This window comes from Cervus canadensis, chromosome 20, assembly GCF_019320065.1.
Source record: "Cervus canadensis isolate Bull #8, Minnesota chromosome 20, ASM1932006v1, whole genome shotgun sequence".
NCBI classification, from domain to species: Eukaryota; Metazoa; Chordata; class Mammalia; order Artiodactyla; family Cervidae; genus Cervus; species Cervus canadensis.
The window spans coordinates 2,208,144-2,280,232 of NC_057405.1; the positions used below are offsets into that span (position 1 = coordinate 2,208,144).

Genomic DNA, 72,089 nt, shown 5'->3' on the forward strand with positions numbered 1-72,089 from the left:
TTCAGAAGCTCTTCTCTACTGCTGAGAGTAGGACAGTTCTGTGGTTAGCTGTAATTCAAGGAGGAAGATCCTCTAGACAGTTCCACACGTCCCTAAGCCACTTTATCAAACCCCATTAGGGTAGGAATCAAACATTCACAAAAATGGGGAAGAAAGGATATGGTGTAAGAAATTGGAAGAGAGCCCTTTGTTCTGTCTGCTTTCAGTGTATTCCAAATTCCCCCCAATCTTTCCAAAGCACATCCTTAGCAAACCTACGGGTGCATGGGTTGCACATATGTGTGTAACCTGGTGCGTGTATGCCGTGTCTGAGTATTAAGCCATGCCCACTGTTGGAGCTGTCCATGGTCCGTTATAAGTGAAATATATTAGCAGTGGTTTCAGCAAATTATGGGAATAAGTTAGCCAAAGAGTTCACAGGAGTCTCCAGAGGGCAAAGAAAATTTTAATTGCCTCCTTTTTGCCTGTGCCTGGCTTTTGGAGAATAACATCAGCTGCCTTTTGAATAAGAAGCATTTCTCGCTTCATGATTCTCCAGGTAACCGGCCAGTTCCCACTGCTGAATTGATTTTGTGCCCAGTTTTCTGCGCATATTAAACAGGATGTGGTGACTCATTGTCTCTCAAGTTCTTTGAGGTTCATAACCAAGACAGATTCCTCGCCTGAATCAAGGTGCTTCTGTTCCCTGTCTCTCCTTGCTCCTCAAGGCTACACTTTCGTGGCCTGGGGGCCACACATCTGGAAAGCTGTACTCCTCCTCTTAGGCCTCCCTGCCTGCATCCTGCCCTCCTTCAGGAAGCTGTGGCACGTCTGCCAAATACGCATGAACACTTTTGTTGTCTCAGCCATTTACAAATAATTTAACAACTTACAAATTATTTAGAAGCAATGAAGCCAGAGTTCTCAGAACCTCGAGTTGTGTTTTATTATCTGTTGCCATGACCATCTTTGGGCATATTTTTCCACACTTCTGGGCACTTCATTGGATTTTCCTACTGTTTCCTCCACATCAAATGTATACTTGCCTACCCTAAACTTTGGGGGAAAGAAGGTCTTTCTTTTCTTTCTTTCCTCTGGCTTTCCTGTTCCATCCAGCAAAATTCCACTCTCCTACGGCAGCTTCTTCATCTTTTCCTTGGCTGCTTCTTCCCCTCCACAAACAGTAATGACTGTGTACTAGGGGATCTCCCTTCCAGGCCTCAGAACGTGCCTTCAGGGTAGGTATTAGTAACCTTTCCTTGACAATGAGAACACTGATGCATCAAACAGGCAGCTTACTGGCTCAAGGTCACACAACCACCAAGGCAAAAGGCCAGGATTTGATTCTGGATCTTCTGCTCTATAGTCCAATTTCATTCCTCATCTTGCCTTTTCTGCCAGATGGTATCTTGGTCTCAGAACATCCTCTATCCTATGTCCACAGGCTGTTTCCATTTGCTCTGTCTAGATCCCTAGACTCGATTCTACCTGAGTCAGCTCTAGCCCATCCCAACATATCTGAATGGAATAAAGGAGAAGTGCGCTTAAACAGTCTGACAGAGGCAGCACCAATCAACCCCCTCTAGTAACTCTTCTGGAACATCTTGATGTGGCTTTGCAGGAAGTGCTCGCTAGAGAGAGCATGGAACCCAGCCAGGTCTCAAGAACTGGATTTTCTCCTTCACATCAGGACAGGATTGGCTGTGCTCTCCCTAGAGGGCAAGAGAAAGACAAGGCTTCCTCGCCTTCCTAAGCCAAGGTCATAGGACTCTAGTCTTACTAATGGACAAGAGCGAGGGAGGGTGGCGTTTATACCAGTGGGAGGTTGACAGCAATGTTTTTAAATGAAGGAGAGCCAGAAATCTAATTTCCCATCTACAACCAGCTGCCAAAACTGGTTCCCCCTTTGAAAATGACTTACTTAGGTTTCAGTGGGAGCTGGTCTCTGTAGCATGCATGTACATCCATAGCAGTAGCTCTCTTGCCCAGAGAGGGGAATTTGTACAAATCCAACAAATATTGGGGAACTTCAGAGCAGATCTTCAGGGCCCACCTCTCCATCCATGTTCTTCATCTTCAGTTGATTCAGATGATGGAGATCCTCATCTTCAAGGCACCCTTCCTTCCTCCATGCTCTGGCTGACTATGCCTCCAACTGGTCAACCCACCACCACTCTTTCTCTCTCTAGGACCTTCACATCCTCCCTCTTCCTTGGACATATCCTCCCAGTCTTGAAAATGCCTTTGTCTGTGTCTCTGTCACTCCCTCGTACTACATTCTTTCTCACTGTATTCACAGCCAAACTTGAAAGCTGTCCCCGCTTTGTAAATAAGTTCATTTGTGTCATTTTTCTTTTTTTAGATTTCACATATAAGTGATATCATGATATTTGTCTTTCTCTGTCTGCCTTACTTAGCTTAGTGCAATAATCTCTAGGTCCTTCCATGTCACTGCAAATGGCATTATTTCATTCTTTTAATGGCTGAGTAACACTCCATTATATATAAGGACCACATCTTCTTTATCCATTCATCTGTCAGTGGATGACTAGGTTCCTTCCATGTCTTGACTATTGCAAATTGTGCTACAATGAACATTGAGGTGTATGTGTCTTTTCCAAGTATGGTTTTCTCTGAATATATGTTGCCAAAGGGGAAAGGTATCGAATGGATAAATTAGAAGGTTGGGATTAATATATATACACCACTATATATAAAATTGGAGAATGAAATGGAAATCCACTCCAGTATTCTTGCCTGGGAAATCCCCTGGAAAGAGGAGCCTGGCAGGCTACAGTCCATGGGGTTGCAAAGAGTCAGATAGGACCTAGGGACTAAGCAAAATATATAAAACAGATAATCAACAGGGATATACTCTGCAGCACAGGAAACTCTACTCAATACTCTGTAATAATCTATATGGGAAAAGAATCTGAAAAAGAATGGATATATGTACTTAAATCACTTTCCTGTACATCTGAAGCTAACACAACATCATAAATGAATTATACTCCAATATAAAATGAATTTTTTTTTAAAAAGTAAAGAAAGCTATATACAACTCACTATACCTCTCTGCTTCCTCCCCCTAAATTGACTGAAAGTGTTCTCTTAAAAATAATTATAAGTTCCTAGTCATCCACCTGTCTTTAAAAACCCCTCCCTGAAAGCCACTGAGGAGCCCGAGTCTTTTGAGTATCAGCTACCTGTACTCCCTACTTGGTACCTGCAATAAATGCCACACTTTTCTTCACAAACTGGTGTCTGCAGATTGGGGGAGTGGACCCAAGCTCAATTCAGTAAGTATGAGGCTAGAGGGAGAGGTTGCAAAAGACAGCTCATTGAGATGTGGAAAGAAAATATTAGAACTTCAACTTATATTTATTTTAAATTTCTATTTTGTGACTGCTTTACAGTGAAATAATATTTAACAGTATTCATATATTCAGCATTTGCATGCAGTATTCATTGTTAAATATACCTGAGGGTTGTGTTAGATTGGATTCACTAGAAACAGGCTTTGAGGTAGAAAGTTGCATTCAGAGGTTAATTGGGAGTGCTTGTGGGTGATATGCCTGCCAAGAAGAAAGGGGGCAAGCTGTTACCAAACTGGCCCTGGGTCCTCTTGCCCACTGTGCACAAAGCCAATTTACTGACACCTGGTTGATTTGGAAAATATTTTCCCTGTGAGTTTGTTTTGAGCAATTATGGGATCCTTTCTCACTAATGAATATCATCTTACTTTCTCTCCTATCTGCAATCTTTCCTCAAACTCTCAGGAACTGAGAGTTTTCACCTCCTGATCCTTTTCACTGTGGATCTTTTAACTTGCATGAATCTTCAATTACTTTCCCAGTCCTACTTGGGGGACACGGGGTTGCCTTGTGGTCGGAGTGAAGATCCCAGAGTTGGACAGATTGAGGTTTTTCGGTACAGGTTTACATCCTAGGGTGACTGGCTGACTTTTTTTTAGCACCAGTTTTACCATCTGTAAAAAGAAGAAAAGGTTAGTAGCTATCTCATATGTATCTTATCTTGGACATTCACTCCTTTGGGGTTGAGGTAGGAATTCAAGAAGAGAAATCATAGAAAGTTCTTAGCTCAGTGTTTGGTTCAGAGAATGTGTAAATTAAATATTAGCTGTTTAAAATTTTAGATTTTTCTTTGATTTTTCTATTTTCCACTCTATCTTTGCTCTTTTCTCACTATTGCCCAGGAAACTGTGTCTTATGGGGCCTCAGAGCAAAGGGAAACCCAGTTATGAAGGCTGTCTCCGTTGTTAGCTGTCTTTTCGCACCCTTTTTACCTTGCTAGTTCCCCTTTCTGATCACATTTTTGTAGCCTCCTCCTTGACATTGTCAGCTTGAGCATCAGATTGCTCCAAGGAATACATTTCTGTTTAATTACTGTTCGTTTATCTCTTTTTCTCAAATTGAAGTATGGTTGGTTTACAATGTTGCGTTAGTTTCAGGTGTAGAGCAAGTGAGTCCTTCATGCACGTGTAAATGCTTCGCAGTGGTAAAGAATCTGCCTGCCAATGCGGTCAACTCAAGAGATGCCGGTTCGATCCCTGGGTCAGGCAGGTCCCCTGGAGTAGGAGACGGCTACCCACTCCAGTATCCTTGCCTGGGAAATCCCATGGACAGAGGAACTCGGCGGGCTAAGTCCGTGGAGTCTCAGAGGGTCAGACGTGATTGAGCGCACACGTGCGTGCACACACACACACTCAAATGTTCTTTTTCATATTATTTTTCCTTATGGTTTATCACAGGACACTGTATATAGTTTTCTGTGCTGTAGTAGGTACTTGTTGATTATCTACTTTATAAATAGTAATTTGCATCTGCTAATCCTAAATCCCTAATTGATTCTCCTCCCCCACCACACCCCTCCCCTCTTTGGTAGCCCTAAGTCTGTTTATGACTGTGAGTCTTTTCCTAGTTCCTAAATAAGTCTTTGCGTCATGGTTTAGATCCCACACACAAGTGATATCACTTGGTATTTCTGCCTCTTTCCACTTACTTCACCTCGTATGATCATCCCTAGACCGATGACGATCGTGGTCCATCCGCCTTCCGCAGCCTTCCTGTCTCTTGTTACCCAGAGCGCACCCGAAGTCCAGCCCGCTGCGAGGTGCCAAGCCCCGGACACCACCGCCTGAGGAGGCCCGCCTGCTCGCTCGGCAGCATGGAGGGGATTCCAGCCCTATCGGCGTCTGACCGCCAAGCTCAGAGCCCTGCCCCTGTGAATCCAAAACCAAACGGTTCTTGATCACTGCTGCCGCTCTAACTGATGCAGAAACCTCAGGGGCTCAGGCCAGCCCGCGCTGGCCATTTACCCGGACTGCAGAGCAGAAGAGTCGGGAAGGGAAGGTCACCACGGCAGCCAATAGCTTTAAGCTGCTCCGCAGCCCTGAAGCGGCAGGTAAAAAATCATTTTGTCTGTTAAAAAGCCCTGATGATTAATTCCTTGTCATCATTGTTGACAACTGCTGAACTCTCTGCGCTCCAAATGCTCCAAGCTGGCTCCTCGTGTACATTCACCTCTATGCTTTCATCTCTGTTTCCATTTTTTAAAGAAAATAATGGGGCCAAATCTCCGCTCATGTCCTTCTTATGCCAAATTTCCAAGGAAGGCAAGTTCCTGCCAAGATCCCACTATAGGCGTACACACACACAGACACACTTGTGCCCAAATCACACCTTTCTGCAAAAGCAAAAATGCCTCTGCGTCCACTTGCTCCTGGAGCCGCTTGGCTCTGCCTGCTCTGTCTGTTTTCTGTGCCCCACTGCCCCACTCCTTCCTGCCTGAGTTTTGGAGATCCACTCGTAGGGCCTGTCCAGGAAGACTCACGGTCTTTCCAAGCACCAGATTCCTTCCAAAGTCCTTCGAAGCCCTGATTCCAGCAATCTACAGGAGTTACCCTTTTGAGCTTCTGCAGGTGACCAGCAGCCCAGCGTCCCTGGCAAGACTTGCTATCCTCCTGGTGCACTTTTTAGAATCCCTGTCAGTCCCCTTCGAAGGCTGGGTAAGAGGTAGAAAAATAGCTGTCAACCAGTTCTCTCTGACCCCTTTTGGCCCTCACTGACCCCAGAACACAGTCCACAGAGACGCAGCCTTCAGAATTAGCCTGTGCTTTTGTCTTTCTCCCAGAGGAGATTGTCAGACCCTTTGAAGCAGAAAGCAATCATCTGTATCATTTTTTTTTCCTTTACATGGTAGTTTTCCCTTACATGCATTCCTGTGGAGCATGTGTACCATTTGTGGCCATTTTTATTAGTCATCAGAACTATAATAATATATAATTTCTTAGCAGTCTTCACCCAGGAACCTCATTGCACTTTATAAACAGCAACTAATTGGAGAGGCACTGCTGTGTATTTATTTAATGATACAGTTGTATCTTCTGTTTAAACAAAATGTTCGGTTCTTTACTGTTTATTGTCAATGTGATTTCCTTCACATAATACAAATTAATGAGGAGAGAAAAAAGCAAATTTGATTTTCATTAGTTACTAATTTAAGGCTTTCCAAGCTGATTAATCAGAGTTCTTCCAGCCCACCTCCCCTTCTATGCGCTCAACTGATCAGCCATTTTTCTTCCTAAGGATATCATTTGTGGTGAAGTGTTTGTTTTGATCCCTTAACCTGTACTAATTTTCCATTTGCTTATACATCTGCGTTTTCATATTTCTCTGTTCCTTTCCTTCCTCTCCCACAAAACCCGCAGGCGCATGAGACAGACACAGACACAGTGTCGCATTTTCATCTCTCTAGCAACTCCTGTCTCATCTAGTCTCTCAAAATTATGCCTTTCTTTTTCTCTCTTCTTTTTCACTACCTTTGAATTTCACTCAGTGGCCTCAAGGGTGAGATCTTTCAATTTGGAGTTATCTCCAAATACACACGCAGACAGTAGGATGATAGCTTTCTGCTGCTGGTAAGATTATTAACTGCTCATATGACTTTATCACAGATTTTTGTGTGTGTGTCTGACAGTTGCTTGTAAAAACTGTACTTTTCCTGAAGTTCTCCAACTGCATTTCTGTCATTATCACACATCTTTGCCTTTACTGGGCCCACTGGCAAAACTTCAATGATTAATTATAAAATAGACAGCTTTCCAGCTGCAGGAGACTCTATCTCCTTTCACAGGAACCCCCCTGCCTGCCCCTTCCCTCCACCCCTGGCAGGGCCATCTTCATGCGACTTGTGAAGTTGAGCTAGGTCTCATGCTTAGAAGGACCCTTTGCTGGAAGCTCTGTAGTCAAGGTCTTGATATTCCTGATAACTCTATGACAAGGAGCATGCGTTTTCATTTTGCACCAGACACCACAGTTATGATGTCAGTCCTACTTCCTCTGTAGTATTTGCTTCCTCCCCCCCCCCCTGCTTTTCTTAATGTTTTTTTAAAATTATCCACTTATTTAGCTACTCAGAGTCTTAGTTATGGAATTTGGGATCTTCAGCTGTGGCACGTGGGAATCTAGTTTTCTGACCAAGGATGGAACCTGGGCCCCCTCCCGTGGGAGTGTGGAGTCTTAGCCACAGGACCACCAGGGAAGTCCCACTTCCTCCTTTTTTCAGGTCCTAGGGCCCCATGTGGGCCCATTTTCTCCTTCTTTTTGCACGTCCTAAGACCCCACGTGGGCTTCCCAGGTGGTGATAGTGGTAAAGAACCTGCCTGCTAATGCAGGACACTTAAGAGGTGAGGGTTCAACCCCTGGGTCAGGAAGATCCCCTGGAGGAGGGCAAAGTAATCCACTCCAGTACTCTTGCCTGGAGAATCCCATGGACAGAGGAGCCTGGCAGGATATGGTCCACAGGGTCACAAAGAGTTGGACCTGACTGAACGACTTAGCACACACGCACAGGAACCCGTGTAAAGTCAGAGAGGTCAGACTGGCCCCCGGTGTGTATTATCACCAAGGAAGAGAGTACAAGAGGCCTCTCACCAGGAGGAGCTCTCCACCACCCTGCTCGCCTCCACTGGGAGAGTCTCCTCTGAGTGTCCTAGATCACTTGGTGACTTTTCCCCCCACACATTCTTCCCCCCAGGCCTAGACCTCAGTGTTTCCCTTCAGAAGATTCATCACCTGACCTCTGTTTCCCTCTGGTCCACCTTCAGGTGACTCATTTTTATCAGGCGATTGGCGCTGATGCAACTCAGCCCTTCAATGGCAAAGACATTGAACCTGGTACCTGAGCACCTCAGGACCCGAAATCTGAGCTCATATATTCAGAAAAAGCCTTTTCAGACAGTGACTGAAATGCAGACAAGGAGTGACAGCCAGCAGGAGGTGGACTGGGGTGAAAAGAAGGCCACGAGCCTTGAATGAAAGGGCTGGAGAATGGTTAGAGTCAGCAGGCAGCAAAGCAATGACTGGGTCTAAGGAAGAGGCTTGTGTCCATCCCTCGTGAAGACAAGTGCAAACAAGTGTGTGCATGAAGGCAGAGAAGGCAGGGCCGGGATCTTGTGAGTGTGGTGGTTCAGTTGCTAAGTCGTGTCTGACTTGTCTGACCATCCTTGGTCAGAAAACTACCCCACGGACTGTAGCCCACCAGCCTCCTCTGTCCATGGGATTTCCCGGGCAGGAATAATGGCGTGGGTTGCCATTTCCTTCTCCAGGGGATCTTCCCAACCTAGGAGTGGAACCTGGGTCTCTTACATTGCAGGTGGATTCTTTACCAACTGAGCCGCCAGGGAAGCCCCTTGTGAGTGTAAACTGATTGAAACATCAAGTGTCACCTGTTTCTTCAAGGCCCATTGTGGAGGAAAGGCTGGACTCTACTGGAAAGCAAACCTCACAGGGACTGGACTGCCCCTTTGTCTTTTAAACACACACACACTACACCACCACCACGTCATGACTGTGTTATTTTTTCCCACCTGGCTTGTTCTGTGAGACAGCTGCTCTTAGGGATCAGGAACTTTATCCGTTTTTCAAGGCACTGCTGTGTCCTGCATTGGGAACAATGGCACTCAATGCAGATCCAATCAGATTTGAAGAGTCAGGAGCGTGAGGGGTACTGCTGGGAGTCCAACTCTGGTCTCACTGTGGCTGGCTCTGTAGCCTTAGATGCATGTCTAAACTTCTCTACGCCTCAGTTGCTTCATCTAGAGACAGGATGTGGTGAGGATTAGATGGGTTAATAGACATAAAGCACTTACAATGGCTAAGCACTCAATAACTGTCAGCAATTATTACTGTGGCTGACTTTTCTCTCTGCCTTGGGAGGAGGCAGAGCTGGACTGTGCAAAGGGTCTATCGAGGCCGTGCTTTCCGGAGCTCTGGGGTCACACTGCCTGCCCCAAGCAAGGTCTGTCATCCTGTCAGGGTGTCAGACCATCCTCCTCACCTCTTTAAGCAGAAGTGGTTCTTGATTCAAAGGTACAGCTCAGAGCTTTTATCCCTCGCTTTCATCTCTGGGCAAAGGTGATACATTCCAAGCTTATTTGCTGAGGAAATTTACCAGGAAACTATTTCTGACCATTTACATCCAGAGCAGACCATAGACATATGACTGCTATGTGGGTAATATTATTTTCAGATACTGATAAAGCTGGTGTGGTGGTGAATGAGACAGTGAGATGAGGATAATATATCCAATGCATAAATAACAACAAAGCATGTGACACTTGGGAAAAATCTTTCTGGGAAATCACTGGGTCCAAGTGGTGGAAATACTGACATAACTGATGGGACTACAGTGCCTGATGAAAGGCCATCTCTCGCCTCATCTCCGAAGTCCCTAAAAAGCAATAAATTCAAACCGATTACACAATAAAATATTTCAACATATTATTCAGTTTAACCTGCTAACACAATGCTAGACCTTGGCATTTTCCATTGCTTCTAGCTTCTTTGTGGAAAGAACTCATCCTGTTAGGTGACAGCTGTCCTTGATACTAAAGTAACATTCAATCTCTCTTCTTCTTTTTTTTTTCAGATGCAAACCAGGGATGTTTGTGACTTGCTTTCAGAGTGTCTCATGCACTTGGTGTTTTAATTGATTATTTTTTTTAGTACAGCCAAGCTTGCCGTTGGAGAATTCTTTGAATTTTCAAACAAAGCCCAATGCCACAGGAACCCTGCCGAGCCTCAGAATAAAGCAATATTATATCCCAGAGAAAGCATTTGATTTCGGGCGCAACTGCGCTCACGCTCATCAGCCCCATCCCACACAGCCCAGTAGATGCGCCTAAGTGGCCTCCCGCAGGAGGAGACTGTCATTTTCTGTGACCTCCAGCTCCCTTTCCACACAAGTATCAGCTTGTCTGATTCTTGCATTCACTGACCACAACCAGAGAGCCCCCAAATGAATCAAATTATCAGAGGGTAACCTCTCCAGGTAGGAGTCAAAGGAGAAGAAGAACAGCCTTATGTCCCCACACTGGTTTCCTTAACACCTTCTGCCTGCAGGAATTGCGTACATCAGACCACTGGGGAGATGATGACACCAGAGGAGAGTCATCTAGGTCATCTTTGCCCCCAGACACTGTGTATTGTCAACAGTCGCGTTGTCAGCTGCTTCCTCTACGCTTTTTGAGTGCTTTTCACTGGTAAAGATAATAATGATGATACTAGGGTAAAAAACAAACAAAAAAAACTTCCTATGCTAACATGTCTTCAGAGTCCAGCAGAGTAATCCTCTCATTCTTTTTGGCACAATGGCCCATGAGCATGAAGGGGCAATAAAGATATAACATTGCTGGGAGGATGTACTTAGCCCAACACACTGACGCTAACGGAAATCATCTCTCCAAGGTCACGCGAAGCTGTTTGCCTGAACTCTCCCTGGCTGCTGGCAATCCTCTTGTGACAAGTGTCATCCTCAACAAGAGGAGAACCTTAAACATTCAGTTTGGGCACAAACATCTTTTCCTAGCAATGAGTCATTTCAGAAAAACAAGTGCTTCTACATAGATTTCCCTTGCATACACTGACCCCAGGTAAGGAGACAGTGAAGGCGGACTAATTAACAAGATGTTTTGAAGCTAATACTCAGGAGTGCCTAGCCGTCTGATTCCCATTTGTAAATATTTTCTTTTTCCTCTGCTTGTAACAAAATCTGAAGCTAGTAGGACTTCTTCTTGGCTTTAGGAGGTTTTTGAGGGGGCAGAATTTTTCTCAGTCTGGGTGTGAATCTGACATTGGCTCCTAGTTTATTCAGAACATGTAATAAAATGCTTGGTGTAGGATGCACACAGCCATTTGCACCAACAATTCTATCAACATTTCATTGCTGTTCAAAGATCAAAAGGGGTTGATCTCCCTTCTTGTGTGGAAGATGGGGATGAGGCCCTTTGAGGTCAAGCTAACTATGTGTTTCTTATTCTTCCTTAAGGTCCTCAAGGTGATGGGAACTTTTCAGAATGTGTTAAAGGGATAGCAGTCAGGACAAAGGAAAACATTTGGAAGCAACTCACTAATCTAAACACGTCTAAATGAAAAAAAAAAAAAAAAGCAGGATGTAAGGCAAACATTTCAGGAACCAAGAGGATTCAGTTAGAGGGAAGGTATGAAGTGAGTCAGTGAATTCCCTGATTCAGGGTTTTGATGCTCAGTCTTGCTTTTTAAGTCCTGGGCAAGTTGTGTTGGAAGGGGCTAGCTCCAAGAGGACAACATGACCATCTTCCATATGTGGGCTTTGATATTTTTACATGGGATCCAGACATCTCAGAGCACACTACCTTTGGAGACAGTTTTCACGCCATGGAAAGCCTGGAGTGTCATAATATGGTCAACAAAGATGGAAAAGGTACATAATTTTTATAAAGGGAGTGTAATCTTTTGGTAAACTCACAGATCTTTCAGTCATTCTCTTGCAGTTTAAATTTAACATATCTTCCTAATTTGCTTCTTCACTGGGTCAGGGAATGATGTGTGAGTTAAAAATGATGAAGCTGATGCAGGAAGAGGTAGGGTGGAAGTGAACATCCTCCTTGTGATTGGGCAAGAAAGAAGACTTTGGGTAAGTTCATGAAGTTTGAGACGTCTCAGAAGATAACCGGGTGGCAAAGATCACCTAGTAAATTTGAGATGGCAGATATTCATCAACATGCTCAGAAGAAAGGACAGAGATGCAGGAGAGAGGTGAGGAGCAAGGTAAGATCTAGGGGAATAAACCTAGGTCTAGAGTCCATGAAAAAGCAAGTTGGTGATACTTTCAGGACTTACCTGCCAAAAGGCCAACTTTGCCCTCACTCAATTTTGACTGAATCTTTGGACCTCAGTTTGTATAGCATCAGGCTAAAATTAGAAGCCTGGAGTTTTTCAAACTGGTGAGGCAATTTATAATCCATAAGCAGTTAGGTAAGTCTCAAACTATTTCAATCAACAGAGATGCCTAGTATAAGAAGGTTTACTACCTGGCTAGTCTAGCTCAGTTGGTAAAGAATCCACCTGCAATGCAGGAGACCCTGGTTCGATTCCTGGGTCGGGAAGATCCACTGGAGAAAGGAGAGGCTACCCACTCCAGTATTCTTGGGCTTCGCTTGTGGCTCAGCTGGTAAAGAATCCGCCTGCAGTGCAGGAGACCTGGGTTCAATCCCTGGGTTGGGAAGATCCCCTGGAGAAGGGAAAGGCTACCCACCCCAGTATTCTGGCCTGGAGAATTCCAGGGACTATACAGTCCATGGGGTCACAGAGTCAGACATGACTTTCACTTTCACTTTCAGTCTTTCTTAAGAGTCATTAGTGGACTATATGAGAAGGCATATGAACATGATCTACAAATCTAAATGAGGACTTTCAATAACATGGAAGATGGAGAAAGCAAAGATACAATTCAAGTCCTGGAAAAATATTTTTCCACCAATTATTCAGTACATAGCTAAGCTCAAAAAATGAAACAGAAATTCTGGGGCAGAAATTCAGAGAGAAACCAGAAACAAAGCAGTAAGTAGGAGCTGAAACCGTTTGCCCACGAGGCTTTCAGATGAGGTGTGTCTCTAGAGTCCAGAGTTTGGGGACTAGAGAAATGGCATTGGATCCATGTGAGGTTGGGCAGCTGGAAAAGAACTCCATGCACAGAACCTAGAGTCTTAAAAATCTGCCTTTTTGTTGAAAAAGGTATAGAAAAACCTTTCCTACCAGCTCAGAAGAACAGAAATAAAAATTATTGTTTGTCTAAGGCTTTGGGGGAAAGGGGAAGAGTTGTTTATGTGAAGTCTAAAACCACATGTGGGTTATGCCAAATGTAGATGTGGTCTGAATTTATTCTACTAGGATGGTGCAGAAAACTTAAACCATGAAATTAGCATTAGAAGCTGATTTTGGACCATCGAATGACTTGAAATCCCCAGTGACAACACATCTAACAGGACCCAAAAATGTTTTATTTTTTCTCCCACATTCAGAGCAATCAAGACTTTCAGGGAAAAATAGGCTCTGCAGAAGATGAGCTCACAAATTAAAAAATTACAAACCACAAGAGGAAATGAATCACCATGAAGGAGAGTCAAGGCATAAAAACAAATGAAAACTAGCTACCCAAATGTGAACTTAATAAATCTGAGGCTCTGTAGATTTTGAAAGAATTAAATAGAACTTCTGGAAATGAAAACAATAGAGATTAAGGTTTTTAAATGCTGAAAGGATAAGTATTAGTATGATGAGAAGGTTGTGTATCAGAAATAGATGTTTTTATTTTATACAATAATGATCAATATGATGAGAATATGGTAAAGGAAATCAGTCCTGAATATTCATTGGAAAGACTGATGCTGAAGCTGAAACTCCAATACTTTGGCCACCTGATGTGAAGAACTGACTTATTTGAAAAGACCCTGATGCTGGGAAGGATCGAAGGCAGGAGGAGAAGGGGACAGCAGAGAATGAGATGGTTGGATGGCATCACCAACCCGATGGACATGAGTTTGAGTAAGCTCCGGGAGTTGGTGATGGACAGGAAAGCCTGGCATGCTGCAGTCCATGGGCTCACAGAGTTGGACATGACTGAGCAACTGACCTAAAGGCAATTTTATGTCATATTTATTCATGTCCACTATGAAAGTCTATATTAAGTTCTTACAATATCAAAACCAGTTAAGATGCAGTCCCTGACCTTGGGGTGCTCATATTCTAAGACAAAAAGAATAATAGCACAAAAAGAATGATAAAATATGACAGATGAATAGGCTACAGTGAGGTCCTAAAGCAGGGAGTGATCGAATCTATTGGGGTTGGGTGGAGGGCAGTCAGTAAAAGCTTTGTAGATACTTGAGTTGAGGCTTAAAAGGTGGGAGGGTATTTTCCAGATCCATAAAGAGAGAAAGCCATTAAAAGTAGAAGGTGTGTGGTTTAAAAAAAAAAAAAAAGGCAAGTCTGTGTCACTAAGTGTGAGGGTGAAGGAAAGGGTAGAGAAGGAGACAGAGATCGGTCGTAAATGGCAAATGGTGATTTTCACAGAGAGAGGGAAGAAAAGCAGTCACACTGTAGTTAGGAGCCAGGAGTCAGACTTCCTGGTTTAAATCTTGGGTCTGCAATTTACTGGTAATATAACTTAGCTCAAGTTACTTCACCTCTCTATGTCTCAATGTCTTCAACTATAAAAGAGATAAGGACAATGCGAAATCTTAAGAAGATTGTTGTGATCATTAAATGAGATGATGAGGGTCAACACCTGGCACAGTTTCTAAAAGATTTTAAACACTTAGTGAACCCTAGCCCTTGGTATTTTAACTGCTAATCTTTTTAAAACAGAGGATTTTGAGAGAGATGAATGCAAACAGCTAAGTCAAACTATCACAGTATTTATTCAGCCAAAAAAAAAAACAAAAACATTTAAGACCCTGTGTAAGGTGTCTAGGGTCAGTGGAACGAAAACACAGACCCAGTTCCTTCCCTCAAGAAACTTACATTCTAGAAGGGAGGACAACTATCAAAAGGAGACAGAGAATGTTAAAATGTCAAGAGGAGGTGGAGAAAATGCATTGTGTTGGGACTTCCCCGGTGGCCCAGTGGCTAAGACTCTGCTCCCAAAGCAGGGGCCCCGGGTTCATTTCCTGGTCAGGGAACTAGATCCCACATGCTGCAACTAAGATCTGGTGCAGCCAAATAAATAATTAAATATTTTTGAAAAAAAAAAACAAAATGCATTAAGTTGAGCAGCGTCCCCTGCAGAGATGTTAATGCCGTTTCTCAGACTCTACCCCAGGCCTACTGAACTGAAAGCTGTGAGCAGGGCCCAGCCATCTGTGTTTTAACAAAGGCTCTGATGCTGACGCGAGCTGGAGTTTGAGAATGACTGCCCCAGGCTTCTTTCTGCGTCTTTAAGTTTCTGTCAGGAGGTCTTCACCGCAGTTGGGAACAGCGTAACAGCGACTGGAATGGAGCCACTGAGAATCCTGGCTTCTCTTCTTGGGCCTTCAGTTTTTCATGGGTTGTTCTGAGAACTAATTTAGGTGTAAAAGGCCTTGTGTTTTTAAATTGAATCTTGTTAAAAATCGTAAGAAAGAAATCAATAACTAATTAGAGCCCATTTGATTTTCCCTCTTTAGGACCTCCAGGGAGACAGAGTGTGGGTCTCTTGTCTGCAGCACAGGGCTCCACAGTCAGCCGAAGGAACAAGGAGAGGCTCCCTACCCAGGATCGGGCCTGAGGGCCACCCACACACAGGCTGACTGCCCAGGAGAACTTATTCTGTGGGTCCCGCCCACTGTCCGGCCTCTTGTAAGCTTCCTGAAGTACCTAAGTGGTCGGTCATAAAGTATCTTCTAAAGAGAGTAAGTTCAGTCAATGACAAGACTTTTAATTTGTGACTGGGAATATAAATTGAGACAATACTACCTGTGGGCTTCCTTTTTAACCTTTCTTCTGTAAATAATGCTCACCCTTTATCTTGAACATATGTTGAAGGAATATTTAATGAGATTTCATTCCAAGGGTTGCTGAATGGTTCAGCTTCCCAGGACTAACCCACATCTAGGTCAGCCTGGAGCAAATGGACAGGTCTATGAAAATTTGCATTTAATCTTATTTATTCTGCAAGTTCAGATATGCATGTAGTGAGATCGAGGGAATTTTCAATATATTGGTTTAATTGGAAAAATTCCATTAGACTATTTCTCTCCCCAGTAGTCTCCACTCACTTTCCCCATCTCACCATTTCTGCATCATTAAAAAAAAAAAAAAAAATCACAGTGGCTAAAACACTTTAATTCCCAGATCTACCATGTATTTGCACACGACTTTAAAGGGAAGGAATTCTCCAGTGAGTTTCCTATAAACATTTGTAAATGGCAGTATCTTCATGTGTAAATGGAAGGTAATGGCTTTTGCCTGATGGGTTTTTAAAAGGCAGTGTGTTTGTAAATGATTTCTGGCTTCTTTGAGTCAAAGAATTATATCAATTAAAGCAGAAAGACTCTGACATAACAACACCAGTTATTCCGGAGAAATAGAAGAATGTCCCTACATGAAAAACCATGAAGCTCAAAGGGCAAATGCATTAATTGAGTGAAACTAATAAATTATTGGAAAACATTTTTCTAAAAGAAGAAAATGTCATAAATATAAACAACAGCATTATTATTAACTCTAAAAAGAAAGAGAATGTCTCACATTGCAGCCCACCATCTTTCAAGCATCTTTATTCAGAAACAATGACCTACTACAAAGTTTATTTAGAGACTAAAATTCCCAGTCGTGGGGAATAAGCACTTATTCATTGTTGGAACTCGGGAAGCTTAAAAGGCTTTATTACATGGAGGTGGTGAACGCAGCCTACTGGCCTTCTTACAAATGAGAGTAAGATGTGCCCAGGAGAATTACCAGAAGTGCCGAGGTCTAATCTGAAGGGGAAATTGACAGCAGAAGATCAGAACTTACATAGTTGGCATGTATTATTGAAAACCTAGGCTTAATAGTATAATATCATATTTACTCTTATCATTTAGAATAGTGACTAGCCCAGGGTAAGTGAAGCAAAAGTGATTATTAAAAAAAAATATATATATATATATATAGTTGACAGTATTATTTTAGAACATTTACATTAAGGTATAAATGATGGTAAGTTCAATGTATCATGAGGACATTTGCAGTCTAATACAGGAGCTTGTTAATCTGAATTCCTTTCTAATTGGAGAAATCACCACTTCTCTTTCCCTAGCAGCCTCTCACTTGCCTCATCTCATCCGTGAAGTCAACATCCTCCACCTTTTGCTGCCTTGCAGACTAGACCCATAAGGTGTAAAATGCAGAAAATCAATGCTGTTTCTTAGCTGGAAGTCTCCTGTCACCTAGACTTCTCTATCCTAACACCTTTATAAGTGTCTTTGTATCTCATGGGACTTGGTAAAGATAGCCAGTTTTGGAGGGAGAAGTGAATGTCAGCACAAACCAAATAAATACTCAAAATCTAAGAAATCCAAAATGACTACAGAGAATGACTTATATACTATAAATTATCATAGAACCCTATAACCTCTAAAGAGCTTTGAGCTGTTTTCCCAGTGTAGGTAAAAGATCTGCACAAGTGTTCAATGAATAACATATAAATCAACAAATAATCGGATTTTGTTGATTCATGTCAACTATCATTATGGAACAGAGTAAAACAGTCTGGTCTTTGCACAGTGCTTTAGTTTGGCTAAAACCTCAAGAACAACGTAGCAATAAACAATTATTCTAAAATACCATAACAAGATGGCTGAGAAGTAGGAATCATGATATGATCCTGTTTTTGAAAGTCAAACGGACGAGCTAAGTTTTTTGATCTGTATTCTCAAAATTAATTCCCCATATTAAATCTCGAATTGGCACTGAAATAGTGTTATCAATTACACAAAGTTTCAAGTATAACCCTAAGTCCACTGAGAATCATCTATTTATTTTCAGTGTCTTCAATTCTTTGCATATATATAATCTTTGGGGAAAAAGTAATATCTACTGCAAAGAGTTTGACTTTATATATGAATTCTGTGCACAGAGATTGACTGCCGCTGAGTCACCGGGAGGCTCTGGGGAGAGCTACGTGGCACTGAATTTGATCATAGAAGACAGAATCATATTTCTAAAAGAATTTTCCCAGCAGTTCAGCTACACAGCAGAGATTTGGCATTTTTCTTCTCAGAGTTGGCTGCAAACCCCACACGTGGGACAGAGTAAGGGGACTGGAACCTGTTGGAGACTCACGGGAAGATATCCGGTCACTCCCACATGAATTGCACTGCTGTCCTATTTTCTAAATGCTCTCAAATATAATGTGACATGAATGTAGCAGTTTATAAACTTAACATGTAGTCACAGAAATGATCCCATTTCATCGCGGTTCTAACCCATTGGTTCTGAAGAGCAACCAGGAGAACAATTGCTGTTGCTCAGTCATGTCAGACTCTCTGTGGCACCATGGAATGCTGCATGTCAGGCTTTCCCATCCTTCACTATATCCCAGAGTTTGCTCAAACTCATGTCCATTGAGTCGGTGATGCCATCCAACCATCTCATCCTCTATCGCCCCCTTCTCCTCTTGCCCTCAATCTTTCCCAGCATCAGGGTCTTTTCCAATGAGTCAGCTCTTTGCAACAGGTGGCCAAAGTATTGGAGCATCATCTTCAATGTCGGTCCTTCCAATGAATATTCAGGGTTGATTTCCTTTAGGATTGACTAGTTTGATCTCCTTGCAATCCAAGGGACTCTCGAGAGTCTTCACCAGCTCCACAGTTTGAAAGCATCAATTTTTCAGGGCTCAGCCATCTTTAGTGGGCTTCCCTAGTAGCTCAGCTGGTAAAGAATATGCCTGCAATGCAGGAGACCCTGGTTTGATTCCTGGGTCAGGAAGATCCACTGAAGAAGGGACAGGCTCCACACCCCAGTACTCTTGGGCTTCCGTGGTAGCTCAGCTGGTAAAGAATCCACCTGTAATGCAAGAGACCTGGGTTCGATCCCTGGGTTGGGAAATTCCCCTGAAGAAGGTAACGATTACTCACTCCAGTATTCTGGCCTAGAGAATTCCATGGACTACATAATCCATGGGGTTGCAAAGAGTCAGACACGACCGAGCGGCTTTCACTTTCAGCTATCTTTATTGTCCAACTCTCACATCCATACATGACTACTGGGAAAACCACAGCTTTGATTATACAGACCTTTGCTGGCAAAGTGTCAGAGAACAATTACTAGGGCCCCATTGATGGGGCAGGAATGAAGTACGGCCAAGCTCAAACTTAGATATAAAGTCAGGCTTTGGACCTGGGCCTGGCATCCTTTCTAGGACAGTACAGGGGCTTCACAGAGTCTGGGCAGCTTTGGGGAGCCAGGGAGCGGGCTGCTGCTGGACAACCATGGCCTTCCTGGAGAACCTTGGGAGAGGCCCAGAACTGAGCGCCCAGCCTCAGCACCCGGGGGACATGGACAAAATCACTGCCAAATGCATGCAAAGTCCCCTCTGGCTTGCTCCCATCTTGTTTATGTTCTTCTCTCTGCTACTTCGGAGCTAATTATGCGGTCTGCTGAGTGTCTCTGCTCCCAGACCTCAAGCTGCCTCTTCTCTGACCATTTGCCTGCCTGTTATTTCTGTCAGTAGATAGAGGTCAGCCAGATAAGGCATCAGACTTTAATCAGCCTCCTCTCCCACTTCTTAGCATCAGTAGAAAAATCTTTACAGAATGTTTCATATTTAGCTCTCAAGGATTTGGACATCCAGGAATTATTTATGGATTTCATTACTCACTTTATGCCATTCACTATTATTGTGAAGAGCTGAGGTTTGCCTATATTCCTAACATAATTTCAAGTTTGCAGAGGGGTCCTATGCCCTAAGGAACTGAACGTACTCAGTTCATTATATCTATCCACTCAAAAAATTCTGCATTACAGAATACGGAAGGATGCAAGAAACACTTGTATAGGATTAGAGGGTAGGAGGAGTAAAAAAAAAAAATTAAACTATAAATATCTTCCTTTGAATAATAGAGCTATTTCTTAAAAGTTATTCAGAATTGGATTTATGCAAAGCTACAGTGAGGTACCACCTCACACTGGTCAGAATGGCATCATTAAAAATGGACAGAGACTTCCCTGGTCCAGGGGCTAGGATGCCATGTTCCCAGTGTAAGGGGCCCAGGCTCGATCCCTGGTCTGGGAAACAGACACCACATGCCCAAACTAAGAGTTCACATGCCACAACTAAAGATTCTGAATGCTCCAACTGAGACCCAGCACAGCCAAATAAGTAAGTAAATAACAGTAAATATTTAAAAAGTTATCTACAGGTAACAAATGCTAGAGAGGGTATGGAGAAAAGGGAACCCTCCTACACTGTTGATGGGAATGTAAATAGGGAAAACGGTATGGAGGTTTCTCAAAAAGCTAAAAAGAAAGTTGCCATATGATCCAACAGCCCCAGGGCATATATCCAGACAAAACTATAATTTAAAAAGATATATGCACCCCTATGTTCATAGCAGCACCATTCACAATAGCCAAGACATGGAAAGAACCTGAATGTCCATCAGCAGATGAATGAATAAAGCAGATGTGGTACATATATGCAGTGGAACAGTACTCAGCTGTGAAAAATGCCACTTACAGCAGCGAGAATGGATCTGGAAATTACCATACTACATAAAATAAGTCAGAAAGAGAAAGACAATTATCATATGATATCATTTATATGTGGAATCTAAGATGTGATACAAATGATTTTATCTACAAGACAGAAACAGACTCAGACACCTAGAGAACACATTTGTGATTGCCAGGGGGAAGGAGGATTGGGGGAGGGATGGATGGGGAGTCTGGGATTAGCAGATGCAAAGTATTATATATAGAATGGATAAACATCAAGGTCCTACTGTATGACATGGGGGATTATATTCAATATCCTGTGATAAGCCGTAATGGAAAGGAATATGAAGAAAGATACATATATATATATGTATAACTGAATCACTTTGCTATAGAGTAGAAATTAATACAACATTGTAAATAAACTGCACTTCAATAGAATATTTTTTTTTTTAATGGGAGTTAGGAACATTCAGTTACATTTGAAATCCAGTAGAGGAGTTGACAATTCAAGGTGTACCCTGCTAGGAGCTCTTTTGCAGGTGCAAAGTATCTTTGTGAGGAAATAATTCCCTCCCCATTTGTCTTTTTTATGAATTTGAGTTTGAATCTATCAAACTGTCTTAAAACACCTGTATAGCTAAATCTGCCAAGATGCTTTTCATTGACTACCTGGTAGATGAACAAACGCATTTTCTCTGGCAACATGAGAAGTTGTCTGGCCATTTTCACATTCAAAGGTGAGAAATGCTTATTGTAAATTGGACAAAAGGCTTTTAATGGGCCACACCTGACTAGGTTCCTACAATTTTTGAACACTCATTCTCTGCCTATGGGAGAAAAGCAAATGAATCAGTTTATATAGCCACATTTAGCAGCTTCTGCTTGATGTAATGTTAAATCTATTGGTTATTGTGTTTACATATATTTGGGTAGGAAAGACCCATTTGTTTTTAGGTTTCTGAATCTAATATCTTTGCAAATACTTTAATCACTTGCCTATGGAGTTTTCATTAGGCTCAAAGGGTTATATAAGCTCATTTTTATTCATAAATTGCATACTCTTTTTGGCTCTTTATACCTCATTTTTACCTTGTTAGCTATAGGGAAAAAAAAAAAAAACTAGTGTTTTTAGTTCCTGTTTTCCAGATAATTGCTATCTTTGCTGTCCTTGGCGCAAATGTCTTCCGAGTTCCAGTACAAACACATAGTGACATGTAAAACAAGCCAGAAAATTTGTAAGGGTTTCAAGTAGAGTAAAGCCGATTTTCCCCAGAGTTTTCATTTCTCTTGGCCCACTGCCTATCATCTGAATATCCTCGCCCTGGACACATAGCAAAGAGCTTGCTTTTCAGACTGGTTTGTTCCACTGATCGTCAGAGACAATAGCCATGAGAGTAATAACATTAAGCTCTGTTGCCAAGTCCCGTAGTTCATCACTGTTTCCTGGCACTGGCATCCATTCTCCTCCTTTCAATTAAGATGAGAGGTCACCTGTTGGTTACATGCTCCGGCATCCTTAGATGCAGCCCTGGAAGCCCTTTTGGTTGTCCTTCAACCTTGAGAAGTCCAAGCTCTCCATAAAGAGAGCCATGGAAGCCAATTTCATTGGTAGACATGGCATTTTAACCATAGTATTGTTTCTAGCTTCAAACTGTCAAGGGTGGTCTGTGAATATGCACACAAAACCTCAAGAAGCTCCCTGTTCTACTGCAGACATCTCCTGAAGCCACCTTGTTAAAGAATTTACTTTCATAGTCAGTTTCTCAGAATCAATATTTCTTTTCCTATTTCCCTCCACTTGGACATAATGTGATTAGAACAAACAACTCTCATGCTTTGGGACTTATCAGAATTGTTGCTAAAGGAACACTGTCCAGCCATCCTTCTCTCAGAGGTGAACTCAGCTGTCTGCTTTTCACATGGACTTGGCAGTGGCTATGAGAGCATAAGGGCTTGGGACTGGGTCTCTAGGGAAAGCAAGCGTGCGCCCAGTTTCTTGGAGGGGCCTCCAGAAGGGACATCTTGTGCCAAGATTTTTGTTGATTCATATTCGCTGTAACAGTCACATGCTCCACCTTGCTCATCTTTCCCTGGAGGCTGTCCTTAGGAGACAGTGGCATTTTCTCTTAAGTGTGATCTATTCTGGATCATTCAAAGGAGATGTTTGTATTTATCTAATGTCAGTGAATAATGCTGAAATACATAGGACTTTCCCTTTTGTTAAGAAATGGAGGACATTCTCTATCTCTAATTCCTCAATCAGTGGGAAGGAATTAATACTTGAAGATATTTGTATTGGATGGCCAAGTAAGACAAATTATTCATAGCCACCTGTGTTAGAAAGATAGGAATTTAATAAGACATGCAATCAGAGGCTGAGTTGAACAAATAAATGGTCTCTGTCCCTTTCTAGAATAATCCGAGACTTGAACAAAGCACAAATCAGAAAAATTGTTGTTAGGTTTATAAGTGCAAGTAAATAAAACCTACTTTAAAATATGTGGCAAAGTGCCTCCCTCCCTTAAGAAACACAAAATATCTGGGTAGATTTTGTGAACACAAATAAAATGAAATATTGACAAAAACCGAAATATGCAATTAATTTGGAAAAGGATTAATGTCAGAATATTTTAAAGCTTTATTCCCCTCCCCACAGCATAGCTCAAAGATGTTTTCAGTTTTTTCCTTCCCTTTGAAAACTCAGACTCCTAATTGAAAAATACTCTGTGTAATTCAATATGAATGAAGTAACTGTATTTGTATCAGGTGTAGGGTTGGGTTGCTTTGGACAGTTTTAAAACATTCTCCCTTTTAGTTCTTACCTACTTGTTCCCTGAAGGATTTCTGTATCTCTTAGGGGAAACCAGGCAGTAATAATCTTATTTGCAAAGAGGGCACAGGGTTGGTGGCCTCAAGGGCTGGTGTTCAATATCGTCCCTGTCATCCAGAGATCACAGGCTTTGCCCCAGCCCAGGTGAGTAATGACCAGGAACACTTTGTGACTGATGACTGCTCTGTTTGGGGAGCAAATTGATGTCCCTCAGTTCCTAGTGAATAATGTTCTTTCTAGCAGTGACAGTAATGTCATCAGTAGGGAAAATATGTTACCCGTTAATGAGGAAACAGGGTAGAGAGCCCCTGCCCTCATCTCTGGGTGCCCTACTGGGCCAAGCAGGAAGTTACGCTTTCACAATAATACACAGTGCTTTGTAAAAACAAAAAAACAAACTCTTCAAACCAACAGAACTAGGGAAAAGGCTACCTAAATTCTGATCTTTTCCAGCTGATTATGAGTCTGCTCAGGTCTCTGGAAATCATAGTGAGGTACACCAAGAACAATGAATCTCCTCAGCGCCCATGGCCTTTGGTGATCTGGCCCCTGGTCCGCACCCCCAGTACTGTCCTCTGGGTTCCACCTCCCAGCCACATCAGACTATGTGTCACTCTCTGGACATGTCGGCCGTCCCGCTTACATCTCTCACCTGTCCCCCTCACCCTCCCTTATTTCTCTCCCTAGAGCGTCCTTTATCTCTACTTTTCCCGTTTTCTCTTCTACTGACTAGCTCTCTCTTGGTCTTCAGTGTTCAGAGCAGTATCACATCTTCTTCCTAAGTCAGTTTCCCGTGCCTTTCCTGGTTTTCCATAGCCTTGTTCTTTTTAGCTTTGGTTGCGTTGCACTGAGGTCATCTGTTTAAGTGTTCACCTTCTTTCATTAGATCTTAAGTAATTTGAGGACTTGTCATGGTAGATAGTCAATAAACATTGTCTGAATGGAAGAAATGTATGCAACTGTTTGCTAAATGGAGATTGGCTTAAGGCAATCAACTTAGTAACTCAGCCCCTCAGTAGGGGCTAAGAGCCAATCTGATCTCTACCACTCACTGGCTATGTGACCTTGGGCAGGTTGCTATCTGTCTGATGGGAATAATGATCTTGGGTTGGCCAAAAAGTTCATTCAGGTTTTTATGTAGGATGTTTTGGAAAACCCAAATGAATTTTTTGGCCAACCCAGTAGTATTTCACAGGTTAGTTGAAAGGTTTAAATGTGATGCTGCATCTCCAAACAGGTGAGATAATGCTAACCATTATTGTCATTGCAAGGACAGCATAAGTTCTTAAAATACTTGTTAAGTTGTATTTTAACAAGTTACATTTCATTTACTAGTACAGTATTATTTCCTGGTTGCCTTGTTCTTACAACTTAAAAATAAAGCACATTTTCTAAGTTAAAAGAATTAAAATGAAAACTGTGTGGTAGGAAGTGGCCAAAGAGCTTAGGGAAAATAAGCTACTATAAGAGGGATCAGAAATATATTTGTAGCACCCAGCTCAAGGGATAAAATCAATCAAACTTCTCAGTCACTGTTTCAGCTACCCAAGGTGAGTGATGATTCATACTAGGCAAGTGATAAAGAACACAAATTTAATTTGTTTTGACATCCAGACTAGGTTTGATAAAGATTTGAACTGCTGCTGTCTGGAGAACAAAGGAAGGGAAATGCAGGTATCTGGTTAGAACCATGCACCTGATCACACCCCACATAACCTTGCAATGTGGTGGAGGAACAGATCCCGAGTTCAGAGCCCAGGGACCAGAAGTGCCAGAGATTCAACTCACTACTAACTATCCATGTAACCCTAGGCAAGATCCACAACTACATATGTGAAAGTGTGCTGTGAAACACAAGAACTGTGGGCGTTATTTATGCTAGGCATCCTGATAGGAAAAGTTCAGGTTTCATCTTTCCATTTCCTAGCACAGAGAAAGCTTTCGGTGAATACTTGTGGAATATGTGGCTTTCAGTGAAGAATGGATGATGAGTGGAAACATTGTGGTTTAATAAAATTAATATGGGCTTTAGAATCAAGAAGGCCTGGGTTCTATGTGTTCTTTACCTCACTGAGCTTTCTTCTCACAACTGTAATATGATGGTAGTGATGCATACATAACAGAGTTGCTGAGTGTATATCATCATGTCAATATAAAATGCTGATGCAATGCCTGTCCCTCATAGGCACAACAAAATGTAGCTTCTTTATTCTTGATTATTAGCTAAAGGACTGGTATAGACAATAAATGAGTAAAATAAAATGAATTGCTTGAACATGAGTTAATTTACACTTGGGCTGGTATAGTTCTTCGTAGTTTTCAAAGCTTTTCAAAACACTTTACATCGTCTGATGCTACTGATACTTTCAGAGCTGGCATTTTTACCAATAAGAAAACCCAATCAGAGGTTGTAACACGTCCAAGGCCAAATAGCAATAATGGTGACTGATCCAGTGCTGCATCCTGGATCTAATGATTTCTTCTCCCGTGATCTCACAGCACAACAGCTGCCTCTGTCAGAGCTGCATACCTTTGACATTCGTCATGATTCTGATGTTAGCCAAAAAGGTTGCGTGCTGGATAGGAAATGCTTGCAGATTTTCAAATGGATCAGACTTACCCCAAGAAGTTAAGAATTCTGTTATTGTCCTTATTAAAATAAAGACCTGGGTACTTCCCTGGTGTCCAGTGGCTAGGACTCTGCCCTTTCACTGCAGGGGGTGCAGGTTTGATCCCTCACCAGGGAACAAGATCCCACACGCCCCATGGTATGGCCAAATGAAGACATCTCTTAAAAAAATAAATAAAGTAAAAATACTAAAATAAATAAATGAGTAAACAACTGAAGTGCTGCATTTCCTTCTCCAAGTAATGTAATTACTTAGAGTTAAAAGAAAAATTATTCCATTGCTTTACCAATATTTGAGTACCCATGTTCAAAGCAATGAATAGGTGCTGCAGTTAATACTGGGGAGTCCCAGAATTTCATTTGGCTTTTAATATAAGATTGCAAATGTATATTTTAATTACTCATCCCTTTCGTCATTCCTTCCTGTCACTCTCTTTCCCTTTGGATCATAGGGAACTATATATCTTATAATCCTGTATATTCATTACTCAGACTTACCCAGAAACTTGGGAAGTAGCTCATAAGTAGCCCAATAAGTATTTCTGAAAGGTTCAGAGACACACCCATTCTGTACATTTCATGGCTACTAAGCTAATCAGATATGTACACTCCAAATTTCCCTTACCAGCATTCCAGGGACACAGAGTTAAAGAACAATGATAATGTGTATTGCTCACTTTCCATATTCCAAGAGGGAACCAAGAACTTCACATGTTATCACCTTCTATCAAGGAGTCACACTTAATATAGAATATTCTAGAGGGGATGGTGAAATTTTTCTACTTGGAAACATCTAGGGGCATATTATGGAGTTTCTTGCATATCTCAATTGTTTTTCTGTTTCTACATCATTCTTAATTTGTATTTCAATACAGATGGCAACACATATTACTGATTGAATTTCAAGATGCTATATGAAGATATTGAAATAAGTATTAGGTTGGTGCAAATGTAATTATGGTTTTGGACCGTGAATTTTAAATCATTGTAATTAGGCTCAAACACATCTTTATTAATCAAAATAGGAACCATTACAATCAACACATTTTCACCAGTGAGAAATAAGTTTGTTTATCTCTGTAGTATAAAATCCATGCTTTGGCATTCGACAAACTCTTGGAAAGCATTTTCTGCCTCCTTCTGGTTGTGGCAGCATTTTGCCTGCAAAAAAGTTGTCGAGATGCTTGAAGAAGTGGTAGCCAGATGTGAGAGGTCAGTAGGTGAGAGGTCAGGTGAATAAGGTGGATGAGGCAAAACTTCATAGCCCATCTTGTTCAACTTTTGAAGCACTGGTTGTGTGACATGCAGTCTGGTGTTGTGAAGAAGAATTGGGCCCATGCTGACCCATGCCAGCTGCAGACGTTGCAGTTTTCAGCGCATCTCACTGACTTTGCTGAATATACTTCTCAGATATAATGGTTTCACTGGGATTCAGAAAGCTATAGTGGATCAGCCCCATAGCAGACCACCAAACAGTGACCATGACCTATTTTTGGTGCAAGTTTGGCTTTGGGAAGTGCTTTGGAGCATCTTCTCAGTTCAGCCACTGAGCTGGTCATTGCCGGTTGTGGTACACAATCCACTTTTCGTCACACGTCACAATCCTATTGAGAAATAGTTCATTGTTGTTGCATGGAATAAGAGAAGATGACACTTCAAAAAATTTTTTTGATTTGTGGTCAGCTCTTGATACTCTCACTTATCATGCTTTTTTGACTTTCCAACGTGCTTTAAATGTTGAATGGCCATACAGTGGCTGATGAGTTCTTCGGCAACTTCTCGTGTGGTTTTAAGTGGATCATCTTCGATGATTGCTCTCAGTCGGCTGTTGTCAAGCTCTGATGGCCAGCCACTGCACTCCTCATCTTCCAGGCTCTCATCTTTCTTGCAAAACTTTGTGACCCACCACCGCACTGTCTGTTCCTCAGCAGTTCCTGGGCAAATACACTGTTGGGACTGCAAGTTGTCTCCACTGCTTTAAACCCATTTTGAACTCAAATAAGAAAATCACTCAAATTTGCTTTTTGTCTAATATCATTTCCATCGTCTAAAATAATTATAAAATAAACAGCAAGTGATAAGTCATTAGCAAAAAAAGAATAAATCAAGAAATACACATTAAAATGATGTGTAACATAACCACATTTATTAAGAATGTATTCCAATATCAAATGGCAAATTTCAACAATGTAAAAACCACAGTTACTTTTGCACCAACCTAATATCTTATTCCCTTCAAGTCCCAATATAAAATTTAAGAATTAAGAACACATGTCATTTGCTCTTTGCTAGAAGCATTTAGCTCATGCAGTTAGCTACAATGTTTACTAAGAGAAGAATGAAGAGTTTTAATTACAGTTATTAAAAAAATAAAGATGATCTATTTTCAAACATTTGTCAATTTATCATTTGAAAAATTTAAAAACTTCTTTCAAAATTGACTGCAAACATACTTTATTTCAGACAGTAATAATGTATAAACTTCATTGTAATGCTTTTTTACTTCATTATAAAATTTTCTATTTTCTCCTACTGTTCAAAAAAAATATGCTTTTATAAATAAGTTAAGCTGAAAAGTAATTATCTTTTCACATGGTTCAGGATATATGAGGTTATAAATTCTTTAGATTTATATATTTTACTAAATATATGAAGTTCAAATTTAATTTATAGATTATGAGTAGTACATTTGCTTTAACTTAGTGCAAAATCATTAAACTCTTTAATTAAATAATGATTTTAAAAGGTATGGCAGGCTTTTTCTTTTATTATGTAAATGATGTTTTTTGCATTTTTTCTTTGTTGAAAATGAATATATTAATATAATCTGTTCTCATTTCTCAAATAAAGTCTTCATTGCTTTTGAGGAACAAATCAATCTTTCAGAACTTAAACCTCAAGTGTTTTGACATTAGACAGTGAAATAAGGCAGAATTCAAAGACACTGTGTATTCTTTGTGATAATCTAGGATTTTTATTTGATTCCAGGTAACTTTGGACAACAGACATGATGGGATGTTTCCTCTTTGAATAAATAACAGTTTAATTACACCACTGAAATAAAATATAGTGTGGGCTTAATACATTGTAAATATTACAGAAGTACTACTTCACTATAGTAATTTAATGACTGAAGCTACATTGAATAACAATCTTACTAATACTTGTGTACAAAGTTTTATTACTAACAAAGATATTGCAGCGGTTGCAAGGATGTTACCAGCTCAACAAACATCTAACAATACAGTATTTCTCTAAGAGGAAAAGTAATCATGTTTGATTTACAGACAATAAAGAGCTATGTTTTCCACTTGAAACATAGGAAATAAGAATCCAGATCATCTGGCATCTTGATTCATATTATTACAAGAAAAGGTTTCCTTCCCTGGGGACGCCAATCACCCCCAGCAGGCCTAGTACACTAAGTTGATGAGAAGATAGTTTTCAAGATGCCACAACAGTGTAAAGAAACTCTCCTATCTGAAAATTACTGATTTGTAGGCCCCTGCTTAAACATCTGACTTTTTGAAAACCTATTTACATACATTCAGCCCAAATCAGTAGACAAAAGGTTTTGTCTATATTACAGTAGGCATTGTTACCGTTTCATCAGAAGGCCAGTGCAAGACAATTGTTAATAACCATTGCCCAGCATTTAGGAGATTTTAAAATATCATACAAATATACAGTTAGATTGTGAGAAATCTAATTTTGCACATGATATTGGTGGTCTCTTTTACAGACATAAGATGGCAGAAATTAATCAACAGGACAGTAACTAGAATGCTACCCATCAAGGCTCTAATTCTCGCCTGGAGGTTGGGCCTGTCCCCTGCAGGGTTTAGGCAGCCACAATTCCGTTCTACTTAATGCCACTTGGACTCAAAGTGACAGACAATCTTGGGGATCATCTTAAGTGTAGGCATATGCGTGTAGCTTCGTCCAGATCCATGTTTCTTTTACACTCATTTCCTATGTAATGGAAAAGTAGGGGTTCTTACAGACAGCCCTCTTTTTCTAAATGAAACTGTGAGTCCGGGATTGAAAGATTCATCATTACTCTGAAGAAACCAGGCAGGTTGGCAATCTGGCCCTTTCTGAAGACATATATGATGGTGAAATGCATGGTCAGGACTCATACGTCAGCCTCAGAGGAGAGAAGATAACTCTGAAGCTAGACCTTATAAAACATACTGAAATCTAAATTATATTTAAATCAATGGATCTCATTAAGAGACTAATTAATGAATGATACTAATGAATAATAATTCTAATAAGTATATTCCTTGGGGAGAACATTTGAGTCACTTGGGTTAGGAAATGATATTAAAAGTGTCAGAGTGAATCAAACTCATTTAAATGTTTTAAAATGAAGGTGGCATAACACATACAGGATGATATTTCACAGATATTTCTTAGAATATCAATAAGCACCAAGTTTAGTGCTGTCAGCCCCATTGTCCCTTAATTGATTATATATGATTAAGATCTTGTAAGCACAACACACTATAAAATCTACTTTGCATACACACAAATACAGTTTCAAAAATGAATCCTGAAATTTTTCTACCAATAACAACAATTTCATCTTCACCAGGTCTTCGTAGCTGTGAAAAGAGCATTGGCATTGCCCGGTGAGCTCAGAGATATGTGGATTCATCTTCAGGGTAATTTGGGACTAAAGAGTGGCAAATTCTTCAATGGAAACTAGAAACCCTGGTGAGTTTTTTCATAAATAATCTTTTGTCCTTCTAAAGAGATCTTATTAATCCTCTAGCACCCTGAGCTCTCATCTGCATATGACAGAGAGGTAAAGTGAAGGAACCAGCAGGCAAGCTGTACAGACGATTAAAAGCATCTCAGCTTTTACGGTCCACAAGCCATATTCAGCCTTATACTGCAAGCAACAACATTGCCCCCTCAGGCTGCTTGGGTACCACACAGCGAGCAATCACCAGATCGGCTAGCCCTCCACTTTACATCAGGCTATGCAGGCCTATGCAGGCTATGCGAAAGCTACGTTTTATCCATTTAGGGAAAAGGTGGTCTGCATGCAAAATTTGTCAGAGTCGAATGGCTTCTTAAGCACTATCAATGTTTACTGTGAAAGGGCCTAATTCAGAGCACTCATGGCACCACTGAGGATGAAACTGGAGCGTAAGAAGAAAGCAAGCCACGTTCATCTTTATGCCTTAGCACCTCTGGCTGACCAGGAGCAGAGGAGAGCCGCTTCCTCAGCCCAAACCTATACAGGCAAAGCCAGGTGCCGGGTTGGCACCAAGGGCATCTGCTTGAAGCACAGAGGCGACCACATGACGTCCAGGCCTCCAGCGCAAGGGTGTCAGCTCCTCACTGCCCTGTCCTGTCTCCCTCGCTGTCTGATGGGCCTTCTTACCCCATGAGCCAGACCTGGTAGTCTCATTCCGGTGAGCAAGGTATAGAGCTACTTACACTGGGATCTCGCTGCCTACACACACAACTAAACTGTGTCACTACTGGGCTTTCTTCTTTCTTTTAGAACCACTTCCCTTATAATGACTTACATCTCCACGGACTTGATCAACATCAGGTGATCAGAGACAAAAACACTTTCATTTCCTGCTGTGAACACCATACAGACAGTGACTTGAGTGTTCATGATCAATGATTCCTTGCTGAACACTGGTCTTATGAAACATCTAAGGGTCAGTTTAGTAACACTGGATCCAGTTTCAAAGGGGTAGGGTTCTGAAGGTTGATGGCCAGTGTTTTTTATCAACAAGATTTCCGGAAGAACTCGATTTTAGAAACTGAATTCGTGTGCGAGAGCGCAGCCAGGGGAACAGCGTACGCGTGGTCACAGGTTATCACTTTAAGACATTTTACCAGAACGGTTACAGGGTAGAGTCACACACACACACACATTTATAGTCACACATACAGTAGAATTTTACTGATCCAGACAATACTTCTTTTCAATTAAGAAAAAATGAAGACTGTTGTTTGGCCACCCAGGCATGAAATCTACTTAAACCTGGAATATAAGGGTGCAGTACTGTTCAAGTAAACAGCAACTGCACAGTGCTAACAACTTACATTAAGATCGACACATGCTGTCTTAAGAGGTCCAGTGAGCGCTAAAGACTAAAGAAAGTCGGTGACGGCAGCCAGAAGTCAATAAGTCATCTCTCTTTGGTTCTGCCTGTAATCCATCACCCGGCAGAACAGTTAAGAGTCCAGGAGATGATGCGAGTCCTCGTAGGAAAATGCAGGACTAAGAAAATTTTAAGTGTCAATGAGTTCTGCTCAAGACTTTGGACAGTCTTGAAAGTCTTCTTGTTGGATTAACAGAAAAATAAAACTTTATGGTTATTTCAATGTCAAATTTTAATAGAGATTTTTGAAAAAATATTAAGGTTTCTAAAGTTAGATCATGGGCAATAATGCTGTAAAAAGTGGTCTCATTGGTGTATATCCACTGCTTAGGTTCCATTGGTCTCATAGAAGCCCACCTCGCAGTTTTGCTGAACTAGACAAATATAAATAACACATAGTAAACACTGATACACATCTCACAGGACACACTTCATGTCACAGAATAGCTCTACTTTAGTCCTAAAACTGTTGTAAAAATGGAGATCTCTCAGATATCAGAAGTATCTCTGGTATTTCTGGACAAGTACATCTCACGTTATAATAAAAGTTGTGATTACAAAGGCATCACTCATTTAATGGCCTTTTTCTATGGGTACTTGGGCTTTCAACTGTGTAGCCGAAAGTGTCTCTCTTATTTCATTGAGACTCTGCATGGACCTTCCAGTCCCTGAAGCCACAGGCTCTCTTCCCTGTAAACCTCCAGAGAACTGAGTCTGAGGACCTACACTTTAGAAACGTTAGAGAACTGATAACTGATCATGGTGACAATCACCTTTCCACTGAGCGTGGTCAACTTAAAAAAATATAACCGATGAGAGGACAGACACTTCTGGGTTTTGAGCTTTAAAAAAAAGAGAGAGAAATTTTTTTTTTTCTGCGCAGCCAGGGAAGTGTCTGGCTCACAGAGCCTCGGCAGACGTGTCCGTGGACACAGACATGGTCACCTTGGCGATCTTGACCGTGCTCTTGATGCAGCTCTCCGCGGCCCTGTGGACGCTGGCTGCGTTGTTGGCGTGTTTGTGCAGGCAGTCTGAGTCCCCCATGCTGTTATCAAGAGGCTGTGCGGTGCCTTCGCAGGAGGGGAACATGCTCCGGAAAGCATGTCTCAGGTCCTTGCTCCGCAGAGCGTAGATGATGGGGTTCACTGTGGAATTCAGCAGGCAGAGCATGCTGCAGAACGCAAACACCGTCTTAATGAGCTTGTTCATCTTCCCAAAGACATCGTATACCATGATGGCGAGCAGCGGGCCCCAGCAGATGATCAAAACCACCAGGATGAGGACCAGGGTCTTGGCCAGCCGAATGTCCATGCGGGCTTGGTCGGGCCGAGTCACCTGCACCTTGCCATCCTCCGACGTGTGGATGATGATGCTCTTCTGGGTACCACGCTGGATCATGCGGACGGCGTGGCTGTGCGCCTTCCAGAGGATGTACATGTAGGCATACACGATGAACAGCAACAGCACGCTGGTGACCCCGATCCAGAACATCAGGTAGGTCTCGTCGATGAGCGGGAAAATGTCTGAGCACACGGATTGCAGCTTCTTGCAGTTCCAGCCGAGCAGAGGCAGCACAGCGATCACAATCGCGATGGTCCACATCAGGCAAAACGCCACCACGGCCTTGGGCCGCGTGACGATCCTCTTGTAGGCCAGGGGCCTGTGGATCGATATGTACCTGTCGATGGCCGTGAGGAACAGGCTGCCCACCGAGGCCGTGAACGAGGCCGTGACCCCCCCCAGTTTGAACAGAAACACATTGGGGCTGTCTTTGCGGTGGAACACGTGGAAGTCCACGAAGCTGTAGACGAAGATGACGCTCCCCAGGAGGTCGGCCACCGCCAGGCTGCCGATGAAGTGGTAAGACGGCCGGCAGCGCAGGCTTCGCGAGTGGAGGATAACGCAGAGCACCAGCAGGTTCTCCAGGACCGTGAAGGTGCCCAGCGTGAGGGACAGCACAGCGATGGCCAGCTGCTGGCTGGGGTTCAGGATCATGAAGCACTCCATGTCCATGAAGTTCTCCCCGCACTGGATGTTCTCCTCATTCTCCTTGTAGGAGGACAGGGACTTGTTGTAAAACTCGGTGAGGTTCGCCTGGTCTGCGGGGACCAGCTGAGGGCTGCCCCCCGCAGTCATCTTTTCCGGGAAGGGACTCCCCCTGAAGGAAGTCAGAGGAAACTTCTGCGGGAAGTACCCTAATTTAGATGCCATGTCGCTTTTGATGTCTTCGTACTGAATGTCATTGGCACCCACGTACAGGAGGTCTGTGGTGATGGTTCGGAAGGTGGTATCTGCCAGGCCGTCGAGGATGGACTTCATCCCCTCCGTCTTCAGTCAGGCCACACGCACGATGACTGAGAAAGAGCCCCGCAGCCGGGGACCCTGATGGGAGGGAAAACAGATAAGCTGAACGGTGAGAGAACCGGGAGAATTAAAACAGACCAACCACAAAAAAATCCCCCCGAACGACTGCAAGCTTCCCAACAACGTACCCTCGTGTTATTTTATTCCTGTCTCTAAACATAGGTAAAATCTTTACCCAATCATGGAACTGGGAGAATTAAAACACACCATCAACTGATGTTGGGGAAGATTGAACTGGGAGAATTAAAACACACCATCAGCTGATGTTGGGGAAGATTGAGGGCAGGAGCAGAAGGGGGTGACAGAGGATGAGATGGCTGGATGTCATTACTGACTCAACAGACATTAGTTTGAGCACACTCCCTGGGAGACAGTGAAGGACAGGGAAGCCTGGTGCGCTGCAGTCCATGGGATCACAGAGTCGGACATGACTGAGCGGCCGCACAACCACCACCAACAAAAAATCCCTGCAAACGATTGTCAACATCCCAACTGTGTACCTTCATGTTATTTCATTCCTGTCTCAAACATAGGTAAAATCCTTGATCCAATTCAGTCAACAAAACGAGTCAGGTCCTTAGTTAAAGAAAAGCTGCCCAGAGAATCCCTTGGTGACCCATCAGTTAGGACCCCATGCTTTCACGGACAAGGATGCCAGTTCGACCCCTGGTTGGGGAGCTGAGTTTCCACAAGATCACTGCTCCGTGAAAAAAATTAAATAAAAATAAAGCCATGCACTTGCTTAATGTACAGAAAAACATACAATAATAAAAATAAACACATAATTAAAATCTAAAAAGAAAAACAAGAAGAGCTGTCCAAAGTTGATGAGGTAGAGGGCAGACCCAACACACCCATTTCTCTCACTTTGTAAGCTCTCCAGACTTGGGTCACCATGTGAGTACGGTGTGGCCCCCAGGGCCCGGCTGTCAAGTGAAGGCAGCGTATCTGGGGTGTGGTTGCATTTCAGCTGTGTCAGGGCGTGTGTGCCACCTGGCCTCTACTTTCTCTCACACACACAGTGTTGTGATCCTGGTGTGGGGGAGCAACCACACGTCACACAAGCTCTGCTCTTGGAGACTTGACTGCCGCGTCATACAGGTAAGACCAAGCATATAAGACAATTGAAGAACAAGAGTGTGGGGTCAGGGATTGAGTTGGGTGGCCTACGTGTCGAGTGTAAAGGCAGAGACAGACACGGCTGCGAACCACAGGAAGAAGACCCAGGCGCTGGCTCTGACTCCATCGGGCAAGTTTCCTCACCCAGAGAAGACATTTGAACTGCACCTGAGGGGAATGCCTAGAATGTCTACACCAGCCAAGAAAACCGTGATGAAGGGCAAACTTGCGCTGAAGCTCACAACACTGTGCCTCCAGAGGGTGACCGCCACCAGGGGTGGGGTGACCCCAGCGCACCCTGGAGGATGGAGACAGGCTTGATCGTCCAAAGCTTCCTACGTGGGTGACGCTGGAAATAAGGATGGCTGAGAGGAAGGGTCAATTTTCAGGGCTCTTCAGTTCTCAGCTGGGCAGTTTGGTTCTGTTTCAAAACAAATGGTCAGAGGATTGGTTCTACCATTTATAAATATTTGTTTAAAATGTGGCTTTTAAGCTCTTTAGCTTATAAAAATTATTTGAGATAGTGAGGGCAGTCCACGATATACAGCAAGTGCACACAAATACTGTCTGATTTTGCCTATATGAGGTGCCTAGAAGAGTCAAATTCATAGAGCTAGAAAGTCCATTGGTAGATGCCACGGATCAGTGAGTGGGAAGCGGGCATGGGGAGCTGGTTTTAAATGGGGACAGAATTTCAGTTTAGGAAGGTGAAGAGTTTGGGAGATGATGGTGAGCGTTGCACAACAATGCGAATCTCCTCAGTGCCCTGAACTGCACAGTTAAGTATGGGTGAAGGAGTATGTCTTATATTATGTGACTTTTACCACAATAACAAAAATGTTAAAAAGAAAATACTGAGGGTGGTCCAAGATGGCAGTGTAGAAAGCTCTTGAACGCTCCTCCTACCACAGGGCCACCGAGTCTACAGCTACAAATGGAACAATTCCCTCTGAAAAAGACTTGAAAACCAGCTGACTGGCACTTCACAACAAACCGTAAAAGGGCCACATCAAGACAGGTGAGAGAGTTAAAGAATGACGTCGCACTCCTGAAACAAACATAATGTTCAATGCTAATGGCCTCAACACAAAGAAGAACTATTCGTAGCTCAGTTGGTAAAGAATCTGCCTGCAATGCAGGAGACCTGGGTTCAATTCCTGGGTCAGGGAGATCCCCTGGAGAAGGAAATGGCAACCCACTCCAGGATTCCTGCCTGGAGAACCCCATGGACAGAGGAGCCTGGCAGGCTACAGTCCACGGGGTTGTAAGAGTCAGACGTGACTGAAACCAACAACCAACATTAGAAACACAAAGTGATATCTGTAATCATTTTAAAAATCACGAAAGTCAATATTTTACTTACTAATTGTCTTCTTTTTGTTCCCAAATATATAATACAATATTGAGGAGGGGGAAAGATAGTCATTAGCTTGGATCCAATTAAAATGCTGAAGGAAATCCAAAAAGTTAGGGGGGGAGAAAATATGTATATAAATAAATAAATATATATATATATAATAGATGTGTGTGTAATTCACTTTGCTACACAGTAGAAACTAACATACCATTGTAAAGCAACTACATGCCAATAAAATGTAAAAATGTTTAAAATTAAATAATAAAATTGTTCCCCTATTGAAAAAAATTCTGAATCTTCTAGTAAAATACAGAGATCCCACCTGTATCTGAACTAATAATTCGTTTATTCATTCATCCAACAAATCATGGAGCACCCGCTACGTGCCAGGGACGGTATGAGGCCCTGGGAACAGAACAGCACCCAGGAAGAGCCCGTGACTGCATGAAGTTCAGCAGAGGAGACGGGCAGCTGGCCCTGCAAGTGTGAGGAAGCATGATGCTAGGGACGGTCAAGGCCACACATGATGCTGTGGGAGCGGCAATCCAGGGGTTGAAGGCGTCTTCCCCCAAAAGAGGGTGTCTACACCAAGAGTAAGTAGAATTAATGTGGGTGTAGACAGGACACGGAGGCACAGAAAACCATTTTAATGACCACTGTAAGTGTCCTGAAATGCTTCTCACTGTTTGTTGAGTAACTGGGAATAGGCACAATGTGCTAAATGTGGCCCAGCTCCCCACATCCTGCCAATTCTACGTCCAGGCCACCGTCACAGCTCACCAGAACCTGAGCACCATACTCACAGCTGGTTTTCCTGCCTTTCTCTGGACCGATCCCCTTTGGACCACTTCCCAAATAGCTGCTGTGGGGATCTTCACAAAATAGGTAGTTGATTATGCTACTCCCCTGTTTCAATCTCTTTGCCCTAAAGACCAAGTTCAAATTCATTCACAAGGTCTCCCTTTCAGGCTCATGCTCTCCAGACCATCCGACACGGCTCTTCTCTCTGCCTTCTGGGTAGGCCCAGCTGAGCGCCGTTCAGATCCGACTCTGACTCCCTGCGCCCAGAGTTCTGCAGCTTGTCTTCCCCCTGAGCAGGAAAGGTCTCCACCACCATCCCGATTACCCACAGGACAAAGTCTAGTAAAAGGCTTCTTTCCCAAGGTCATCAAACCCCCGCCTGTCTCTTCAACCGTCCTCTCATCACTCCTGGACCTGCCACTTGCACCAGACAATCCGGCTCCATGAACATAGCAAGTCCACCGCTTTTCAACTCGGTGCGTTAGTTTCCACCGCTTTTCATACTCCTCTGAGCAAACATCCGTTCCCTTCCTCCATCTGGTCAAGTCTTTTCCTGCAATTTGATGTCACCACCTCCTATAGCTCCATGATTAGAGGAAGTACCCACTCTGGGGCTCCTAGAATATTCAAATAGAGTTCTGTCACAGCATTTACTTAATAGTCTAACATTTCTCTGTGTTTGCACCTGTTTGGCCCCTCCAATAGACAGTAAGCTCACTGAGGGAAGGAATTTTATCTTAGTGTTTACCCACAGCATGTAGTGTAATGCCTACCGTATAGAAGGGGACCCTATATATGTTGGTTGATTGAATATACATATTTCAAAAGAGGAAAAGGTGAGGGACAGATTCTCCCAATCATGATGGGAATAAAGCATGTAGCTTGAATCAAGGTATCTTACCTAAATTGCTACCCAATCCATTTGTGCTAGAAAAATGTTCTATTTAGATGAGGTTGTTGATATTTTACAGCTTCCCAGTTAGCGCTAGTAGTAAAGAACTCGCCTGCCAACGCGGGAGACATAAGAGACTCAAGGTTCGATCCCTGGCTTGGGAAGATCCCCTGGAGGAGGGCACGGCAACCCATTCCAGTTTTCTCGCTTGCAGAATCCCGTGGACAGAGGAGCCTAAGGGGCTGCAGTTCGTAGGGTTACAAAGAGTTAGATCTGACTGAGGCGACTTACCATGACTTTGATATTTTAAATGAAAGCTGCCTGTGTAATGACTGTGTTAGCTGTTTCATTGTGTCTGACTCTTTGAGACCCCGTGAACTGTAGCCCACCAGGCTCCTCTGTCCGTGGGATTTTTCAGGCAAGAATACTAGAGTGGGTTGCCATTTCCTTCTCCAGGGGATCTTCCTGATGCAGGGATCTAACCCGGGTCCCTCGCATTGCAGGCAGATTCTTTACCCTCTGAGCCACAAGGGAAGCCCCATGTAATGATTACCTAGCCTAAATATACATGGGAAGCTTTGGCTAGACAGTAGTTGGCAAGAATATCAGCAATGTTTCATCAGATGGTGAACAAAGTCAGTATGACAGGTAAGTCAGGAGGGCTCCCTTCACCCCTTCCCGGTCCTGTGGCCCTTTGCATGACCCCAGTGTGACCTGTGCTGGCAGGATGGAGACACCACTGGACCAACGGCCCTGAATCCCCCGCGGTTAAACTCTGGCATTACGCAGGAACTTAGAGCGAGCTCCTTTTCTGAGCTGGCTCTGTACTCCCTCCCGCACCAGCAGAGGGGCTGGGAACGGCGTGACCAGAGGCAGGAGCCCGAGGGCGCGGACCGCACAGGGCGCCCCGTGGGCACCGAGAATCCGGTAAAGCCCGATCAAGGGCCCCCGGGAGGCAGGCTAGCTGTGGAGGCTACACAGGGTGCAGAAATAAAGACTGTAGTCCAACAGCCACAGTGGCTGCCCACCGCTTCCTGATTCCGCTCTTCAGGTCTCTCCGGAGCTCCCGTCTTAGCCTGGCCCCCGCTGCTCACTCCCAAGTGTCCTCAGGCTCCCGGTTCAGCCATCTGCCCATCATGTCCTTTCTCACAGCCCCAGATCTTCCAGAAAATGCCCTACGTGCGCCCACCACTGGGCCACAACTTTTGAGTCAACTTTGCTCTTTGTGCAAATTTACATTTGCTGAACAACTCCACTCAAGTATGAAAGTGTTTATATAACAGGAGGGACAGAGAAGAATGCTATAATCTGTGAGAGCCGTTAATGGCCCTGGCACATCCTCAAATCTCGGTTTTGCTTCTCAACTCCCCTCCCCCCGTACTTAAAACACACAGCGCACTGGCCTAGGAGATGGCCCCTACCCCTTGAATCACCCTGCACACCTTCCTCCTTTCCTCCCACCCTTCCCTCTGTCTGAAATACTCATTTCCAAGGTCTCTGTTAGCTTATCTTTCTGAGACCTCCTTGACTTGCCCTTCCCTCCATGCAGAAGTAGTTCTCCCAATTTCCCCTTCTATTATAGACTGTACTACACCATCCTCTCATGAGTTTACATATTTATTTCCATAACTAGAATGTGCTTTCCAAACACAGGACTGGTGTCTTTTATTTTTTTATGTGACTCACCAGCTTGACAACATGATGGCAGGTGAAGGAGGGGGATGGGGAAGCTGGGCTCCCTTAGAAATCCTCCCACAAAACTAACATGGTGGCAGTTGAATTTTACTGATGCATGAAAGCCGTGATTTAAAAATATATATTTGCCTTTTCTTAAAATTAGAAGAGAGAAAGGTAATAAATTCAATGGACACTTGGCCTGAATACCAAAGCTTGAGCCCAGCATTTCTTGGGGCCAGTCCAAGACCTCCATCCGATAAGTCATCTTCTCTAAAGTAACTAATTCTCCCTTCACACTGCCTAATTAAAAACTAATTTCTTTGAAATTCTGATTATTTTTATGTACACATTCCACTCATATAATTCAAAATGTACAAAGGGATATACAGCAAAGAATCAGCCTAACCTCTCGCTTTCCAATGTTCCAATCAACCAGTTTTCTTCGTTAGAGACAAGATACTTCTTGGTACTCCTTCCAGAGGTATTCCAAGCATAGTCAAGCAAATACATATACATTTATTCCCTCCTTATTTTCCTTTTAACCAACACTACATACAGTGTTTTGCATGTTGATTTTAAAAGTGTACGTGAAGACAATTCCACAGCAGTACACAAAACCTCCCTCCTCATTTAGCAGCTGCCTTGAGCACCCGAGGAGAGTGAAAAGTTGGCTTAAAGCTCAACATTAAGATCATGGCATCTGGTCCCATCACTTCATGGCAAATAGATGGGAAACAGTGGAAACAGTGGCTGACTTTATTTTTCTGGGCTCCAAAATCACTGCAGATGGTGATTGCAGCCATGAACTTAAAAGACGCTTACTCCTTGGAAGGAAAGTTATGATCAACCTAGACAGAATATTAAAAAGCAGAGACGTTACTTTGCCAACAAAGGTCCGTCTAGTCAAGGTTATGGTTTTTCCAGTGATCATGTATGGATGTGAGTTGGACTATAAACAAGGCTGAGCATCAAAGAATTGATGCTTTTGAACTGTGGTGTTGGAGAAGACACTTGAGAATCCCTTAGACTGCAAGGAGATCCAACCAGTCCATCCTAAAGGAGATCAGTCCTGGGTGTTCATTGGAAGGACTGATGCTGAAGCTGAAACTCCAATGCTTTGGCCACCTGATGCGCAGATCTGACTCACTGGAAAAGACCCTGATGCTAGGAAAGATTGAGGGCAGGAGGAGAAGGGGACGACAGAGGATGAGATGGTTGGATGGCATCACTGACTCGATGGACATGGGTTTGGGTAAGCCCTGGGAATTGGTGATGGACAGGGAGGCCTGGTGTGCTGCAGTCCACGGGGTTGCAAAGAGTCAGGCATGACTAAGTGACCGAACTGAACTGAACTGATCAAGGGTAAAAAGAAAAAGGTAAAATGTGAAATTAATTCTAACAGTATATTTTATTTAACCCAACGCATCCAAAATATTTTCTTTCAACATGTGGATCTCACATTAAATAAGAAGCTTTGGACTTCTCTGGTGATTCAGACAGTAAAGAATCTGCCTGCAATGCAGGAGATGCGGGTTCCATTTCTGGGTCTGGAAGATCCTCTGTTGAAGGAAATGGCAGCCCACTCCAGTATTCTTGTCTTAAGAATTCCATGGACAGAGGAGCCTGGTGGGCTACAGTCCATGGGATCACAAAGAGTTGGACACTACTGAGTGACTAACACACTTGGAACTAACCATACTTCAAGTGCTTAATAGCTGCATGTGGCTAGTGGCTATCATATTGGATATCACAGGTCTGGAGTTGCTTTTAATCGTTATGATATATCATCTCCCTAACCTACCATCTGCGTGCTTTCCCCCACTGATTCCAACTAATCAAAGCACTAGTAATGAAGAGAACATTGAATTAGGAGTTAGTAAACCAAGATTAGTATCAGAGCTATATTTGGTTAAGTAGTTAATCCTTCTAAGGCTCATTATCTCATCTGTAAAATGGGAAGAAAGAAGTGGAAGAGGAAAGTGGAGGAATCATAGAATTGTTCTAAAAATTAAATGAAAGAAAATACGCATGTAAAGTATTTAACATAGTGCCTGGCACAAAATTTAAGCCTGTAATAAATATTAATTATTGTTATCATTACTTAGTATAATGACTCTTTGCCATATATTATTAATTATACTTCCAGATAATTCACTGGCTTAATTAGCTCATAGGCTGCTTATTCCATTTTTATTTTCCTCTCAGCACTTAAAGCATGAAGCAAATAAAAGATACACACATGGGTGAGAGAGGCAGAAGCTTTACTGAATTTCTATGATACTCCAGGCATTTGAGAGACTTTGCATATATTCTATCACTAAATTGTCATAACAACTCTATCAGGTGCTTATTTATAATCCTACTTTGCATATAAGGAAATGGAGGCCCTTATGTTTTAAATAAACTGTCCAGGTGTGAAGAATTTGTAGCTGAACCTATGTTTCTCAGACTCCAGAGTTTCTGCCTTTGGACTTTATACTCTTTTTTAAGGAAGAACAATAACTAGGATAAAGCCATTTTGCATTTTATAGTATATTCAAGTCTTCCAGCCTCTTACAAGCACCAATTAAGGCATTTTGCCAGCAGTAATTAAGACTACCTCCTACTAAATCAGTCTTTCCTATCCCAGCCCATCTAGGTAAATCTGCCTACTGGCATGTCCTCAAGGATGAAAATGTTAGCGTTTGGAAGAGCTATAATGCTTTCTCAGTAAAGACAAAGAATCATGGACCTTATTTCAATAATGCAAAACATGCACGCCTGTGATTTACTCTATATTAAGATCATCATATATGTGATCACAATTTCCCATTTTAATGTGACCAAGCACTTTCATGAAAACAAACTAGCTTGTTAAAATCAGAGGCAGGGCATGGCATGGTTATGAAATATAGAGTAATTTCCGTCCAATGTAAGCCAACTTTATAATTAAAGAATGCAATTTAAAATATACATGGATTTTGTGCAGTTCAAGAATCTCAGTAATGTCAAAACACCACTGTGCTCAGGCTATTTTAACAGTTAATGGCATCGTGGCAGGAAGACTGTTCTCTGCGTTTTCGGTAATTCTTTTCCTTTATTTCTACATTTGGATTATTACAGTAATTTCCACCTGATTATTTTTTTGCAATGAGAGTGTTCTTTGAGAGTTCATTAGTAATATAGCTTAGGCTTTGTGGGGGATGCAGCTGCCATTAATTTTGCTTTTGTTTGCTACTGGGAAAATCATAATTGCAAATTTTCAGCAAGATGCGTAGATGCACCTATTAAATAAGCAGTTGGTTTTTATTACTATTATACTAAAAGAATGACTGAATGACATTTAAGGTGATTTTCCTAGAATTTTGCTTTTTTAAAAAATAAGCAACATACTCTAATTTAGGCTGTCACGCCTTTATGCATGCATGTGCAGTTGCTCAGTCGTGTCCAACTCTTTGTGACCCTACGGACTGTAGCCCACCAGCTCCCCTGTCCACGGGATTCTCCAGGCAGGAATACTAGAGTGGGTTGCCATTTCCTCCTCCAGGGGATCTTCTGGATCCAGGGATCGAACTTGTGTCTCCAGCATCTCCTGCATTGGCAGGTGGATTCTTTACCACTGAGCCATCTGGAAAGTCCTTTATAATAACAATAATAAAAATATTTTAATACATTGAATCTTATTATTTTTAAAAAATTTCAACTTTTTAGAATAATATCACCTGTTCTTTTTTTCCATCTCTATGCACACCCACTTCTCCATCCACCATCTCCAAACTTATATATCAACCATCAGCCTATAGTATCATCAAGAAATTTTCATGGGTTTAGCAGCATGGAATTTTTTTTAAAGTCTATTCAGAGTCCATATTTTTGTTTCTATAACCATCAAGGGTATAAAATATCCATGTTCTGCTTAGGATGAGCATGAAGTAAGTCTTTAAAACAAGACTTCAAATAGTCTTTTCTGTATCAGTATAATTTAATAACAGAGTATTTTAATCTTATTGCCCCACTGAGGACCTTCTTTGTTTTAGAATGATACTTAAGTAATTTAGATATTTGTCACTGTTGATTCCGGAGTCAAAATCCTTGCAGCATCTTGGCGGGGGTGGGGTGGGAAGGCACTATACAGTATTAGATGCCTGCATGATGTCATATCCAGGAAGGCAGAAAATCCTCTAAAAGCATCAGAAACACTGCTGCTCCCACTGTAGTTACAGACTGTATCAGCCCACTAGGCTCCTTTTCTAGAACCCACGTTTGCAAATGCTTTAAGGAAACAATGCCAAGTTCATCGTGTCTAGACCGATAGGCATTCAGGATATCAAATATAGGAGCTCTAGGCCAATTCTTCATCTGCTTGGCTAACCTCATAAAAAAGCATTGTGAATGTTTCAAGAGAAGGAAGGTGCCAGTGGATATATTTGTTATGTTACATTCATTTCTGGGAACAAGTCTGGTTTATCTTAATTTGATCAAGAAAAATAACTTGCTCATGTATTTCTCTAAAGTTAGCAGGGAAAATTTTAACTGCATTATGTCTAAGGCATGTCCTTCATATACACGGCAGATCTCATGTGCCAACATCACAACTAGATGAATGATGTTTCTGTTACAGCTGAATGGGCAATTGAGTCTTTTCTCACTCTTGCCCAACCAGTTGAGCTTTGGAATTATTAAAGTACTTTGGTTACTTATTGCATCATCTTCCACAGCAAAGTCAAAGATTGACTTAATTATCCTGATGATTCAGGCAAAAATACCCAATTCTTCTTCCTTGTGTTAATGTTCTCTTTCTCATATATTAATATAAAAGAAAATTCCATTATGCTGGTAATGCTCAGTTGGTTCTGAAAGCTTTAGCTTTTCTTGTATTTTGTAATATACAGCAGAAGTTATTAAATGCACCCTTTTCTCTGGTCTATTCTTACTAACAATATGAGTTAGATTTTTCATAAAAAATATCTATTAATATGAACTAAATAGCATTAGGATATTTATAAGGCTACATTTCAGTTCAAATTTAACCTTATATATGCCTACTTATTTAACTTTTGAAGTCTTATTAAAACATAAAGAATTTTAGGGCTCAAGAAATGATGCCTTTAAACAACATCAAATTAAGCACTATGAGGTGACAATGCTAGAAGGAAAGCCTATCACAAAAGCAAATTAATGATACAAATGAACCGATTCCTTAGACTTGCTGACTGCTATAACCAATTCCATTGATCATTTGCTTTTGCTCTGGAATTGTGATGCTTCCTCCTACCAACCGCCTTTGCATTTGTGGAGGGAGAGGTGCCTGGTTGGGGGTGGGGGAGATCCCTTTTCTACAAAAGCTGTGAAGAGCATAATGGAAGCAGCCATCCCTCAAAATAGAATCTGCAGCTCTTTAATAGAAGCCATGGTCCATATACAAATTACTCCACAAGACTGTCTTTATCTGGCATATGAGATTTGATCAATATAGGCCAAAAGCAATATGCAGAACCCAGCAGGCAGGTTATCTTTACAGGTCATTGTCAAGGACAGCAATAACTTAAAATGTGCAACATGTTATCTAATGGAGCAACACACCTTTTGGTTTATTCACTCATCTTTCAACAACAAAACAAGTATCTTCTCTTTGTTAGTCCATTAACAGACAAAAGAAGTCCAACTAAAAATCAAGTCTTGCTTCCCCAGGCTCAAATCTCAAAGTGATTGGGTGACTTGGGTGATTAAATGCATGACAGTGAAAATTCCAATTCCCAAATATTTTTCAAGCAGAAACATTATGTGCCAGGCATCATGCTAAGGCTATGCACTATTCTTGTGTAATATCCACATAAATTAGGTATTATTACAATTCCCATTCTACATATGAGAAAACAGTGGCTTAGAGAAGTGAAATGCTGTTGCCCAGGGTTTCCTACCAGAAAGCGGGGAGTTCGAAGTTCAACCCAGGACTGCCTAAGTCAACACCTCCGCTCTCAACTTTGAGGTCCAGAAACCATTTTAAAAGACATTCTCCTTTCCATTTGTAAGGCAAAGGAAAGAACTAACTTTGAGAAAGGAGGTAATAAATACCGTACTTAATAATTTTACAAAATGAACAACTAAAATCAGAAAGAAAGATCTGCTGACAGTAAAAAAAGGTTGCCCAGAGCACTTGCAAATCATCCTTATCCCACAGGTTTTAGGGACAAAGTATAACAGTTAACTATAAGCTATAAATCTCAGCCCTGGATTAGCACTTCATTTGCAGTGGCTATTAGCAAGTAATAAATAAAATCTAACTTGTCTTTGCCATTATTTAAGAAAAAACTTATACAGACCCTTTTTTCCTTCAGTCGTCAATTACAAGGACCGTGAGCAGTGAGGACAGTTTCCACAACACCTGCAAGGAATGGGGAGGGCACTTTCTTCACGCCTGAACGAGACACGATGGTTGTCGGTTGACAAAAGCTTGAAACAGCCATTGCTCAAACAGAGATATTTGGACTCAGTGGAAGTCACCCCACTTTCCACTGGGAGCAGAGTGGTTTTCTTAGGCCCAGAGAGAGACTGCCTTTCTGTGCTGAGTTCTTAAAATCTTGCCTGGAATCCAGGCAGAAGAAATCCTCAGAAGGACTCCAGAAACGGAGAGCCCGTGACTGACTCCTGGCACTCAAAGGCACAGGCAGAGCTGGGTTAAATGTAAGGTGCAGATGGATACAAAGTCACAGGCCCTTCACACGCTCTGTGTAAGGTCTGTGTTGGGCATGACGCTCAGTCACTTCAGCTGTGTCCAACTCTTTGCAACCCTATGAATCAAAGCCCGCCAGCCTTCCCTGTCCATGGGATTCTCCAGGCAAGAATACTGGAGTGGGTTGCCATGCCCTCCTTCAGGGGATCTTCCCGACCCAGGGATCGAACCTGATCTCTTAAAGTCTCCTGCCTTGGCCGGCGGGTTCTTTCCCACTAGTGCCACCTGGGAATCCTGCTGAACACTGCAGATATTATATATCCATGTATCACACCTAGATAATGGATGTGGGTCAAGGAAACAAGGGAAACAGTTCTCCCTTCCAACAAACCTTTCAAATAAAGTCCATTCCTCTGCCCTTCCCCTCACACAGAAGACAGGAGTGAGCAGGATGTGAGTACGTGTAACAGGCAGATGGTACTTCATCATCAAACAGTGCTGACGGGGGTAAAAGCCCTTCCTACACGTGCTCTGAAGTCTTCTCCCTGAAGAGATGACAGGCGATGCTGAGTCATTCTAGAGCAGTCTTTCTTGTGTCGAAACCCTACAGATCATGAACACCTTGAGAGCGGGGTAGGGACTTGGAGTATATGGTCTCGAATGTTCTCTGCCTGGCCCTCTGCCCGCCATTTAGTAAACAAGCATTTAGAATGTTTGCTTACTAAATCAATGTTGGCAATAGAGCAGGGCTATCCCAGCAGAATGACTTTTAACTGTGGCTAGTTTTCTTTGGCGTAAAGTCCGTTGATCATCAGGGAAGTAAACCTGAGCCTTGGTTATACAAACATCCATCTGAAAAGAACTGCCCAGATGTAAAAGTTACATGGAAGACATCAACAACTGTTTATCCCAGGATCTTTGATCTCAGTTTCAAACAGAAATTATATTGATGGCAAGCAGAAGTTCTGGACAAAGATCAGGTATTTACTTTTTATTCTGATCCTTGTTCAGCCTCGTGTATTATGAACCTCAATGTTTGGCCACATAAAAACGATATATAAGGAGATTTTTGTGAGATGCACAACTGTGAATGAATTCTAATTATACACTGTTGATAGACCTTTAAAGACAATACATAAAACTATGATTATAATGGACATTTTCCTTTCCTCAAATGCATACTATTATGCACTGATTTTTCCCAAGTGGTTTCTCCATGTGCAAGTGTGTTTTCAAAACAACTTGTCAAGAGAAGTTATGTGAAAATTCAACCACTAGATGGAGTGGCTTTTATAAGCCCTCAGGAATCAATTTGTTACTCTGTTCAGTGGATATAGTTCTTGCTTTGGTTGAGCAACTTCTCCTGCTACAACATTTTATGCGTTTTACAATTGAATTAATTTAAACATAAATAAGAAAACATGTTAGAGAGGGTTAAAATGGGTTATTACTATTGCCTACAAAAACAAAATTTTTGATTATTTTTCTGAGGCAAAAGGGCATGGAGAAAATTTAACATATTGATAAATGTTAATTGTGAGTATTTGGAATTCTGCCTCAAGAAAGTAATTAAGAATGAGTAAAGGAAAGTAGTTATACTGAAAACAAATGACATGTTTATGCCAAGAGATGCTAAAAGTAAGAAGGGAGTATCTTGGGAGCCCAAAATCAATTCTAATAACAAACTCAACTCATTTCTATTTTATGAAACATTTGGCTTTCCAATTTTCAATTATGAAATCACCAACACAGGTCATAACTCTGTGATGAAAAAGAATGGAAAATTATTTTCTATTCTTACAGAAGCTAAAATGGAATATTTCACAAGAGAAGTTAGTATCTGTTCAAATACTCATACAAATCAAGGATACAGTAGCTTTCTAAACAACTCAATTTCCTTCCTATCATTTTCTTGCTGGAATAATTTTAAACATTTTTATTGTTAAGTTCAGGGTTCCATTTAAATGTGATTTTAAAAACTAGGTACTTACATATCACCTGCTTTAGTTGAAAATTACCTACTTTAATAAAAAAAAGTTTCAGTGTGTACGAACAATACATGATATAAGCAGAAAAAAATATGCTTTTAAGATGCAAATTATAATGTACAAATAGAACTAGAAGAACTTGGTTTCAATAATGATGTAAAAATATGTTTTGGAAATGTAACAAATTGTATGCAAGGTCAGAATTTTCATGCCACTGAAACCATGAAGTAGTTCTATTATACTTATTTCAGAGTTTGATTTTGAATTAAGGTTTGTGTGATACAGCTATATGATTTTGAACAGAGTTGAGGAACTAAAAACATTGAGAAAAATGACATGAAGATAAAGAACTAGGAAATAAGATGGTTGAGCACAGGCTGGACATCTCAGCATACCTCTTGAAGAACAGTCTGATAAATCCCGTGTGGTTTGGGAGTGCACACCTAGTTAGTTATTTTATAGGTTGTACTTGTGAGCTCACTCAGTCGTGTCTGACTCTTTGCTACCCTGTGGACTGTAGCCCTCTAGGCTCCTCTGCCCATGGGATTTTCTAAGCAAGAATACTGGAGTGGGCTACCATTTCCTCGTCCAGGATATCTTCCCGACCCAGGGTCTCCCTCATCTCCTACATGGGCAGGCAGATTCTTTCCCACTGAGCAACCTGGGAAACAATTTTATAGGTCAATGGCTCTGAAGGGATGCTCTTCAGCCAGCAGCATCAGCGTCACCTGGGAACTAGGGAGAAGCGTAGTCTCAGGTCCAACGTCAGACCTACAGAATCAAGAACTCTGTGTTTCTGAGTTGAGGCACTTCTGTGTCTTCTCAAGGCCTCCAGGAGAGTCTAAGACACTCTGAGGTTTTAGAACCATTGTTAAAGAAGATGGAGACCTGTGAAAAAGACCAGATGAAGGAGGAAAATAAAACTAACCTTTAAGAAGTATCGAGGTTAGATAGGAAGAAAGAATATTCTATGAGTATAGGTTTTAAGATCACTGAAATGGATTGCAAAGGAAGCATAAAATAATATAAAATAATCTCCCACAGAAGATCTTTAAAATCAAGCTTTTTCTATTTGATTGAAATAGAACAATGTAGTCTAGCCTGAAAATGAGGGTAAGGAGTGAAGAACCTCTCAAGGATTTTCAGTCTCCAAGCTTCTCTGCACTTTTTCAGGAAACTTATTTGCTAGATCTTTTGTCCAGCAAAGAAAAGTGGCTTCAAGACATAACATGTACTTACCCAGCTGCAGACATAAATTAAAAACTGCATGCCATTTTTTCTTAATTCTATTTACAAAGCCTAGGCAAAGTTTGATAGGACCACTAACCATGTCTTTCAACACCATTGTGAAGGAACTCACGATTACTGAGCATAAAAGAACAGGAAAAAATAAAAGTAACACTCCAGCTTATTTTCTTTTTAAGCTGGAAACATTTCTGTTTTCTCTTCTTTTCCCCCAAACCATAAAATAATGTATCACAGGAGATGAACCCAGAAAATGGCAAACTAAAATGGAAATTTTGCAGTAGGCCCAACCAATGCAAATCTATTGCAAATTATCTTACAGAACTACCCCGGTAATTATGCAATTTGCACTGCTTATAGCTGGCAGAGATCTTTCAAAAATACCTACAAGTTATAAATACATGGAAATATATCCCCAAGCACTTAAATATATGACTCTGGGCAGACTGTTTCCTCTATAATTATTTCATCAATAAAAATGGATCATAGATTACTCATAATTAGTTTCCTCAGCCGAGGACTAAAATCATTCAAAGATTTCCCCCTTTTCTGATGTGTATGAACTTAGATCTAATTTTCAAAAGGAGTCGTATATTTTCTAAAGTCATATTCCCACATAGGCAAAAATACAGAATTCTTTGGGCAATCATTTCCTTACTTTGGTTATGAGTTAAATTGTTTAACTTTTTCAAGTCTTTTTTCATTTTTCTTCATGTGCATATCACTTGTTCCCCACAACTTGTACAAAGCTAGAGACAACATTTGGAAATTCTGGTAGCCATGCATTGAAATGAGTTGAAAATATGGTCCATTTAAGAAGTAATGCTGGAATAAACCAAAATACACAGATCACAGTGGTATTAAAATAAACTTCCCTTACAAAGGAATAAATCAAGTTGATTTAAATATAACTGAGTTAGAAGCAAACAAGAGTGACAAAGGCATATCACCTATGATATCGGTTCACTTGCTATATTAAAAACACCTTTTTTAGCCGCCTGACCAACAGAGTGAGTTAGCGTTAGTCGCTCCGTTGTGTCTGACTCTTTGCGACCCCACCGACTCTAGCCCACCAGGCTCCTCTGTCCAAGGAATTCTCCAGGCAAGAACACTGGAGTGGGTTGCTATGCCCTCCTCCAGGGGATCTTTCTGACCCAGGGATCGAACCCGGGGGTCTCCTGCACTGCAGGTGATTCTTTACTATCTGAGTCACCAGGAAAGACCAACAGAAATCAAGGTTATAAAATTTCCTATTCAAATGTCTATATGTGAAAGTGGAAATTTGCTTTCATTTTTTTTAAGCGTACTGGAATTTATCACCAATTTAAAGGTCAGACTCCTTTTAACTCAATTTACAGAACTCATATTGACTCCAATTATCTCCTGTAAATACACGGCCTAAAGAATGGATAAACAAATGATACAAGAAAGAGGGGAACCCTCCCATGTCAACAGAAACTTTGAAAAACATTCTTTCCTAATTACATTTTATTTTAATTATATTTAAATATACTACTGACATACACAGTTTGTGAAAGCATTTGCCAGTATATTCAACTCCCACAACAGATTGCCTGGCACGTCTTTGAAAAACGCTTCTGCTTTTCTTTAAAAAGCAATAGCATAGAATTTGCGAGTGGGAATAAAAAAATAGATATTACACTGTTGAATTTTGGAAACTATGCTGTACTTTATCTCCTGAAGTGAAAAAAATCTTTAATGCTATTCAGAGTTGATAATGATGGTAAGGAATCACGTCAAAGGTATCCAGTTTCTTTTCAATGAATCCAAACTCTAAACAATTAAAAATCCAAATCAGAGTGGAAAAATAAGACATTAGATAATAAAATATCATACTCCTAGGGGAAAATGATTTTCCATCTGTGTTAGAAGAAAAAGAAACTTAAATCCTTTCATTCAAAAATGCAAAGTTTACTTTGAAAGGCTTATTTGAAATGACAGACTATAATGCAATAATAGCACTAGGGGGTAAAAAAAAAAAAAATGAGTCGGCCAAAAAAAAAAACCAAAACCCCAAAACGCTAATTCCCATCTGACCAGTCTCAACTCACATGTTCACTAACAAAAGAAAACAAGCAAAGCAGAACTTTGAAAGCTTTCCTAAAGTGCAGGTGTGAACATTTCCCCAGCTGGGGCTAAGGCAGAACTCAGTATTTCAGTACAACTGCAATGACTCTGCCAGACCCATTTGCTCAGATTAGGGGAGTAAACAGTTCTTTCCTCAAAAACATACGAATGCAGCTCTGAACCTCAGAATTCCATGCTCCCTAAGTTATGAAATTAACCTGTCCCAGGGAAACTTTCAAATTAGAGGAGATTCCAAAGTTATTCACCAATCATCTATATGAAAAGTACTTCAAATATATGGAAAGCAACCATGAAAGTTAGATCAAGAATATATTTGTCTTCTCAACTGCTCTAGAAAAACTGTTACAATGAAAAGTACTTTATTTTCCATGAGGCACCTTGTTCAGTAAAGAAATATGACCCGGGAAAGCTTTTTAGTAAATATTTTATGGTAAGAACTGGAGGTAATCACACTGACTACTTAAGGCAACGACTTTGACCTCTGATTACGGATATGTCATAGACATACCTATTATCCATGCAGGCCTGTTTGAGATAGAAGTTCATCTAACCTCAAATCTTTTGAGGAGTACCAAGAGAAGCACTGGAAAACCACTAAAACAGCCTTCTCCTTTGCTCCTCACAAATTTCCCATAGTTTTTACTTACTTGTAATAGCATTATAATGTGTTTTATCCAACAAATATAACTATATTAATATGAATCTTGTGACATAGTGATAACTCTGTGTGCGTATGGGCATGCTCAGCTGTGTCCAGCTCTTTGCGATCCTGTGGACTGTAGCTCACCAGGCTCTGTCCCTGGGATTCTCCAGGCAAGAACACTGCAGTGGGCTGTCATGCCCTCCTCCAGGGAATCTCCCCAACCCAGGGATGGAACCTATGTCTCTTATGTCTCCTGCACTGGCAGGCAGGTTCTTTACCACTGTGCCACCTGGGAAGCCCATAATAACCTTGTGTATCTTCTCCCAACTTTCTTTCCAAGACTAATAAACAACCAGTGAAAACTGTGTTAAACACAACAGTCAGTGTTTATGAGAAAACTATAATGGAATGTGGTTCTGCCCATCCTGGAATCTTTGCAAGATTCTTAGAACATAGGAGACTGGAATAGATTTCCACTCTCCTGGAAAATAAGAACAGTCTTGTTTTGATTCAAGGTGGGTACTTCCTTTGGCCTTGAGTTGTCCATGTCCATCTTCACAGTTCCCTTGAATTTGGACATTTCCCCAAATTTGTAGAATTTATTTAAAATCTGAATCATATGTTCAAATATATCAAGGCAACATGTCTCAATTTTTAATTTAGTTGTAATTACACATCCAGGAAAAAAGTTTATTCATACACACATATAAAGGTGTATTTATACATCCTGTCATCTTAAATTCTGCAATCTATAACTTGACACTACATATACTCTGGATGATATTTATTGTTTCTTTTAGTCCAGAAAATATATGGGAGAAAACTAAGCTGATCTGCAATATATTATGAGGTTAACCCAATCTAACCTAAGAATATAGATTAGGTGGATAAATGGCTATCAAAACATTAAAGAGCAATTTAGTTACCAAGTGCTGACCCTTCCAGTCCCTCAAAAACAGGATTCATGTGGTTATACTGGAAAGTTAACCTCATCATGAGAACACGATTAGGAAAGAGCTGGAGGCTCAGAGGGAAAACAGGAGGCTAAAATTTTACCAATACAAAATATATCCACTGGTTGTGATTTCCTCATTAACTTTTCCACCAGCCTTCATCCATGAAAAAAAAAAAAAACAACTCAGCAGAGTTTTCGGCCCCTCAAAACATAGATATGCAATATAGAAACCTGGCCTTGGCATAGTTTTTCAAACAATGTTGGGTCCAGGTGATTCCAGAGTCAGAAGCAGAATTATAAGTAATTTAAGCCCCAAGACTGGCTTCACCCTAATTTGTTAGTTCAATTAGAAGATGATGAATACAAAAATAAAAGAGACGGGTTTACACCAGTGGGGACACAGCATCCCTTTCTGCAGGAACGAAAGCTCTCATCCGCGCCTCACACAGCTGGGCAGGCATCGTTACCCGGGAATAACAGGCAGCAAACTGACAGACAGGCTCCATCTTCCTCACCAAATTCAAGATGCCACAACCAAATCTTGTTTTACTCATCACATGCTGTTAGGTATTTCCAAGTTTGATTTATTACTCTTTTTTGCAGCATTCCTGGAGAGCTAATTATGGGAAATAATCCTTTTCCTTATTAGGCCAACTGTGTTCTGGGAAGAAACATTTGGTAAGCCTGGTGAACTATAAACTGCTATGAGAAGTTCCATTTCATAATAGTTTATTCTGATAAGCCGAGTATTCCAGTTCTAATTCCACCTAATAGGCAAGACAACCTCGGAGCCTGTCTAAATTTTCTGGTGGTGAATATTGGTTCCGAGTTAAAGCCAAGAAGTATGTCACACAACTGAAAGAGTTTTTCAGGCTTCGCCTTAGTAATTTAATAAGCTGACACCACATACTGAACACGCACCAGCGCAACCGCTGGGACTGCTGCTTTCCTGAGAAAAGAGGCAACCCGACTGCAGGAGTTTTCTTTTGGAAGAGGCTGTGACAAGCACAGATATAGTGGTTCCTCTGGAGAATTTCATTCCCAGCAGTTTCGTCTTGGTAACATTTAACAATTTCACTATTTTAACATTTTGAAATGCCAAAAAGAACACAGTGATCCTGCAGCTAGGCTTATTAGAGAAGAACAATCTCACAGGCGAGACAGGGAGGCACGTGGTCCACTGGGAAAAGGGTAACAGAAAAAGACAGAAAACAGCAGATAACAAACAAAGCCGAGCACTACTCCAAGGGAAGACGGGACTTTGTTTTCCCCAGAAGGTGAATCTTCACTCTCCAAAGTGAATAATGTTATTTACAGCTTCTTTTAAGGGACAGGGCATAACATTCTTTTTAATATGCATATATACTGATGCTAGGTATTAAAAGGGGAGATATGAATATAATGTGCCTTTTAACCATGAGTATGAAAGCATAGTAATTTTCTTTCTGAAAGGTCAGAACCAAGCATTACCCGCCCTGTGGCATTATTTTACCCCAGAGAGGCTTAGGAACACGAGGAAACCTTTCCCGGTCAAACACTTGATACCTACCTGAGCCAAGACTGTTCCTTGTCTGGAGTAGGAGACATCTTTAGAATAAAAAGAGTTCGTTTATAGTAAGTTCTCTTGGTAACCTAAACTAGTTTTTAAAAACCATATCCAAGTGTCTTGCCTAACTGTGGTAACTGTTATTGCACCTACAGTAACTGCCTGCAGTATGCAATGTTTAAAATTCTGGAGATGCATGGATTCTGTTCATGTATAGATAATCAGAAAATAATCTGTGTCACTTAAGAAACTGTACCTAGCCTTTCTGAGAACATCGCTCCTAAATGAGTTAGAGAACAGAGGAGGGGCAAGGCGTACTAGGGGATAAAAGGACAGAGAAAAAAAATCAATCAGTGTATCTTTTCCTGCAAACTGTCAGCAGGGTGGGATTAGAAAAGCAACACTTTAAATCAGATAAAGTCCTACGGGAACCTTAAAGGTTGGCTGCTCTGAGCTTCTCAGGATTCTGCAAAACAGACTGAGGGCAGTGGTCACCCACTGATACTCACTGTCCACTGAGCTTCCCCAGAGAAACCGCATCTCCCCCATTGTTCAAAAGATATCAACTTGGTAATACAAATGAGAAGAAGTTATGGAACCCACTGAGATATATTTCAACACCTTTAAAACCAGTAGGTAGATCTGTTCGAATCTCTTATTGGATTAAATGCTTGAGGATGCTAATACATGAAGAAAGCAACAACAAAGGCAAGAACAGCACTTATCTGAAGGAAAATAAAAAGATGCGAGACAAAATAACAAATAGGTGACTCAATTTTTTCTCATCTGTTCAATTGAAAACTAAAATCAGAAATAGGCATGATGCTTTTAAACTTTCAAACGACCAAACAACAGTTTCTCACGTCTGTCACAGCAAACATTCTCTTTCACCAGAGCTGATCATTTGTGACTGTGAGCCTGGCAAGTAATGTCTTTTAAACAGACCACATCAACTTCTTTTCATCTAAATTCAATGGTTCCATCACCATTCAAATTTAGATATCAGTTAAAGGCTAATTTCTTTTTCCTCAAAGAAAAGTGGTTCCTGTAGCTACATCTTTATATGCAAAAGTTTATTACTTGATACACATTTCTTTACATGACATTTAATAATCTGACTTTGGACAGCTTCTAGGTTTGGTGCAGAGATCGATGTATTTCTTCAGGAAGACTCAGCTGCTGATAGGGTTTAGAGGCATTAAGCACCAGCTCAAGCGCCCGTTTTTCCAAACATGCACTATTACAACATTTTCCACAAACAGACATCCGTGCATACAGACAGCCAGGTGCTCACACATTCAATAACTAGTAAATGGTAGAAACCTCCAGAAGTAGCACAGACCACAGTTAGGCAGGGGCTCTACGGCTAGGTAAACACCAGTGCACAATTCGCTCACACGGAATTAGAACTCCACGAAGGACACTTGGGAACCACACTGGTCAGCACCCGAGGGGGCGGGAGGCGGGAGCAGTATTTACAAATGCAACTCTACCAGGTCTTACCCTTCGCATCCCCCGGTCCTCGCGGGAGAAGCTCCCTCGGCACCTCTCGCCCAGCGCAGGGGCTGCTGCTCTGCTTGAACGAAACGTCCCCCCACCTGACTCTACCGAGAGCTCTGCCGGGAACCGAGGCGCCCCACCCGGGCCAGGGGAAGGCACTGGCGCCGCGGGAGCCGAGAAGGAGGCGGAGGCGGAGAAGAAGTGGAGAAGGAAGGGGTGGCCGAGGGAGTCGCGAGAGGGAGGCGGCGCCGGCGCGGGGATGCGGGCGAGGAGGGGTGGGGTGGAGCGGGCTGTGCCTCCGTCGGTCGGTCAGGAAGTCGGTCGGTCCGCTCAGCCCGCGCGCCGGCGTCCCCTGCCTCCAGCGCTCGCCCGCGACGGCGATCGGGACTGGCGCCCCCTGCGCTCGCGAGCCTCGCCCCTGGCCGGGGCTCCTCGCTGGGTCCTCCCGCTCGCCCCTCCTGGCCCGGCGTGGGGCCGCCCGTTTCCGCCAGCCCGGGCGCCCGTCGCCTCGCCCGGCGCGCGCGGTCCCCGACTCTCCCTGCGCTCGCGCTCTGGCTCCCTCTCGCTCCGGTCCCATTTATGAAGCGCGGTCCCATCACGTGTTAATGAGCCTTTGTCCTGCCCTGGCAGCGGCGGCGGCGGCACAGACCCCGCCGAGGGAACTGCGCGGGGAGGGACCGGCGCGCGGCGCCCGCGGCTCCAAACTTTGCTGGCGCGAGGGGACCCGCCGCAGGCGCCCGCCCCGGGGCCAGAGGGGACGGGCCTCTCTGGCCCGCGTCACCTACTTCTCTTCCTCCTGCTCTGCGGCCGCCGCGGTCCCCGGGGGCCCCACTGCCATGACCTGGCTCTCCTTCCAGACACTCTCACACTCCGGCCGAGCCAAGAAAGGGCTCGCGCCCGCACCGTCCCCGACCTCGGGGCCATGAGTCACGCGCGCCCGGCTAGCGCGCAGCGACAACACCTCGCGCGGGGGTCACGTCTGGGCCAGCGGGCTGAGCCGGAAGGGAAGGGGGAACGGAGAGGGGGGACGAGGCGGCGGTGAGCCCGGCCCCGGGGGTGCGGCCTCGAGCCCCACCCAGGCACCCCCAGTTCCGGGCCGCCTCCGCGGCAGGCGGCCACTAGCCGGGCCCGGGGTCAGGCGAAGCCCGGGGACCGCGCCGCGCAGCCCCCGAGTCCCCGTGCTACCTGGCAGAGGCCACACGGCCACCTGTCCTCCGCCCTCGGGCGCCGCCTGGCTCCGCGCCGGGCGCCTCCTCCAGCCTCCGCCTTCCCCGCCCGGCGCGGACCACTCGGGCGCGCCCCACCCGCCCGGCCCCGGCTGCAAACATTTGGGCTCCGTAGGCGGCTGGCTCTGCTCCTTCCTGCCTGGAGCGCCCCCTCCCAAGCCGGGGTTGGGGGGACCCCGCGCCTCGCACCTTCTCGCAGGAAGAGGACGCCCCCTTCCAACGCCGGGCGGGGGGCGCCCGGGGCTCGCGGGCAGTCGCGGCAGGCGCCTGGGGATCCGTGGTGCACCCGGCTGCCGCGGCAGGAATTAGGGGACATGCTCGTTAATTGGTTCCACTATCAGCGGCTGTCTGCCTCCCGTGTGCACGGATCAAACCTTAATTGGTCTTTACATTTATCATGGTGAATTGCGAACCAGAAACAAGCCCCAGCCGCTGCTTCAGCAGAAAAGGCCCTCCCCCTGTCCCCGGGGCAGGGCAGGGCTGTGGCGGCGGCGATCCCGGTTATTTAGACATCTTTATCTCTCCGGAGTTGGGTCGGGGGAGGACTGCCTGGTTTCCACCTGATGCAGCCAGCTCCTCCGGCCCCAACAGCCCCGCGGAAAACGCTTGGTTCGGTTCCCAAGCTCTCCTCTCTGTGACTGCCTCAGCGTTCGTTTTATGACACCCCGCTAGGATCCGGCAATTTCTGCTCAGTCCTCATCTTGCACGCCCTCTGGTTCCCATCTCTAGTCTCGTCTTGCCCAAGCCCAGAGCTCAACAACAATCGGAACAGATCTGGGCCCCATATTTGGACTACGTGATGAGAATCCGGAAAAGCGAGCCTCTCAAGGAAGGGAGGAGAATTGGTGCGCAGGAAACCCATGGATGATGGGTTCAGAGTCCTGGATAAGGGGAGGCTGTTGAGTGCCTTTTGGAAATCTCCATCCAAATCACAGAAATACGCAGGGCTCCACTGAAGTCTTTGAAGATCCCCTAAATTGCTTCAGGCTAGAAAAAATATTTCCCATTTCCCTATCAGGGAAATGGCCATTTACAATAGAGTCCGCAGCGGAAATGATTAATTTCTGCTAGGTAGGTAGACGGAATAAGTTATAAACAAAGATATGATGGAACCGTCAATCGATGGCGAGTGGGCAGATGCGGGATTAAATCTGATGCCTGGGGCAGACTCTGCTTCCGTCTGAAAAAACCCTCTTCAACCACTTGCAACGCGAAGACAGCTCTACCTAGAGATTTAAAGGGGGGCGGGGAGGCAGGCACTTCAGCATTTGTTCCTTTTTTTTTTCTTTTCTTTTTAGGGGTCATGATTGTTTATTTCACTTTTACCTTACACCCTTGGCAGGAGGATATATTCGCCAAGTTTTGCCCCCTGTTGACCTTACAGACTTTAATGTCCCAAGTGATCTGGCGATTTAATAAGAAATAGTTTGCCTCTTCCTGGTGACGTAGGTTCAGATGTTTGCTAGTAGGATCTAGACAGCTCTTCTGATGATGATGAGGTCGTCTTTCAGGTGACTGGAAAGGATAGGCAGTTGGACTTCTGGAGGGCTCTTAGGCAGCGGGGTTTCACATGGAAGCTGCCACGCTTCTCTGTAGCACGATGATGTAGCTCTTGGGGTGGCTGAGGTGTTCAGTATCCCTTGGGAATACGACACTGACACTTGCTGGGTACCCCTTATAGGACATTCTCCCAATTACCAGTCTGCCCCTTGGTAGTCAAGCTCAAAAATTTAAGGGTGGAAACCACTTATAACCTAGGGAAGGAATTCCATGGAAATCTTATATCTCAACTCAGCCACACCAACTTTTGCTTTCTCCTAAAGAAGAGCAATCTAATTACTATAATTATCTGTAAGTCATCCTAAATCTCTCTTGAGTGATGGTGGATCTCTTCACTGAATTCTGAAATTCCAAGCAGCAACCAAGGATCCAAAACGACCTGAAGTCTATCTGTTGAGTGACTGGCCAAAGTGACCTGTAGACAGTCACTCATTAAGAATCTGATCAAGTAGTGACTCCAGCAGCTATGACTGTTTAGCCTGTTATTCTGTTGTTGTTCAAGATGAGGCCTCGGGAGGTGGGGGAGAGAAGGCTGGAGCCTGACAGCTGGTAAATTGTACTCACTTTCCATTTAGAGCTCAAGGATAATGCTCAATAATGGAGTCAAAATTTGACTTGTGACCTGGCATTTTATCACCACGAGTGAATGCTTTGTTGCAACTGAGAGAGTTATTATGTTGTTTAGAAAATGCCATTCTTGTAGGCATGCTTGTCTATCTTTAAATTTTAAAATCTGTCTTCAGCTCATCAGGGTGTTAGACTGTCAGTCAAAGAATGGCTATACTTTTCCCTTGGAGCTGGAAGATGGGCAGACGGTTGATAGTGTGAAAGCAAGATGCTCCTTTGTGCCTCAGAGTTCGCATTTGGCCAGGATCACCTTTATACAGGAGGAAATGACTTGGTTTTCACATGTGGTTGGCCAGCCACTGTCCTCATAAGAGAGTCAGCAAGAATGAGAAATACAAGCTGTCAGCATCTCTTTCAGGAAGACCATGTTGAAGGCACACATACATTTAACCTAAGACATTGAATGATCCTTGGTCATCACAAACCTAGGTTGAATTTGAACCTATGCCCTTCTGGGGAAAGACACAGAGAGCCCCGTAGTGGGTTTCACTCGTCCTTGCGTTGCTACATATGAGGCTGTCTGGCTTTTTAGTTCTTTATCCTTTTAAAATTAGAACAGGGCTATGATGAGCCAATTTACTGCCGTGCCGTGTAATTTAGGTTATTCACTCAGTGAAATGTAGAGGATGAGAGAACAGTGAAGACTGCATATTTCAACTTCAAAGAAAGATAGATCTCAATTTATTTCTGCCAAAGTATTGATAGTTATGTTGGACACAGAAAATTAGAGAAGCGTGTTCTGCCTCCCTAAGATAGATGCGGATCCAAAAGGAGCCGTAATCCACAGTTTCTTTTTATACTTGTTTTGGTTGGTGGTACCTCGCTCCCACTCCCCAAAGGAGTGATCTGTTGGGAATGATGAGTAATGGTCTTCCAGCTTGGGAACTGGAAGCAGAAACATCGCTTTCTTTTAGAGTTTTGGGAGTTCTTTCTGAGTTTGGGCTTCACGTGTTTGTTTGGCCTTTTTTTTTTTTTTGGTATTTTCAGTGTGTTGCTCGCACCACAGGGCTGGAACGCTCTTAGATTAAAGACATTTTCAGAATGATGTTATGACGACACAATTCATTCTCATTTGGATCATTGCTTTAGAGTTCGACAGTTATTATTGGGTCTCCTTTGAAGCATTAAAGCAGTTTGTTTTTCAGCGGCTTTGCTTTGTGAGATGGGAATTTATTCTTCATTCCCAATCTAAAAGGTGATTGACAGCAAGCCTGCAGACTGGGCTGAAGCTCTGTCATCCCAAGCTTGAGATCTGAAATGTTTGTTCAGGAGATGCTCGATCAGTGATGCAAGCAACCTAAAGACCCTCCCGCACCACTTCTGCATGTTTCTGAAGAGCTACAAGCTGGTGATGGGGAATGGCATTCTATCTCACTCCACCATCAGAAATTAAACTTCATGAAGTCTGTTGTAGGTGGAGAAGCTGGTTGCTAGGGTAGGAAATGAATGGGATGAGGAAGGAAAGATGATGGGCTTCTCTGACCTTGGGGGACACTGCCTTATGTTAGGCACAAAGAAAATTCCTGCCACCTCTCAGTGATTTTTCCATATAACTAAACACATGCTCATTAGGGCTTTTTTTATTTTCACCTTCTCACCTTCTTTCATTAAACCCCACTTTTGAACATCCCAGCTGAGCAGCAGCAAGGAAGGCTGAGAAATGACAGGAAGGCATTTTTCCTTTGTTCATATGTTTTGTTTTGTTTTTCATCACCAAGCAAAGCATCAGTAATGAGGAGATGGATCATCCTTTCATTTCAAACCATATGAGAAGTATGTTCTAACAGATAATAAATAAGCACATGGTGCAAATAAGGGGAGTGAGAAAACAGGTTAATAAGGCTTTTGTTCACCCTTGATTAAACCCTGGCAAAATAGTCATCAAAACTCTATAATTAAAAAGCCTGCAAATATTATATGTCTAAATATTTCCTTTAAAACAATAGGGCAGGCAGCAGTATTATCACAACAAAATATGGAAAATAATAGAAAAATAGTGCTAAATAATACATATGTCTTAAATAGTCACCTGGCCTGCCTTCTAAGTAAACCCTTTTCCCAGTATTCTTCATGGTTCTTTCAACTTCAGGTGGGAACATAGAATTGACCATCTATCTTGGATTATGGAAGTTAGCAGAAATAATGAACATAGAACTCCCAGCCTGGTGCCTGAAACTGGGGCTCTCAATAAATTGTCTTGCTTTCTCTCACCACTACTGCTGCACTGTAGCTGCATTTGTATTCACTGTCTGGAGAGGACGCAGGATGGCTGGAGGCGTTGAATTCTCAAACCAGAGGGCAGGCAGGCAGCTGATTCGTAAACAAAGTGCTCACATTTGGTGGGTTTCTTCAGGCTCAGCTGTGACTTCTTTGCTGTCACTCCCATTCTAAACAGATGCTGTAGATTATCTGCCTTACACGGTAGTCTGGATATACCGATACCCATGGAAGTCCCCATCAGCCATTGCCTGCAGTTCACTAGCTTTTCCTTGAAATGCAGCTGCCAGTAAAAATGAGAATTGGTGAAAGCCAATGGGGTGTATGATTAGTCTGTGGATTCGTTTTCTGTTGAATCTAAAACACGTTAAAGAAACAGTAACAGCTCAGACTTTATTGTTTCAACAGCATTGAAGAATTGAAAGGATCTTATTGTTTTCTAATTTTAGTTTAAAGAACTATTGATTTAGACAGGATGTAGATGAATTCTGAGGATAGAACATCTTGGGGATATAGATTTGAGTCCCCAGTTATCGCTTCAATGACCCAGATTATCACTTACCCTTCCAGTCCTCACTCTTATGTTCTGTGGGATGGGAGTACCACTAACCTGCCTGAATTCTTTTAAACTGTGGTTGAAAATGGTTAATAAGACAATAAAGATGGGAACACAATGGAAGAAGCTTTAGGAAAAATTCAATGAAAGATTTTATTACTCTTATTACTTTATCTGATGTCATGGTCCACTGATTTCTTAGCTGTATAAAATAACGTAGAATATTTTAGTTATTCTGCTCTTGTCAAGAGACAGTAATAAATAATGAATCTTAGAGCTGCAAAGACAATGATTTTGTATTTAAAGCCCAGAGAAGAGGATGTAGGATGCTAATAACCAAGTTGAAGACTCTTAGGCAAGAGTACTGGACAATGGATAATCATGTACACTGAAGGGAATTTCAGACCCTGGCATGATGGTATGTTTCTGCACACTGGTAAATTGATTGATGCACCTGTGCTTGTCGATACTGCATGACGCAAATTGTTGCCCACTTTTTCCACTTAAGGGGATATACTTTCCTGATGCATAAAAATCTGGAAAATGTGCAATTTACTCCTCCTTTAAAATGTAATTTTTCTCAAAACTGATTGCTGAGTGTTAAGGCAATATAACTCATATCCTCTCTATTGTAGGTATTGAGTAAAATAAGAGTAACTTCATCTCTATATAGTGTGTGGTTTTCAGGCATCAGAAGGACAACTGTAAGGGTAGAAATCCCATATAAGATGTTAATTTAGAAGCTGTTAATAATTTTTCAGATATGATCGCATGTATAAATTCAACACAACAGTCTAGAAAGAGAAATCATGTGACAATTTTATACTGTCAAAGTTATGAAAGAGTACATCAAACCATCAGTAAATAGCATTTTTTAAAAAACCCTTCAGCTCTGAAGTTTTCTATCATGATCCACTATGAAAAGAACACCAGTATCAAGGCCATGCCTCCACTCTGTCACCTTCTAGAGGAAGGTTTTCATTTCTCTTTCTCTAGTTCTTTCTTCCTTTATAGATGCTTTTGTTAATAAGGAGCTTGTTGAGTGGGAAGATGGGAGAGGTAAGAAAGGAAAAAGAAATAAAAGGAAAAAGAAACAGGAGGAAAGTAGAAAGGAAAAAAAAGATTTCTCAAGGATATCACTATCTCTTAGAGTCCCTTAAATACTGAAAATGAGAAATTTGAGATGGTCTGTGAAATTTGTGATCTGACACTTTGCCTAATGTGAAGCAGTAATAGTCCTCAGCTTTCACAGGCAGCCCCAAGGGTCTGACTTTGGAGAGTTCCTGGCATATTCTGTGAGGGCAGCTCTTGACTAATTTGTTTCCACTCTGAGAGGCCTCAGAGAAATGACCCGGTAGAGAAATAACCCTGAGAGTGAAAGCACACTGTGCTATAATGTGCACATTTCATTCTATTTTATTAAGAAAACGATTCAGACAACACAATGTCTAGACGACATCTTTTAGTGACATCACGGTGAAATGTTGGATCTCATGTAACTCAGTGGGTTGGATCACTACTCAAGCTGATCACTTCATTCTCAGCCTTTATTATTATTTTTCAGTAAAAGTAGCATTTTATTTTTATTTTTTTTAAGTAGCATTTTAAAAACTGTTTTCATAAAAGTGAAACATGCTCATTATAATTAAAAATTATGTGACAGAAAGGAAAAAGTCAGAGTTCCCGCCTAATACTCCAACTTCCCAACTCTTTACTAACAAGCATTTGCTGTTAAGGGTGATATAAATCCTGTTGTCCATCATTTGTTTATAGAATTGGTTACGTGAATGAAAGGACAAAGCCCTAGGAATGGAATTTAGGAGTGAAAGTTTTGTGTATTTCAAACACTGTAAGAAAATACTAACTGTATACTAAGCCTTTTTTAAGTAATTTTTTTTTTCATATGGACCCATTTTAAGTCTTTTTTGAATTTGCTACAATATTGCTTCTGCTTTATGTTTGATTTTTTTGACCTCAAAGCATGTGGTATCTTAGCTCCCTGACCAGGGATTGAACCAGCACCCCCTGCATTAGAAGGCAAAATCTTCCCACCAGACCACCAGGGAAGTACCTATATATACTGAGTCTTTTAAATGGACATAATCAGTCATGTATACACACAACTGGGGTGAAGTGAGAACCCAGTCTGGCCCCATCTCTCCAACAACTTCGAACCTATTCAAAGATGGTAGACCGGTACTGCACCCTAGGGGCTTTGGAGATTTGTAGGGGAAAAGTTATTCTGATGTCACCATGATTGGAAAGGTGGAATAGGGGTTGGAACATTTGAATGCTGCAATGCATAGGGCAAGTCTCACCCAATGAACAACTGTCCTCTGTCCCATACAGTATACAAACATTTGGGTGGGTATTCATGTTGATGAATCTTGGTTATCCTGGACCCACAGCCTGGCTACATTTTACATATAAATTCATCCAAAGTTTTTTGTTGCTTTTTTTCCTTTGTCATGATTTTAACACACGTGGAATTTTCCAGGAATACAACCACGATGTAAATACAGAGTTAAACGTTTTGGAAAATTGCATCACTGTGGCATTTTAAGCCCTAAGCCAACATGTCTTTACTGGTCTCTATTTATAACTAGTGCGTGCACAGTGATTCTATGTATAATCTGACTATGCCGCCACTATGCCCAAGCTTCTACATAATGATATATATGTTTATTATATAAATTACTTGCCTTTTGGTTCTTTTTATGTTGTACTGAGGGCATGATGTTCATTATTTTTAAAAAGTGAGGGACTTTCCTGGCGGCACAGTGGATAAGAATCTGCTTTGCCAGTACAAGGGACGTGGGTTCTGTCCCTGGTCTGGGAAGATTCCACATGCCTGGGAGCAACTAAGCCCGTGTGCCGTGACTATTGAGCCTCTGCTCCAGAGCCCACAGGCCACAACTCCTGAGCCCGCGTGCTGCAGCTACTGACATCCGACAGCCTAGAGCCCGTGTCCACAACAAGAGACGCCAGCACAACAAGAAGCCCGAGCACCTCAGTGAAGAGGAGCCCCCACCTGCCCACAGCTAGGGAAAGCCCGAGCAAGGCGATGAAGTCCTAGTATAGCCAAAAATACGTAAATTATTTTAAAAATAAAATAAAAAGCACATGTGTTGTGAATTATATCATCTATGAATTTGTATTTCATTTTACTTAAGGTTATATTCCAAAATATTTGTCATTAGAAGACACCGTGTCTGCCAGGTATGGAAACACACAGTGGTAGGGAACATCCACGTTCCTCAGATCAGGTGGGATGGGCTCATTTGTCTTCTGAGCATGCTTAGGTTTGGGGATGCCTTCTTCACCCTCCAGGCCCCAGAAACCACAGGGAGAGAGTTACTCCAATCCTACACAGCAGCTCCAGAGAACCAGCCCAGCCGCGACAGCCCTGTCCCCAATCAGGAGGACAGTGCAGGTCGTGGGCAGAAGAGCTTCTCTCAGCTTTTAGGAGAAAGCGCGTTGATCAGCCTACTGACCACGAGAGTCCTGAAGAGAAGAAATAGCGTGCAGACACTCATCGCTGCCCTGAGTCTCGCCCAGCACATGTGTCATGGGCATCCAGGGAACAGGAGGCTGCACAGATGAGTGAACATCCTCACCACTACTAGAAGTTGGTGGGTAGTAAAATCTTACAGAAGACTTCCCTGGTGGCTCAGATGGTAAAGCGTCTGTCTATAATGCGGGAGACCCAGGTTCGATCCCTGGGTCGGGAAGATCTCCTGGAGAAGGAGATGGCAGCCCACTCTAGTACTATCGCCTGGGTGGGCATCCCATGGATGGAGGAGCCTGGTGGGCTACAGTCCATGGGGTCACAAAGAGTCGGACAGGACAAAATCTTATAGGCAACAGAGAGTTGTTGCTATTATTATTTTCAATTGGAAATAGTGCCATCAATTTTCTTCTCATTATAAAAGCAGTAAATGCTTATTGTAAAAATGTGGAGTATAAAAAGTATGAATAATAACATCTAAAGTAATTTATAATCTGGTTACCCAGAAATGATCATTAATATATGGAGCATATTTGTCTAAACTGGTTACTCTAACCCTGAACATAATTGTACGTGTGTATTTTGTAAGTATGAATAATATCATACAGTCTGATTTCACTTTAAAGGGAATGTATCACCTAAAAATAAATCCTGGATATTCATGTAATTATTAAATTATGTATGTTAATACCACTAAACTACTGTGTTATTTTTTTTCCTTTGTGGTTGCTTCAAGTTCATTTCATGCTTATCGTACTTCTAAAAATATTTATCCATGTTTGTCTAAGCTCCCTAAAAGTACATGTTTAGTGCAAAGACAATTCCTTTTTATTTGTTACATTCCCCTAGAACATAAGTTCTTATATGGAAGTAGGAATCTTGTAACCTCAAAGTCTAGAATAGAACTTGCAAGGAAAGTGTTCAATAAAAGTAAATGAATCAAAATATATGCATCTATTCCCCCAAAAACAAGACACTGCATTTCTTATATAAGAACATAAGGAAATACATTTCTTTTATCTCATATAATATGAACCTTTTTTTAGTCATGAACAAAATCCACATTTTATGGAAATGTCTTGATTTCATGTGAGAAAGCTAAAAAAAAAAAAAAAGAAAGAAAAGAAAAAGATATGCTGTGGAATGAGACTGAACATTCAGGTTGGCAACACCCCGATGGAGAGCCCGTGGGCTGTATATAGTCTGACCCTTAGCTCCGCATGAGGATGAACACCAGCTTGTCCTTGGGTCCTTAATTGATCTAGATCCCCTAAGAGGTGCTGTGTGATGGTAACCAAACTCACAACAGACGGACGTATGTTTGCTAAAATGACAGTGAGTGATGAGAACTGCACCCTTGTGACTCTTCTGATCATCACAGGCTCTTTCAAGGCACAGAAAGGTACAGGGCTGTGAGAAGGGAAGGGCAGGCGTGAGAGCCTAGAAAGGCTTGGGGACCTTGTGGTCTGCTTAGGCGCTTAGTCCTGACGGATTCTTTGCAACCCCCTGGACCCCACCAGGCCCCTCTGTCCACGGAACTCTCCAGGCAAGAAAACCGGAGTGGTTGCCATTCCCTTCTCCAGGGTGACCTTACTAGCAGCTATCATGAACCTAAGGGGGTCTAATGCACCCACACCCATTACAAGCTCCCACTGATGGAGTGAAACAGCCCTATTAGCTGCCCAGGGCATCTCTCTCCTGGCCCACATGCAGAGAATCCATTCTAGTTCAGGCCTCATGAAGCTGCCCCACTTTCTGGTAACAGAAAGAGAATATATGTGATATAAGTAAATTACAAAACATTAGTAAAATACATACTTATGAACATAGCTACCCAACTAAAGAGCCAGTCAATTTACTTTTTAAAATGTCCATTTTCCTGTCCCATATGCTGTCTCCCCCATCAGGGTACCTGACATTTGTATTATTCTGCCTTGCTTTTTTCTTTTTAAGTAAGTGAAGTTGCTCGGTCGTGTCCGACTCTTTGTGACCCCATGGACTGTAGCCCACCAGGCTCCTCCGTCCATGGGATTTTCCAGGCAAGAGCACTGGAGTGGGGTGCCATTTGTTTCTGCAGGAGATCTTCCTGACCCAGGGATTGAACCTGGGTCTCCTGCATTGTAGGCAGACACTTTACCATCTAAGCCACCAGAGAACTTCTTTTTAAGTAAACTTTATCACAAATTTATCACCAAAATTACTGTTTTCCATATTTATAGGAATGTTGTGGTACTTTATAGATTGCTTATTTCCCTCAGCATTAAGCAGACAAAATTCACCCAGCTTGATTTTCTTTTTTTAATACTTCTATTTATTTTCACTTCTGAATGGTATATCTTTTCATGAATACACCACAATTAATTTAACTGTTTTCTTTTAAAGGATTCTTCTTGCTACAGACATTGTGTGCATATCTCCAGATAAGAAAGAAGAGTTTCTCATGAATAAATATACCAAAAAATAGAAATCTGGCTTATAGTATATGGAAATATTTGACTTATGTTTGTAATGTTAGATTATTTTCCAAAAATGTCTGTATACTTCACTCTCCTATATCCAGTGTAGAATATTTCTACTTGCTTCACATCACTATCAAACCTTGGTGTTGTCTGATTTTTAATTGTTTTCTAATTTAGTAGGTACATATTTTCCTTAAAATTTTTCATTTTATGTTGATTTACAAAGTTGTGTTAGTTTCAGGTTCACAGCAGAGTTAGTTATACACATGTATGCATTTATTCTTTTTCAATATGTTTTGATATTAATATGATTTTTATTGATAACCATTGAGGTTGAACATACTTCATATGTTCATACATGTTTCTATTCCCTCTTTTGTGCATGTCCTGTCCATGTCTTTTGTTCATTTTTATTGTATATATAAGATATAGTTTGTTGTTTTCTTATCGATTTGTGGAAGAGAGATAATGAGTGAGAGAAAGAAATTGATTCTGGATAATAATGCATTACAGGTTACATGTGTTGTGACTACTGTCTTTCATTTTGTAGCTTGGTTTTTTTACTTCTTTTTAATAGTCTTTTAATACACGGAAATTCTAATTTCACCTAATTTCATAGGAATGCCTTGGGTATACTTCATTTTTGCTTTCTGGTGTACACTTTAGAATTAGCTAGTCAATTTTCTCTATATAACTTGTTGACATCTTGAAGGAATTATATAGAATCATTAGTTTAGAGAGAATTAACATCCCTATTATATTGAGTCTTCCTCTCTATAAGCATGATGTATAATTCTATTCATTTAACTCTTCTTTAATGTATTTCACTGTTTTATAAAGGTCACCATAAAGCCCTTATACCTTTTTGGTAAATTTCTTCCTGGGTATTTTATACATTTTACTGATACTGTAAATGTCTCTTTTTTCAAAGAATTACTTTTTCTGTGTATTTATAGAAATGCAATGAATTTTATATATTGATTGCATATCCAGTCATTTGGGTAAACCTTCTTATTTAACCTAGTAATTTGTATTTTCTTTTGGATTTCCTACATAGAAAATCATATCATAGCAACTGAGTGGATTTGTCTTTTTTAATTTCTAGTCATGCTGCTTTTATTTCTTCCTCTGTTGCCACACCATCTAAGATTTCTGATTCAGTTCTGAATGCAAATGAAGTCTTCCTCCTTGCTGGATACCTAGTTCCTATCTCCAGAAACATGATTGTCATTTGTGACTTTTGTTTATCTTTAAAGACATTTTACACATAGAAATGTATAATCTCACTTCCTATATTATTTTGATCGTATTATTTGTGAATCTTTACCATTCTTTTTAATTTAATATTAGATTGTAGAGATTTTCCTTATGAGCAACTGTAGCTTTGTTTTTATGTCTACAAATATAATTTAATTAATTTCTGCTCTTATCTGTATTATGTCTCCCTGTCTGCTTTCTTTGAATTTACTTCTTTCATCTTCTTTATGGTGGATACTTAACTTCTTAATTTTCAGCCTTTTTTTCCTAATAAATACTTTAAAGCTATACACAGTTCCTTTAAAATACATATTCAGTGTATCCCAGAGGCATCAATATGTTACTTTCATTTTCTATTATTTCTATGTGTTTTAAATTTACATTTTAATTTTTTGTGCTATGAGTTTTTAAAACATTGTTTAGTTACCAAATATAAGGTTGGAGAGTTATAAAAATTGATCTTTTTGTTATGGATGTCTAACATAATTGCATCGTTTGTGGTCAGAAAACCTGATTACATGATATAAATTCTCTGAAATTTATTGAGACATTCTATGGCATGCAGTTCTCTCCTTAAATGTAATGAAAGCATTCCATTTTAAAAACAAACAATGATGGGTGATGAAAAGTGTATGCTGTACTGTATTGTGGAACAGAAGAGATCTTGGGGCAAGTGAAATGAACCACCACCAACCACATCAAAGGCTGGTCTTCACCCAAAGAAGGTGATGTTGTGCATATGGTGGGATTGGAAGGGAGCCCTCTATTATAAGCTCCTTCTGGAAAACCAAATGCTTGACTCCAACAAGTCCTGCTAGTAATTAGACAGCATGAAAGCAGCGCTCCACAGAAAGCATCCAGAATTAGTCAACAGAAAACATATAACCTTCCAGCAGAACAATGCAAGACCTCGTGTTTCTGTGATGACCAGGCAAAAACTGTTACAGCTTGGCTGGGAAGTACCGATTCATTTGCCATATTCACTGGACATTTCACCTTCAAATTTCTATTTATTTTGGTCTTTAAAAAATTCTCTTAATGGAAAAAATTTTAATTCCCTGGAAGACTTTAAGAGGTACCTGGAGCAGCTCTTGGCTCAAAAAGATAAAGCATTTTTGGAAGATGGAATTATGAAGTTGCCTGAAAAATGATAGAAGATAGTGGAACAAAACAGTGAATATATTGTTCAATAAAGCTTTTGGTGAAAATGAAAAATGTGTCTTTTATTTTTACTTAAAAGATAAAGGAACTTTTTGGCCAATCCAATAGCAATATTGATTCTTTGATCTAAGAACATGGTATATCTTTCCATCTGCTTGTGTTGTCTTCAATTTCTTTCATTGGTGACTTACAGTTTTCAGAGTAGAGCTCTTTTGCCTCCTTAGGTTGGTTTATTGCTAGGTATTTTATTCTTTTGGATGTGATGGTAAATGGGATTGTTTCCTTAATTTCTCTTTCTGATATTTGGTTGTTAGTATACAGAAATGCAACGGATTTCTGTATATTAGTTTAGTATTCTGCAACTTGACCAGATTCACTGAAGAGCTCTAGTAGTTTTCTGGTGGCATCTTTGGGATTTTCTATGTCGAGTATCATGTCATCTGCAAACAGAGACAGTTGTACGTCCTTCTTTCCAACTTGTATTCATTTCTTTTTCTGCTCAGAGTCCCATGGCTAGGACCTCCAAAACTATGTTGAATAAAAGTGATGAGAGTGGGCATCCTTGTCTTGTTCCTGATA

At 41.9% G+C, this 72,089-nt stretch overlaps 1 protein-coding gene across 5 annotated transcripts; it reads right to left on the reverse strand.

Annotated features, from left to right (window-relative positions):
- Window positions 1-28,908: 28,908 nt before the first annotated feature.
- Window positions 28,909-58,445, reverse strand: CNR1 (cannabinoid receptor 1). Of its 5 annotated transcripts, none has more exons than XM_043439616.1 (2): window positions 58,355-58,445; window positions 28,909-34,473 (listed from the first exon to the last, which is right to left on the reverse strand). In XM_043439616.1, the coding sequence occupies exon 2, from the start codon at window positions 34,408-34,410 to the stop codon at window positions 32,992-32,994; it is 1,419 nt and encodes a 472-aa protein (XP_043295551.1). In that variant the 5' UTR covers window positions 34,411-34,473; window positions 58,355-58,445; the 3' UTR covers window positions 28,909-32,991. The 5 variants fall into 5 exon arrangements, with proteins under 5 accessions (XP_043295551.1, XP_043295552.1, XP_043295549.1 ...); XM_043439617.1 differs by lacking the exon at window positions 58,355-58,445 and adding an exon at window positions 58,125-58,216; XM_043439614.1 differs by lacking the exon at window positions 58,355-58,445 and adding an exon at window positions 57,725-58,112.
- Window positions 58,446-72,089: the final 13,644 nt, after the last annotated feature.

Excerpts from the sequence above, each read along its gene's own strand:
- CNR1 (XM_043439616.1), bottom strand. The coding sequence starts at position 34,410 with ATGAAGTCCATCCTCGACGGCCTGGCAGATACCACCTTCCGAACCATC.